Below are 72089 nucleotides of genomic sequence, written 5' to 3'. Positions count from 1 at the left end.
CTAGACGCTGCCGGAGCGAACCGACTTTAACAACCTCAAGAGTCTCTTCATTAAGAGATTCTTTGAGCCTGGGTACTCCAACAACCTACTAGTGTGGCTAATGAATGTCAAGCAGAGGGATAGAGAGGATATCCAGGATTATGTGACCCATTTGAGGAGTCTCTTCAAGAGAATCCCTACTGGCGAGTGACCAACCAAGAGAGCAGTGTCCACGGTATTCATTAATGGAATACAAAGCGAAGAGCTCTACAAGGCCTTGGCCCCGGCACCTCGATCTTGTAGTGAGACACATTGACGAGGGTCTTTGAAGAGGCCACTAGAGTGGATGACGAGCTCAAGGAGAGAAATTCTAGGAGCTCGAATCGAGGAGACTACCTCTAGGAATCCAAGAGAGCTTCAACGACAAGCGAAAAATTAGGCCCAAGTACTCACGATAAAGGCAAGAGCACTGACTCAAGCCACGAGCTAGCCGAGATGAAGATGGAGATAGCTAGACAACAAGAAGTAATGAGACAACTGACACGCCCTCACGTCCAATGCATGCATTGCGATGGAAACCACTTTCCAGTGGAGTGTTAGGATCCTCTGTCTCGACCTTGTGCCAATTGTGGTAGGTTTGGCCATGATGCCATGCATTGTAAACTGTCGAGGAGAATCCCATACTTGGAACATATAATCAACCATACTTAGCAAATAGGCTGCCAAAATTCTTCGGAAGGGGAGCCCCATTGGCTCTTCCGGCACCCAATGATGCCAAGCTAGCCATTCCTAGGATGGAGTTAAACCCTATAGCATACCTAGACCACTTGGACCCTACGTGGCCCATCCACCAAGTGACGCTCCAATCCACTACGTGAAAGAGCCAAATGACGAAGAGCCTTACATATACCCTTACGTCTCGTATGACGAAGAGGGCAATGCAATCCTTATGGACTTTTGAGACCAGTACCAATGATGGTGTTAGGTAGAGGGAGAGGCAGAGGCTTAGGAGGGTAGACCCAAGAACCAATCACATGGACTTCCAATCACCCAGGACATATCTCTTCATGCTGTCCTGAATGGGAACAAGCAAATCAAGACAAGGCCAATCAGAGATGCACTGAATGCGGAATCACACACCTCTTTGTTGATTGTCCCAGATGAAAGCCCTCCTCTAACTCCACGAACGAGCCCTTAGCCCCATTAGGATTGTTCGGTGTTGAGACACTCGATGGGGAGGCCACGCCTATCCCCTTGCATATCATGGCGTGCACACAAACAAAGAAGTCTCACATATCATTGCTAGGGCCTAGCAACTTAGATGTAGCCTCACTTGAAAAAAGGAGTCGTAGGAGGAGAAAGAAACTGGACGGAAAAGTCACACTGAAAACAGAGAGTGCCACAACGTTGCCTACAAGAAAGAAAGTGATGGACAGAGAAGCAAAAACGTTAGCCCCAAGGATGATAGAGAAAGGAAGTGCGAGGGTTGGGGAGTACTGCAACCCAAACCACCAACTCGAAGCCATAAAAAAGGTGAAGGAGTGGATGAAAGAAGGCCAGGAACACCTAAAAGACGCCGACCCCATATTGGAATATGGGATGAGATTGCATAAGCATGCTAGTGTCACCTCCACGACCAAAATCAAGAGATACGGAGGCACCACAAACAATGCCACATAAAAAAAGCCTAAATTCTACAGGCCAGCGTATCAACAAAGGCCATTGGTGAGGAAGTGTAGAGATAGGAGTGCATCAAGCAGCTAGCAATCTTCTCACCTCACTAGTAACCACCCTTGTGATGCTAAGCCTAGGAGATCTACTTAGGCAGCATTCACCGCCACTGTGGCAGGAGCTGAAGCAGTGGGTTGAAGGACAAATGGGGCAAGGTGCCATTGACTTGAACGAATATGACACAGAAACACAGATATCGAGTCTGACGCTGCACTCAGTGTCAAAATCCTTACATGCCAATGCTTTCTAGGAGGGTATTGAAACGCATGCTGTCTTGCTGGTCTTAGTTCTAGGTGGCACCACAAGGAAAGGAATCGTAGACCACAGGAGTGGGAGTCAGTGTGCAAAGCCATGCAGTGCTCCAGACCTGGGGTAGCCCACCGGTCAAGATGGCTAGGTTTAATGTCACTTTGGCTAATGTAATGAAAGTGAACTCGTTCGGTGTATTAAATAATTGGCTAGTAAAAATTACAAGAGTCCAATTGATTTTATAGTCATGAAGGGAGTGGACTATGATATCCTGTTAGGCCGTCGACCCTGGATGCGCAATGCGAGAGTCATAGAAGACTAGGGCAACGATTTGATCTTCCTAGGCAATCGAATGGAAGCTGTAAGAGTAGAGATGGACACCTGGAAAACTATGATGGTCAACCTAGACGCCATCTCCTTTATGCTGAAGGGTGACAGCCAGGCCAAGACATCTTATAGGTCACTGACTAAGTATATCCCTTGCCCTGAGGACAAGCGAGTCTGGATACATGTCCTTGCTACAATTGACTTGCCATTATCAAACAACGAGGAATATGAGCAAGCTGTTAAACTAGTTGGTAAGACCCGAGAAGATCCCTCAGTGGCAACCCATATGATGGCCAGAAGTGCGCAGAGAGGGCCCAACCTGGTCTCATTTCAAGTACCGAACAACAGAGAGCTCCATGAGATCTTAGAACACCTCACCAATAAGTTAGCTGGCAACTCCTCAGCAAACCTTAAACCACTCAAAGATCTCTTAAATGGACCTAAGTGGTGATGGACCAAGGTGCACGACTTAAACTTGATGTACAATTGGGCCTTAGTCACCAACAAGAAGGACGAAACATATCAATACTTGGGAAATGATGAGCAATTGGATGAAGATAGCTCTAACGACAAATATGAGGACGGCTATTATTTTAGTGATGACGAGAGTGAAGAAGAGATTGACATGATAGAGTATGACATCGAGGGACGGGTGATAGAGTAAATATTAGTAGACTCCAAACCACACAGGGAAAATGACTTTAGAATCAAAAGAGGAGTCATGCGCATAAGTTGCAATTGCACTTGGTTGGAGCACGTAGGTGCAATAGACTTTGAGCAAGCACGCCTAGCCCAACCAAGTGCCACACCATTGCTTAAGACAAATTCACCATTGGAGCTACGAACACCGGTAGAGACTCCCTCTTCTAGTGAAGACAGAGAGTTTGATTCCAAGTTGGAAGTAAGCTCAGATAGTGATCCCGAGATACCTCGACCTTCCAAGACTAGACACACCAAGGGGGACTTACCTGCCCACCTTAGGCATCGTAGATTAAAGGAGGGAAGAAGGAATCAGCCTAAGGATGCACAGGTAGAGGAGCAAAGAACACCATGAGACCTACCAAGGAGATTTACCAAGTTCAAGAAAGGCGATAAGATAGTGATCTTGCTGGGGGCCAAACTCCAGGGGCAAGCAAGCAAACCCACAGAAGGACCCGCCAGGGTTAAGGAGGTCAATTTAGCCAGGGAAGGGGAGACACCCTGACCTGTCTTTATAGCCAATGACCTAGCTAAGGCAGAGGAAGTGAGTCTCATTGCTCTCTTGCAAGGGTATATGGACATCTTTGCTTGGTCTCTGGAAGAACTCAAAGGGGTAGATCCGAGTGTAATGACTCATAATATATCCATGACACTTGACGCAACATCGATTAAATAGTCATACCTTCTAAATACAAAATATGCCCACACTGTCAAGGAGGAAATTGATAAGCTAATGGGAGCATGGTTCATCTATGAGATTGAGCACATAGACTAGGTCTCACCCATAGTCATCGTACTAAGAAAAAGAATGGGAGGATCATAGTGTGCATCAACTACAAGAAGGTAAACGCTGCTACGAAGAGAGAGAATTATCCATTGCCATATACCGAGTACATGCTCGAAAGAGTAGTTGGTCAAGAGGCCTACAGCTTCTTGGATGGCTTCTTGAGGTACAACCAGGTGCAAGTGCACCCTGACGATAGGCACAAGACTGCCTTTTCCAGTGGGAAGTCTTTGCCTACATAGTCATGCCCTTTGGGTTGACTAACGCGCCATCTACCTTCCAAGGGCTCATGTGTGCTATATTCAAGGATATGATTAGGAAGGAGTTAGTGGTTTTTGTCAACGGTTTTTGTCAACGATTTGTGCACATACTTCTCAAAATTCAAGGTTATCATCGATCTCCCACCACCAAAACTGATTACAAGGGAGTTCAGTGCTTCCTAGGCCATACAAGGTATTATCGGTTGTTTGTGTTGAACTATGCATTGCTTGCTAGACCTCTATACAAGATGTTGATCATATTCAAATGGACTGAGGAATGCCAACACACGCATGAGCAACTAAAAAAGGCTCTAACCATTGCACTAATTCTATGAGACCCAGATTGGAAAATCAATTTTCATGTTTACATTGACGCTTCTAAATTCATTGTAGGAGCAGTGTTGTGGATATGGAAATGAATAATTTGATAATGGAGAGAAAGGGGTTAGCCATGGTATTTTTTGTGAAGAAGTTTTGGCATTATCTTTTGGCTACGCCCCTTACCATCTTTATTGACCATCATGCCTGCTCTACCTTGCTAATAAACAATGTGTCATGAGACACATAGCTCGATGGTCACTTCTGCTTTTAGAATTTGACTACTTTATGGTCGTATGTAAAGGAAATCATCATTATATGGATGACCATATGTCTCCCATACCCATCGGAGAAGCCGCTGGACATGGCATTGCAGATGAACTACCTGATGCCCATCTGTTTAGCCTATCCAATGGAAGAGATTTGTTTAGAGATGATTTGATGCCTGACTGGGTAGATGACATAGTACAAGTGCTTGAGCATGGACTCCCTGAGAACAACCAATAGAAAAAGCTCGACTTAGGCAACTCATTCTCAAAATTCAACCCTATTAGTTGATAGTAGCCTAACTCTATCGCCTAGGGCAAGACGGATTGCTGTGCAGATGTGTGTGCGAGCATAAAATGCACAACACACTTGCAAAAGCACACGATAGAATAGCAGGAGGGCATTTCATTGGGAGACACAACATCTTGCAAGGTGTTGCGGTCTCAGCTATGGTGGCCTACTCTTTTTCAAGACGCATTAGCACAGTTTGTAGAGCACTATGATGAGTGCCAAAGGACCAAGGTACTAGTTCGCAAGGACAAAATGGAGTTAAGTCTGATCATTGGGCCAATTAGTCCCACGACACAATACTCTCAAGCGAAATACATCATTGTTGCTACAGACTATCTCATGAAGCATGCGAAAGCACGAGCTACAAGAAAGAATGACGCTAGGACCACTATTAAGTTCCTTTGGGAGTAGGTGATCTCACGATTCAGATACCCCATCAAACTCATTAGTGACCAAGGCTCACACTTCATCAATGAAGTGATTCCTCATCTCCTATCCACCTTTCTAATCATCCATCGAAAATCCTCACTGCAGGCTAATGGCCAGGCTGAGCCTATGAATAAAATTCTAGTAAACGTCCTGATCAAGGTAGTCTCTGCTTTGCATAGCGACTGGGATAACAAGCTCATGGTAGCTTTATGGGCCTACTGCATAGCTTATAAAATGGTCGTGGGATGACAGACTCCCTTTAGGCTAACCTATGGGATTGAAGCAATTCTACCTGTAGAGTTCTTTGTTTCTAGCTTGAGGATTGCTCATCAAGAGAGATGGGATGGAAAGGAGGCATAGATAGAGTGCCTATTGAACTAGAATGCATGTTAGAAACTCTTCTAGCCATCCATGTGCTAATATGCGAGAAGGCAAGATGTAAAAGTGGGTTTGACAAGCACGTCAAGCAACGAAATTTTGAATAGGGAGACTTAGTGCTCTTTTACTCTGTCAAATGTCATAAACAGAAGATGAAGTTTAGAGGGCTAGGGCCTTTTAGGGGTCTGCACCATCAACAGAACCACTAATGTGGAACTCAAAACCCTAGAGGATGAGGACATAGGTTTCTTCAATGGGTAGCCGCATGAAGAAGTACTACCCTTCCTCGCACCCACTGCATGAGTCGCCAATGCTGGAATCCCTTGCCAATGTGTGAGTGGCCACTATCATAGGGATTGACGATGAGGATGAGGAGGTAGTAGAACGAGCCTACCTAAGAATAATGGTCACTGCCAAGCAAACACACACCTTCAATGCATTGATTGATGAGGGAGATGACTTTAATATCGTAACTCACGATCATTGGACTCACATTGGTAGACCGCAGCTGCAGCCCACCAATGCCAAACTCAGCCCATATGGGGGGATGATTGAATGCACTCTTAGGAAAGTGGAAGAGTGCAGTCTCTATCGAGTCTGAAAGCATATCAACGATTTTCTATGTGTTGTCAAACACCAAAGATGTAGGTATGGAATCGCTGTTTGTAACGTGTCCGCCTATCGGCTGTCTAAGCACGTTTTAGAGGTCCATCAAGAAATGAATCTAAGCATCACTGCTCCCCACTCCCAGGGAATGTTTCGAGATTTTTCACCTAGGGTTTCCTAAGTCTGTCTCGCAACGGAACATTCACGGCACCGAACCCACTAGGATCAACCTAAAATCTGGGTTCCTAGGGCCGAGGTCTCCTAACAACATTCTAGCGTCAGGTTTTGGACATCCTACTTTACGCAAAGATACCCATCTGAAGCAAATCCATACTGCACTTAGTTCAAAGAGAATGAGAAATGAGAGGGATGCATCGCTCAACCTCTCTGCCTCCTGTAGGGCTTAGTCCCATTCTGGTCCCCTAAAATGGCATGAATTGAGTTCAAAATTAACAATACCTAAAGTCGAATGGCGATAAATCCTTGTGAGAAGCCTCCCAATTCTCTGGGACCACCGTGCCGTAGGACAGACCCATCCGGGGTTCTGTCCATCCGCTTCCCTCAATATGCATTCTTTAGTTATCTAATTAGGTCCTATCACATTAATGCGTGACATTTAAAATTAGCTTTCTTAATTAAACCTTTAGGAAACAGGGTTTGTTTGCGTAATTTACAGCATAGACAAAAAAAAAATAGAGCAAGCAGACCTTTTGACAAACAAGTTCCTTAACTTATCTTCAAGTTAATCTTTGTCTCCTGCCCATATAGGAGAAATTATGTATCCCTTCTGTCCAATAGAAGTACCCAATCCAAATCACATGGCACCATAAATTCCATCCAATATCTAGAATAGGATCTTCCAACACCTCCAGATGTTGGGATCATGACAGTCTACAATTTCGTTCCTATGTAGGCAAGGGGTGTCTAGAGCTCCACTGACCCCAATCGACCTAGAAGTGAGACATAATTTCCGTGGTTGGCCTTTTTACCACTTGACCTTCGGCTTGTGAATCGAGCAGTGCCCTCTCGGGGTTATTCGAGGTGCGATCTTAGAGATGATCCATCCGTGCAAAATATCCTTCTTGAATTAATCCAATTAAGAATCATTCATAATCAAGGCAATCAGCCTAATATTATCTTCCAGTGAAACATTCCTTTATTTCCCATGGCTACTTGTCATTATTGACCTTTGCCATGCTTTTACCATCAAACACAAGGACTTGGAATATTTATCCAAATCACAATGCAACAGTCAATTGATTGTAAAAAGCATTTAGGGTGTTGTTCAATCAACAAAACTAATTGTATTTTTTCCCCAAACAATACAAGAATAGACACGATAATAATTCCATCGCATATTCGCTCTCCCCCTTGGGATCAAAGAGCAATTCTATGCAAAATTTACTTAATAATTGTATGCACAATTCCTAATGTTATTCTTTTTACAATTATGCTATTCATAACCCCTGACCGATTGCTCTATCAACAAATAAGCCATAAACAACTAAGTGCAATTAACTTCCCTTGATACATGCACTTTGCAAACTCCATCTTTTGAATATGTGAGAAGAGGCCTATCCCTTCCCATGACCTATTCTCGTACATCATAGTACGGAGCCTAATGTGTCTCATGCGAGAAACAAAGCAAGCATCTATCAATTTAGAAATACATTACTTACAATTGGAACCACGATTGGATTGGTAGTGATGTCCTCACCCGAGGCTTCATTGCTGGTTGTAGGATTGCCATCATCCACACGCGACATTCTTTGCTTGGCGGCCATCCTCCTCAAGTAGATTCAAGAGATAAGAGGATGGAATAGATTCGAGATAGGAGAGCGTAAGAGAAGATGGCTTAGTCGAAGACCGAGATAGGGGAGAATTGAGCTAATTTTCTCCCTTGCAGCCTCCCGAAAAAACTACTCTTTATATATATATATCTCAAGCTCCTTCTCGTAATCTCTTGGAGGGGTATCCCTCTAGTTCTCTCACTCGTAACCTCTCGGGGTCTCCTTGTGCTCCCTTGTGCCTCCCCATGCCTCATATTTATAATGAATTAGAGAAAAGGGGATATGGTTGAGAACAAGAGTCCTTGGTGGAGGGGCTCTTGGAAAACTCAGTGATCTGATGCTTAACTCATTAATCTAATGGTTCTGTTGGCTCCAAAAGGGGGGTAAAACTCGAAGACACTTGCTTAGAAAGCTTTCAGATCACTCCTTTCTCTCCCTATTCGAAGTACTGTGTACTGCCTGTAGACTATGATCACGGGGCATGCAATTTCACCAATCTCTCTCTTTATTTTTTTCCTTTGATAAAATCTCCAAAAATAAATAAAACATCACTTGTCTTTTCTTTTAAATGACATCCAATTCTAAAAATCTCCATATCTCTTTAGGACAATATCTAAAATATCTAGAATATGCTAGTTTTGCCCAAAATCTAATATTTTTGGACCATCCATACTATACATATTAACACTAGTGATTAATATGGCTCATAACTCCGTTCACGTTGTAACTTCTGTGAAGGGTAGCTATGGTCCTTGTTAATCCGATGAAAATATCAGATTTACGACTCTCGATTTCTTAAATAAAATATTTTTAATTAAATAAAAATTGTTAATTATTAACGTTAGTTAATTTTTACATTGGTTAGTCTTTAGTTAGTAACCTTACTAACTTATTAATTGACTAACTAACTTTCAAACTAACCAAAACTTTTAATTGCATGGAAATATTACACTATTAGGACACACATTTAAAAGGCAAGCTCATTACAATATCGACTGCAGTCCCAACGTATCCACCTTGCTGTAGGCAACGTAAATATAGTCACCGCTTTTTCAACAAGGGCTGTGCAAGTCCTTCAAAGTCCACAAAGCCACCGGTAGTAGAGGAACCCACTGCCAAGTCTAAGGAAGGGGGTCGTGAGTCGCCACTACCCGCGCTAAACCTAATGACTTGCAAACTACTGAAGCCAAACCTAAGACACTTGAAGTAAGGCTTCAATGGATGCCAAAAAATCAAAACCCGTCCCCTAGGAGCACACATCCTCGGCCCCGCAAGGCTAAGAGCTCACACTCAAAACCTAGGAGGCAAAGATGGAACCATAGACATCGACGCACGGCTAAGCTGCGATGGGTTCCCAAGACCTTATTGCAAGTGCAAGGCTACTATGAGGGTAATACTTGGATCTGGGTACCTAAGGCCAAAACAGTCAAAGGCCCTACTCAAACGCTGCCCTCAAGCTTGAGTACACAAAACCTCAAGATAGATCAAGCACTTAGGCCATAAGAGCTCAGGCTATTAAATCCATAGAATCTCTGAAGCCCAGGCCCACAAAATCTAAAACAATCTATAGGCCTAAACTATTGCCCGCTACCAACAAACCTCTCGACCTAGGCCTACTAGTGCCCTTCAAACCTCACAAGCACCCTAAGCAGTTGTAGCTCAACCTACTGAACATGAGGCCAAGCCACAACCGCAAAAGCAACTAGAGTTGCAAAAATCAACAGTTGAAATCTCTAGTTCGATCGAATCCCAACCACTTGTTTAGACCTTAGACCCTCTTATGAGAAGAGATCAATTCTAACCTTGGCCACAAACTTTGCTAAGAACATGGGGGATGATTTGGTTGCTTGCCTTAGATGCTTAGACACAACTTTCTAGTCCCTTGCTAAAAGCTATGACCGTTTGGACTTAGATCTTTTGGAAGAGCCTTTCGCAAAATGAGATGCATATGTTACCTTGCTCATGGAAAGAATCTGAATTTGTCTTTGTTAAAGCTACCGAAGCAACTGAGGAGTTAATCATCACCAAGAGAATAATCAAGTGAAAGAACAGTTAGTGACCAGCAAGGAGCACTAGAGGGCCAACCCGGAAAAAGAAAACAAAAAATGCCCAAGAAAGAAACAACACAAGAGCGGAAGGGGGAGAGAATGACAAAAAAGGAGAAGAAAGAGCTAGTAAACAAGTAGAATGTTGAATTGTAGAGAATAACAAAAGAATAAAAAAGAGCAAAGGAAGAACGAAGAAAGAAAGTGGAAGAAGAAGAAGAAGAGCGGAGAAGAAAAGAAGAAGAGGACTTGGCACAAGCCGTGCACATGTCCATTGAGCAACAATGCATGTATGAGGAGATGGCAGCAATGAGCCCACCAAGGCAAGACAAGGCCAAGAACCAGTGGCCAAGCACCAGAAGACCTGGCCCCACCCATTCTAGAGGAAAAAGGAAAGGCTGCACTCCACTTGATTCCACCCACCATCTTGCTAGCTACCCCAACCATAGCAACATTAGGCACCCCAATCATAGTTGACGCCAATAACCTCATGGTGTGGGTGCAATTCTTGGTTGATAAAGCACATACCCCAATGCTTGACTCCAGTGTAGGGACTTTGATGATAGGAATAAAAAGACTGGTAGCACTTGCGGAAATCAAATCTCAACATTGGGACACCAAGAAGAACCACCATAGGAAGCAATAGCATAGTCAAGGCACAACAAGATGAGGAGTGGATTCCACCACCTCCCTCACCATAGCCAGAACCCCCTCAAGAGCAAGATGCCACAGTAGAAAGGAAAGTAGAAGCTAGAAAGAAGAGGGCTAGAATGCTTGACCAAGCACGAAAAGGGAAAAAGCACAACTACTTGTGGTCCAGAACCTCCCATCCCACCAAAGAGGGACTACTCACCCATGAGTTGGAACACGGAGCTACCAGTTTGGGAGCAGTGGGAAAATAGCTGCTAACCCTTCGATTTCACCTTCTGATACCCAATGGCTTGAGCAAAGTATTATCCCCACCGAACCAGTAAGGGAGATTATCGCCATGAGAAGAAGGCTCAGTGAGACTGATGACTCACCAAAAGAGAGAAGAATCCAATGGCTTGGGGGAGAGAATCTCCAAATTATTGGGAAAACAAGGTTGAGGAGGTACCCCACATAGTGAAAGGCTACGAATCCCAATCTAAGTGGAGGAGAAGAGTCTAGAATAGCAATGTGGATGCGTAGATGTCGTTTTATGGTTCCTTACCCTTCGAACAAAATGATTTGACCTATCTACCATATCCTCGAAGGGTAGGAGTAGATTTTGACCTTGACATCCATGGTCGATACGACTTCTTGAAGATCTACACCATCAATGCCACAACACCTGAGGAAGCACTTGCCTTCTCAAAACAAGATCTATGGGAATCCATGGCTCATTTTTTGATGGAATTCTCCTCCTGCCCAAACCCCGCCTTTGTAACAACATGTAACTATATTAGATTACTTAGCACCCTCCTCAGGCAACCCCCCGCACCAACAGAGTACCATCTCCTACCGCTCTTTTTTGACATTAATACGAGAATAGATGGATGTGCCATGACTCGGTTGATACTGCGTGTGTGCTGCCTTGCTCCCGCCATTTTGCATGGCCCTCCTTGAAGACATGAACGGTATTCATTTTACTAGTTGTAGCCATCCATTTTTGTCCACCACTCCCCTCCATGCTAGGATAGGCCAATAAGGGTACATGCTAAGTAGGAACTTTCTTAGTAAATCATTAAAGCCCCCTACCTCCCCATCTCACACTCAAGAGCCTAAGGAATAGATCCTCTAGTTTGTATGACCTTTAAAGGTCAATGTCAAAAGAAAGAAGGAAAAAGAGAAAGAAAGAAACAAGGAAAAGAATGCAAAGATGAGAATCAAAGAAATCACAACGGGCAGTTCATCCAACATAGGCCACAGTCATTGCACCTAGGGGTTCTCAAGTTAGGTGCGTCTGGTGGCTTCGGTTGTCTGTCCCCATCCCTAACCCCCTAGTCCCATTTTGATTCCCAACTTTAGGCTTAGGGCACATCAAGGGTAGGACATACCTAGGGAGGTAACACTTAGACCTATCACCCTAAGCTACCCATACCGCACCTCCCTTATGCACAAATTGGGTCCTCAAGCATGGGGCAACGCCCAAGCTCGTCTTCACCCCACTCCCAGTCCCACTAGCACAAGCACAATGCACCACACGGTAACCCAATCACACCCCCAGGTAGTGCACCTTTTTCTTTTCAAGTAAAAACAAAGGCTCTAAACCCCTAGCTTCGGAGGCCCCATCATCCATGCAATGCGCTCCCGACCTCCACCACCTTAATTGGGTGATCGGTTTCTTCCCAAGGAAAATTCCCTTGTGACCCCATCATCATCGACTCACATGTCTGCCCTTTCTCATCGAACCTTCATCAACTCAAAACTGCAAGTATCCTCAACCTAGCACCCGCCGAACAGAGGGGTCATCTTATGCGACAATGTCACCATGTAGGCAAAACAAGGTAGAGGCAACCGAGGTAACCCCATTCAAAAAGTAAATGAAGAAGCTCATTTGAAATAGTGCAGGAGAAGGCAACAATGGAGGGCCAAAAGACGGATCCGTCTAACACCAACATCAATTTCAAAGATGGATTTGCCTATCAGCCTCTCTCCAAGCAGGGATTCACAGTCCAACACGATATTCAAATTCAAAGGAAAATTTCCTTCAAGACCAGCAGCAAAGAGGGACCCAACCCAACTACATCTTCAATTTCAAGGGGTGGTAACCCCCACAAGGGCTTGCATACAAAAAAAAAAAAAGCCATCTAGCTACACCCATCCTTCCTTCCAACCACTCCCCATCAGTGCCATGAGACTGGCACTAAAATAGAGGAGGGTAATATTAACTTCAGCACAAGAAGAAAGCAGAAAAAGTGGAAAAGCACAAGTTGGGTCACTTAAAAGAAGGGCAGTCTCTAAAAATCAAGTCAAAGGCAAAAAAACATTTTTAAATGCAAGGCACCTCTAAAACTGTTGTAAAAGAGCGCCAGGCTCCCTCCTGTGCAAATTGTAAAAGGTAGGTGGGCATTAGTAAGAAAGAAGACAAATAGAAGGCACATAGAGGAAAACAAAAAAATGACATTGCCACAATGGCCGGTCATGTAAAAAAGGGGATAAGGGGATGATCGCCCAAAAGGAATTTAGGGTTTTGTATAATATAACATTGAAAAGTGAATTTGAAGAGCTCATTCTTTGGTGTGTCGCAAAGTGGAATCTTCTTCTTCTCTCCTTCTCTTCTCTTGCTTCCATGCTTGTGAGTGCTTGAGGGAGGGAGTGTGAATGAGTGAGGGAGTGAGTGTGTGAGGGTGAGGGATCTTGGAGGTGAAGCCCTCCACCATCTCCTCTCTTCTTATTCTTATTCTTCTATTCTATTCTCTTCTCTTGTCTCGCTCGTGGCTATAGGGGATGGATCTTGGAGGAAGAGGCTTGGTGAGGATACTTGAGCTTGCATCACAAATCGTGGAGCTATCGGAGTGCTTGAGAGAGGAAGAAACTCAATTGGGCATCAAGGTAAGCTCACTACACTCGTAGAAAGGGATAGCGCATCGGCTATGTGAGAGGTAGCCATTAGTGCTCGCTTGAAACACTTGAAAGAATAAGCGGTTCGTGGGCCTTGGCGGTTGCGTGAGAGCTCTCTTTACAAGAAACATTAGGGCCACAAAAGTTTAAAAAGGGGCCTTGTAAGAAAATGATTAAGCTGCTAATTAACTAAGGCTTAGGAGAATGAAACCTCTAAATTGAACTTTTTAAATGTGAGTTATGACATAATATATGGTTCATTTAAGAGGTGGGACATATTAAATTTCTATATCCCATGTCGGGTTCACTTTTTGGTCATTATTTTTTTTTGGTGGAATTTTTGAAATCTTCTAATGCTAAGATTCTCCCACCAAAACCATGTTTGTTTTTTCCTCCATAGCCATTTGATATGATCAAAAGAATGAAGCACATAAATCTACGGATAGATGGAAATATTTATGTTAAGGGTCCTTTTATTTGTAAACTTCCTCCATTTTTCAATGTTCATGACTTGAAAAAATATGTTGGATATGGTTTTAATGATATGCTTCATATAAAGTTATGTTTTGCATATCATGCTGTTGAGAGTGGAAACAGATTGAATTTTTGACTGATTTTTGTTATTTTTGAGGTCTGGATGATTGATTTTTGATTGATTTAGAGTGATGTATGGTTGTTAAAGGAAGTGTTTGAGAGTGTTTTGGATGATATTGATTATGTTTTGGAAGCTCATGATGATTTTTAGTGGAGATATGAAGCTCTATGATGTTCTCATAAGTTCTGTTGAGGTTCTGATTGGTTATGTATACCTTGTGTATAGCTTTTGTTTTGTTTTGATTTTCTTCTGTATGAAGCATGGATTGATGATTGATGAAGATTGAAATCTTTTGAAAGCCTATTGAATAGTTTTTGATAGTTTGGAATGGTTTTAGTATGAATTATGAGGATTTGATGTTCTCTGATGACCTTCTGTAACCCTCTGTAAACACGGCCACTGCCACTGCCACTGCCATGCTTTCCATATCCATCATTCCTGCTTTTGACTGTCATAGCATGCGACACACGAGAGGCACCCAAATTCTTACGGATAACCTCTTCCTGCAGAAGAGCACTCTCAACATCAGATAATTTCAAGGTAGCAGCAGAGGCACATAATGTAGTGCGGAATACATTCCATGACTCATTAAGAGTACCAAGCAAGAAAAGAGGAGTGACATCCTCTACAAAAGTGATGTCTTGCAAAGTCAAGTTCTTGAGTATAGCATGGAACTGGCTCAAGTGAGCAGATATAGTCACATTCTCCTTCATGCGCAGATCCATAAGCTGCTTCAACTAATACATCTGACTTGCTGGACTTTTCTTGTCATAGAGATTCTTGATTTTATCCCACAACTACCATGCACTCTATTCTTCCTCAATAATGAGCCTGTTTTGTGAAAGATAATACAATAGTGGACTTGCATAACTCATTAAGCTCAAACCATTCCTCATCTGGCATAGTTGCAAGCGGCTGCCCACTGAACCTCAATGGTTTGATTTGTGATTTCTATACCAACACCTGCCAAATCTGGCTCTTTCAATAAGAGTAATTAATACCATCAAGCTTAGTGATGTTGAAAATAACATGATCAATGGACAAACTCGCCATAATGCAGGCTGGAAGACTGTAGACAGTTCAAAACTGCTTGCTGTTTACTGTAGAAAATAACAAAAAAATCACCAAAATCAAGAGAAAATGGCGAGAAAAGTGTAATCAAAGTTGCTGGCCACCAAGTACTAGTGAAAGTACATCATTTCAGAATATTTCAGCATGAAAAATCCATGTCAGTCTACAGTTATACGCTTGCTGTAATAAATGACAATAGGGTACTGTGATAGTCAATTGCTGACCAAATCACTACACCAAGTCAATAAATGATAGCCAAGATATGACCAGCCATAAACGAGTATAAATCAGCACCAAACAATCATCAAGACCCTGAGCAAACACCCAAACATGTCACCAAAGCATCTATCAGTGAGTAGGCATACCCCCTGGACAGTAGAGCAAAGTATACATAACACTGGCAAGACTTGACACCAATAGGTGTATGCTCACAAGAGTGCAAAGCCCAAGCTCAGGTCAAAAGCAACTCCAAGATATCAGTGCATGAACCATGCAACATTTAAGTGTAAGAGATCCCAAAGTCTCAAGTATCTGCAAAATGCTCAAATAGCATAAACCTCCTACTCAATGTCGGTCAAGCATACAAGATGCTCCCACTGGCACAAAAGATGGATAAACAAGCTCAACAGCTCAATCAAACCAAGTCAAAGTGCCAAAGACAGGTAACCAAGACAATGCCTCAATAGTATCCCAAGAGCATGACGGCTACAAAGTAACTAGAGGTAGCATCCGTGAGCAAGACATACATCCCAATAAATATCTTTGACAACCAAAGTGGCATCCAATACAAAATCCCGGAATAGCAAATGAGAATCCAAGTCAAGTCTTCAGAGAGCATAAAGCTCAACATGTACATGGTACACTGTGCCAAGACAAATGCATCAAGCCGTAGGCATCGGGTAAGCATGTACCCAAATAGCATATAACTATCAAAGCACTGACCACTGCCAAGCATAGACCAATGTTAATAAGTGCGGGATGAAATAAGCTCAAGCTTTCAAAATCATTCTGATCCAATGACAAGCTCGAAGTCGTCCCTCGATGATCAATACATCATAGTATACCCAAGACATACATCCGGAACCAATAGGCATATGTCAAAGCATGAAAGATAGCTTCAGTCAAGAGTATTCAACATGCATTTACTGTTATAAACTGAGTATAGGATCTACCTTTCGAACAGTCATGTTTGGTTTCTTAATTTCAATCATGAGGGGCTTAATCACTCCAACGTTGTTAACTCGAGACTTGGATTTTCATTTACATTTCCTCCTACACTTCTGTGCTTTTGATATGATTTGTCCTTCATTTGATAGAGGTGGTTTAGCAAGGGGTTTTGGTACCCAAATCCATCAGTTACCTGCATAATACCCTTGAGCATGTAGCAACACTTTGGATATCCATCGTAGTGTTGTGTTGGCTCTCCATCGATACCTTCGTCTATAAGGCTTAGGCTTTTTTTGTGGTCTTCTACGATATTTGTAAGTCCAAATCCTATCCTTGGTATTGTCTCCTAATCTTCTTGTTTCAAGCATGGCCTTGCTCACTAGTTCTCTTTATTTAACATGCGCTTGTATCAACTCTTTCAACAAGTCCTTGCTCTGGTATGTTAGAATATTCATTGTCTTTCAACAAGTCCTTGCTCTCGTTACTGGGCTTGCCTGGTATGTCAGAATATTCATTGTCTTTCCCTCGAGGTTTGATGAGGTCAACCTTACTAAAGGTTGTGATTATCCTCACACTCGATATTGTCAGGTGTATGCTACATAATCAGCCTCACACTTTGTTGCCCTTTTGAAGGATCTTCCTAGGGGGGTTTCCTTTCCACAATTAGCACTATTTGGAGGAACATGAAATAGGATAGGAAAGCTTTCAGTTTTAATAGTTACAAAGATTTTTCACTTCCTTATAAGTGCTTTGGGTGTCCCTGGTAAGGATTAAGAGTTGCATTAGCTGGTGTGAGCTCTGGTTGGCCTAGTCGAGTCCATGCTTCATAGGTCAAGATATTGAAATATGCTCCTTCATCGATGAGAGCATCGATATTATGCTCTGTTTTTGTGGTGAGTTTGACCCTAAGATAAGCAGGCGGTACTATGTCTTCATCTTCCAGATCTTGGCTTATAAATTCAAGCCTTCAGATATATGCCTTTGAGTCCCAACTGCACAACTAGATGTGGATTCTCCACTGATGTCTTGGGTCATCTGTGCAGTGCCATTCAAGGTGCATCTATCATTAGGACTCTCATATCTAATCATCCTCACAGTTATAGCTTGATGTTGTTGCATTTCGCTTTGACTAGATGCTGTCCCGAATGCAACACATACATATTTTTGTGGTGTGGCATTTTTGCCCTTGTTGGCTAGATTGGCCCATTGAGGTTCTAGGGTCTGTGTTTGGAGTATGGGCTTTTGGTTGATTTTTTCCATGTTGGGGGTAAAGGCACCTCTGCCTAGCCGCCCGTGTATTACTAGATTGACAGTCACCGCCACTGCACACTGCAGGTGGCGGGCGCCCATCACCATCACTTTATTCTTTATTCTTTAAGTGACAGTTTGAATAAAGGAAGGCTTGGTCACACATTGTGACTGTTGGAGTTCCCATTTCTTGTCTCTCTCTTTTTTGCTCTTGCTCTCCTGCCATAGCTATCGAGTGCAAGCTTCGATCCTTCTCTCCTTTCAACTGGTATCAGAGCTCGGCTTCCCAACTCTTGAGCTTGGCTCATTGCATTCTGAGCTTTCCATTGACTCCCCACTCACATTGGGTCTCCTTCCCGGCAGCCATAGCTCATTCTCTTGAGCTCCCCTCACTCCTCGGCTTCCCGAGCTTCTTCCTAGCCTATTGAGGCACCATCAGGCATTGACATTGAGGTATTGCTTCATTATTTTAGAGATTTATTTTAGTCCACAGGTCTAGGCAAACATGGTAGCCACCATTGAAGCTTCCAACCTTCATATCTCTTTGCTACTGGTTGTAGGCTGCTAGAGGCTTGTTCCCAGGCCCCTTTGGCTCATGTTTGAGCCCCCCAGAGTTGCCACGTGGACTAGCACGAGCAGCAACAACATCACGCAATTTGCACCTGTTTTTTGGGCAGCCACACAGTCAGCCACTTCAGCTCTAGCTTTGGCATTGATCACTTGTTCAGGCTCCATTTCAAGCCTTTTTGCACATGTATTGTACTTGGCATTGATCCTTTGAGATTAGGCATTGGTTGGTGGCTGAAAACAGTGTTTCAGGACTATTATAAATAGTCCACAGACATTTGATGCTAGTGCTACATTCACAGTTTATGCCTATGCTTGTTTAGGCATGACTACATAACCGGTTTGAAGCCTATTGCATCCTGATTGATTGGGGGATTGAAGCTACATGTAATGCTATGATTTTGGCCTGATTGTAGGGATGGCAATAAATTTCAATTGTTTTTGGAGAGTATGTTCATATTAGAGGGTCAATGTCTTATGAAAAGAAGAAAAAAAAAAGACTATCTTTGAATACAACACATTTAACAATATTTGGGTGAATCTCAAGAAAGTATAAATCTATGAACCCTAAGCACAATTTGTTAAATATGAAGACAATTTATATATACTAAATGTTTTTTTAATGCAACTCTTCCTTCACATTCATGGATCTTATTTTGTGAAAGTTTATGGGTATTTGAAGCCTTGGGTTTGTTGGATGATCTCTTGCTTTTCCCTACACCTAAAGAACCTTCCTCCTTGGAAACTTTTGGAAAACTTGGAGGAGTTTGGGGTTTAAGCTTGGGAGCCCTTTAATGTTGAAGAGGCTAGATAGAGAAATAGGAAGCAAAGAAGGAAACTTCTTGAAAAATTCCAAACAATGTGATTATGGGGGGCAAGAGGCTATAGATAGTCTATATTGTGTCATTATGACCTTCTTCTAAGATCTTTGCAAATGATTGAAATAACACGATTTGAGGGGTTGAACCCATGAACTTATAACACACTATTATAACTTGTGCAATTGTGAGATGAAAAATGTAGATAAGGGTTATGAGTGGGTGTACTAATATATATAGTATAAGTAATATTGTTTAGAATATTCATTTTCTCCAAAATTACAAACTCGTCAAAAAATTAAATATATTCTCCAAAATATCACACACTACAAGAAAATTTTGGTAATTTTTCTAAAAAATTTTGAGCTCATTTGCTATTTTAAAATATTTTAAAGGTGCTTTTGTAGCTTTAAGAAATTTAAGAAACCATTAAAACTATGTAAAATTTGATACATTGCAATTAGATGGTGTCAAGAATACTAAAAATGCCAAATAAGCTCGTAAAAATATAGAAAATTTATTTAAAATGTCTCAAATCATGTGAGTTTCGAGAATTTTCCAAGGTTTATAGACAAGTTTGTTATTTTAGAGAAAATGAATGCGCGAAATGAAACTCGCTCGGGTTTCGGCCACTTTTTTTTCTCTGTGGGGCATCGCTATTAGCGTCGCATTTGTGATGCTAATAGCAACGCAAATAACGACGCCGCTATTTTGCGTCGCTATTGCTTTGTTTCCTTGTAGTGTCATGCATTTGTACACTTGTAGCACATATAATCCCTCGAAAATTGCATACACATCACCGCACGGCCACTATGCACATGCACATCCTTAGGCCTCCACTATGGACTTGCTGGTCCCTCTTTCATTTCCTCTCTTTAGTTAGTGCCCACCCTATTCATAAGAGAGGTCTAACGGGCTAAATGAGCAAGGAACAATGAATCTTGTAGTGCCCATATACTACTCTACCACTTACTAGGAAAGTAGTAAATCACCTTGATCAAGTGCACTAACGTGCACCCATGTGCACTTGTGTGCACTAATGTGCACTTGCCCATATACACTTTAGTGTGCTTGTGTACATTGTTGTGCACTCTAGCACTATGTACACTTGCCCATATATACTAGAGTGTGTTCGTGTACACTGTTGGGCACTCTAGCACTATGTACACTTGTGTGTACCCTTTTGTACCTTGGTTACATCTTGCATTGCATTCAAATCCCCAAGCATCTTTTGCACTTGCATAAAAGTCTTTGCATAGCTGCACATTTAATGACACTTTAGGACTCACCACAATGCACCACACCTTGCACTAGTGCACTACCTCAACCACACTTGCACTATAAGTGCACTCCAATGCGCTTATTGTAGAGGCACTACTTCTAGACAACCCTAGTGCACTTCATATAGAGTCGCTACATTATGTATCCCTTTTGTCCAACAGAAGTACCCAGTACAAATCACATGGCACCATAATTTTTATCAAATATCTAGAATAGGATCTTCCAACGCCCTAGACGTTGGGCTCACGGTAGTCTCCAACTCCGTCCCGGACTCGGCAAGGGGTGTCTAGAGCTCCCCCCACCCCAAGCGATCTAGGAGTGAGACACAATTTTCGTGGTTGGCCTTTTCACCACTCGACCTTTGGCTCGTGAATCGAGCAGTGCCCTCTCCGATTAAAATGCGGCGTGACCTTGGAGATGATCCACCTATGCAAAATATCCTTCCTTAACTAATCCAATTAAGAATCAAGTACAATCAAGGCAATCAGCCTAATATCATCTTCCAAGAGAACATTCCTTTATTCCCATGACAACTTGTCATCACAGACCCCTGCCATGCATTTACCATCAAGCACAAGCACTTGGAATAATCATCCAGCAGCAATCGGTTTAATGTAAAACCATATAAGATATTATTTGATCAATCAAAAAAAGCAATAGTATCCTTTTCCAAATCATTGCAGGAATAGTTGCGATAACCTTTCCATCACATATTTGCTCTCCCCCTTGGGATCAGGAGCGGTTCTATGTAATATTTACTTTAACACACCCTTCTTTCGACTAAGGCATATGGTAAGGTTTCAAACACTGTACAAGACATAAGTTCTATTAAACACTTACATTGATTAATAACCCAGTCTTCTTCCCTACAAGTACAAAAGCATCAACTTAGGGTTTCCTAATCCTTGAATTCTTCGCTTACCCTAAGGTTGTTGTTGCATCCAACCCAACCTCGAATAGGATTGATAAACATAGTCACTGTCGGACGGATCTCAAGGCATCATAGTTATAGTCCTAATGAATGTTGTTTGTACTAGCTATGCATAACTTCAGGATCCCAATGAACTAATAGTTCATGATATTAGCAAGACTTTAATGCCAGATCAATTTGTGTACCATTGATGCATGTTTCATAGTGTCTTTCCCATGCATGCACTATCTATGTGCATAACTCTTAAGTAACCTTATATGTTCTTTTATGCCATATATGACTTTTTCGCGTAGCACGGGGATGCAAAGTATTTGAGTACACAGGTTTGTGTGAACCTCAATTTTCATAAACATAAATGTATGCAAGGTCATCTATGGTTGCAAAAGGAATTTGCCTATGAGCCCTTATGAGTTAGCTAACTATCGTGAAAAATAAATTCAAGCTACTTGTTGAAATGAACTCACGCGCATGCCAAAGCAATATACCCTCTATCTCAATGAATAGTGAAGATGGAAATTTAGTACCTGGACATTCGAATATGAATTATCCATACTCAACACTGTATTCGTATTTGCAAAAATGCCATGGCTTGTGGCTCCATTGTTGGATGCAGGATTACCGTTGATGCATGTCTCCCACCATTTTGGGGCCATACTTTCAACTTACGAATCTCTCTCTCTTTCTCTAGTTGGAGAAATGGTGTGCCAAGGTAACTCCTTTCGATTTGCGATGGGGTTAAACTCGCAGAAAGATGGAGATAAGAGCAACATATGTGGTCACCCTCTAAGGAGAGGAAGAGGAACAGGTTCCTTCGGAGAGTCTCTCACTCACTCACTCACTCTCCCCTCTCTCCCTCTTCTTCTTCTTCTTCTTCTTCTCATCCTCTTCTTCTTCTCTCTCTCTCTCTCCCTCTTCTACTTCTTCTTCTTCTCTTCTCCTCTCTCTCTCTCCTCTCTCTCTTCTTCTCCTCTCTCTCTCTCCCTCTCTCTTCTTCTCTTCTTCCTCTCCTCCTCCTCCTCTTCTTCTCCTCTCTCTCTTCCTCTCTCTTCTTCTCCTCTCTCTCTCCTAGCGTTCAAGCCACTAAGCCTCCTCCCTAAGGCCTCCTATCTCCTTTATTACAAGTGGGGGGGGGGGGGGGGGGGGTTTATATAATGGGGAGGGAGGTTTATTATGGGAGGGAGGAATAGATAGCGGGGGGGAAAGGGCAGCACACGTGTGCTCCTTCCCCCCATCAACTTCATCGGCATCGTCATCATCAGCTTTGCCATCATCGCCTTCTTCCTGGCTGCCGTTATCTACTTCTTTCTCCTCGTTCTCATCACCACCCTCCGCCATGTCAACTTATTGTCCTTTCCGTCCCATGCCTTGGCTTTGTCATCAACCCCCTTCCCCTCGCCACCTGTTCAACAGCGGGTGGGGGGTATTACAGAGGTGAAGTAGGGAAAGATAGTGCGCTTGCCTACACACCCAGTACATTTGTTTGCACTTAAGTACACATGCATGTACGGACACTTGCACTCGTACTGGCACATGTAGTTGTATGCATTAGTTTGTACTAGAACCTTGCCTTAGCCCTAGATCCATCCCTTGACACAATTCATAGCACCCCTGCACACCATAATGCACTAGTTTCTCTTGAGTGCACTACTGATGACCGGAAAATTTGTGCAAAAATAGGCACATAAATGTGCTCAACATGGAAATATCTTTTGTAAAAATGGCAGTTTGCAAATGTACCATCTTGTCAAAAATTGTATATGAAGCAATGTAAAATGTGTAGTCCAAAAGGCTCACATGATAAAATATTGTGCTAAGGAAAGGAAAGGTTAAACAGCTTTTGTCTCATGCTAAAATAGAGGGTCTTTTAGACCTTAGCCAAGATGTATGCAATTTAATTTTATAATATCAAGAAAGGAAAATGAAGAAGTTTGTCGGATGATTTGAGGAGGTGGGAGGTTGAGGTGGTTACATCTCTCTCTTCCTTTATCTTCTCCTCTCACGCTTCATTCCTCCCTCTCCCATTTTGGAAAAACACTTGCCTTCTTGTTCTTGTTTCTTTCTCTTGTGCTTCATTGCAACATCCAATGGAGAGTGAGGAAGAGAAAGAGGGTGAGGATGGTTTTCATCTATCCATTTCTTGTGTGCCTTCTTCTTGTGTGTTTTGGAGCAATGGTTCTTGGTAAAGAAGAAGGTTTCTTGCAGGTTTTCATGGCCAGCAAATATATTTCCAGCCTCTCTTGGCTGGTTCATGGTTCTCATTGTGCCGTGGCACGGTGCTCTTCATTGAAATGACTAGATTTTTTTGGTTGATTTTTGTTGTTTTTGAGGCTTGAATGGTTGATTTTTTATGGATTTTGAGTGGTGATTAGTTGTTTTGGAAGTGTTTGAAAGTGTTTTTGGATGATATTGATTATGTTTTGGAAGCTCATGATGATTCTCAAGAGAAATATGAGGCTCTGTGATGTTCTGATAGGTTCTGTTGAGGTTCTGATTGGTTTTGATACCTTCTGTTTAGCTTTTGTTTTGTTCTGATTTTCTTCTGTATGAAGCATGGATTGATGATTGATGAAGGTTGAGGTCCTTTGAAAGATTATTGAATAGTTTTTGATAGTTTGGGATGGTTTTAGTATGAGTTACGAGGTTCTGATGTTCTTTGATGACCTATTAACCCTCTATAGACCTTCTATAGAGCCTCTATTCCTGCTCTGTTTCTGTTCTATAAATCCTCTGTAGATCTTCTGTAAGTGCTATGTGGAATGCATGTGTGACTTTGGGAAATCTTTCTAACTTTTGGAGAGGATGAATCTAAGTTCAAAAGAGCTAAAACAAATGGAAGAAGTAGCTGTTGCTGCTGAAGATTGAAGAGAAGACTGAAGTGAAGTGACAGTAGTGAGCTATGAAGAGACACTGTAGTGGCTTTGGTGCCCTTTCATAAATCCCATACCTCTTGGGAGGTGCATCCATGACCTAAGAAGGATTATTGAGAGTGATTATTGATTATTGTAGTGAGGAGATGATGTACTATTGATTGAGAGAGAAAGAGAGAGTCAGAGATAGCCAAATTTATCAAAACAATGTATCTATTTATGAGAGATTGAGAGAGAGGACTATGAAGATGAATACTATGTGATTATTTCCATTCAAAAGTGGTGTATTCTTTTGTGTTTCTTATTCTATTGATGGATTCTATGAAGATGTTGAAGATTATGGTTGATTCTATCAAATCCATGGGAGATATCTACTATGATGATGCATGAAGATTTGTTCTTTAACTTATTGTGGTTCTCTAAAGAATGAAACAAAAGCTTGTTGATGTTACAAGATAGATTTTCTTGCAGTAGAAACCCCTTTTCCTTCGTGTTCCTCTTGGGGCTCCAACTAGGCCTAGTGCACTTGTACTTGCACATGAACCTTCAACTCTAGTGTGCTAGTGTATTAACACTTACCACGTGCACTAGTACACTTACTACCTTAGTGTGCATACACTTGTGCACTACCCCATTGTTATACAAAACCTTGCTTAACTATTGCACTTAACTTATACACATTGTGCACTCATTGTTAGCTTGGATTCATTTAAGATCCCAAGTGCACATACACGTGCATAGCACCATGTTGCTTCTATGTGACTCACAAGAGTCTCTTTCGTCTCAATACCAACCCACGCCCACCCTCTTCATAAGGGAGATTCATAGGCAAGGAGAAGGGAACAATGAGAGAAGAAGTCAACATTCGGTAGTGCTTCAGTGTGCACCCATGCGATTGCATGCAGTAGTGTGTACATGTGTGCAATAGAACTAGCATTGGTACTAGTACTACCATTGCCAGTGCCATTACCACATGTATGTACACTTGAGTACCTTGAGTGCACTGGCATCCACACCCTCATCCACTCTAGATCCACTACTATAAACCTTACACCTAGTCTCACCTAGTCCACTTGTGTACACTATGTGCACTTAAGTGCATTTAGATGGACATTGACATTAACACACATTAGCAATGATACACATTGACACTGGCACACACATGCATGGATACGTGCAGGTGCACACAGGTGTACTTGTGATGCCCTTGTGTGAGCAACTCTAGGTACCCTAACCTAGTGCACATATGTACACTCGTATATACTCAAATAGTATTTGTGCAAATTTGTGTGTGCTTGAGATCACTTGGGTGCACTTGGGCACACATGCACTAAGGAACACTTGCACTCAAACTTATGCATTTTCACTCAAGCACATTTGCACTTAGGGAATTTTGCACTCACACACAATTACGTGCACTCATGTGCACTTGCATGCACTTTTGTTCTCTTGTGCATGCTTGAGTGTGCATACACTTACACTAACACATAGTCCCTCAATGCACTATCGTCGTTAGGGACAACAACACACAAAAACCTAACCTTCCAACCTAAGCGCACCCCACACAAGTGCACTAGCATACCATACTTGTACATAGTGCACATACATACTAGTGCACTTGCCTAGCACCATCCTAGTACACTCACACTAGCACGTTAGCATAACACATGGTCATCAACCCTCACAAACTAGCCTCATGCACATACCACTTGCACTCGTGCAAATGTATAGTGCACTCCCCATATGCACTAGTGCACTACAATAACACACTTGAGCCTTGTCTTGTAAACCCTCCTAGTGCACCTACACTCACTCATAACCCACCACATACACCCATACACCAGTACACTACCGGTGCCCTTAGCTCACACATTTCTTGCATGAGCACACGTGCATTGTGAACAACTATAGCAACACAAATCTTAGACACTATCACACCCTCAATATACCCAATGCACCACACATGCGTGCGCACACACACACAAGAATCAACCCTATTCCTTACATGTTGAATTGTGTACACATTCCTTGGGTCCTATCTCATTGTTGCACACACTTGCACCCACTCTTGGCATGCCACTTTGTCTCAATGCACTACCACAATATATTAGAGGATCCATCCTTCATCTTAAGTGCACTCTTCCTTTCATAATCCATAAGAAGAGGTCATTGCACATAGATTACACCACTTCACCCTAGTTCACACGTGCCCATATGCTCCAAAAACACTTTCCTTATACCATCTTAACTCAAGCATCTTAGTGCAAGACTTCTTGTATAGGCCCCCCTAGCATTCTAATTTGCATCACCTAATTGCACTTTAGTTTCCACCCTTTGCAACCTAGTGCACTAGCATATTGCATAGATGCACATACCTAATCGCACTTTAGTTTTTGCAACCTAGTGCACCACATTAATGCACTAGCACATTGCATACATGCACATACCTTGTGCACTAGTGCACCATCTCTGCTCATTTTTCCACATAAACTAGTGCACACTCATCTGCCCTAACTCGTTCATATAGGCACATATTTGTGCACATGTAGTTTACCCCTATTAAATACCACCCCCCACATACATACTAGCATACATAGACACTATATGTCAATGCAAGGAGCCTCCTTCTTCGAGACCCTTGATTCATATCTTGTCAAAATAAGGATTTCATATGGGTATCAAGGAAGGGACTTATCCTACCAACCACACCAAATAATCATACTAGCACACATCTTTGCATGACATACTAGGAGCATCACAGGCACCTTTGCTAATGAAGCATGTGTACCTTGTGACCATGATAGCTAGACCAAACACATTGCATGTCACATATGCACACTAGGGCACATGTAGTGTGCATAACTTATTGCCCGCATATAGTAATACATTGTATCTTGTGTCACTTCCATCTCTTTTTCTTAGCAAATCTATTATCCAACACCACAATTAGGCACTCTAACAACCATTGATGATGCACATTAGCACACCCCCCCACACACTAAACCTAGGACCCACATGGGTTAATGCACCCCCAGTAAGTCACAACATTCCATATTTAGCATGTAATTGCATTGGAACATAGGCACATTGAACAAAAAAGATAATTGCAATAATCAAGGAAGGGGACTCACAATGAAAAGAACTAAACTCAATAGAGAAAAATAAACCATCACAAAAACCAAAACAAATCACTCTCGATCTAACACAACCATATTTGTTTGAAAAGTTAAAGTGTTGTATGTAAGTATTTTTCACACATTGTTTGATGAAATGAGAAAGCCAATTTGTGGATAGATCGCATGCACAAGCCAAATTGTAACAAGGAATAGTGGAAGGCTCAGGCCGTAACCCACAAGGATTTTGGGTTCTTAGAGTAGACTAAGGTCACCTATTGATTCATCTAGCATTAGTCTTTGAGTGTTTGGATTGCACTAGATCACCTAAACCAATGTTAAGACCCAAGTTGCACTTGATTCAAAGAGAGTGAGAAATAAGGGATAGTGCAGCTACTAGCCCCTTTTCCCATAGGGCATAGTCTCACTCCAATCACCTAAAATGACATGGAGTCAGGGTTCTATTTAGTCTTCTGATTGGGTCAATGCTTAGTTTCTATTAACACATTTTGAAGAAGCTCTTGGTGACTCACCAAGACCACCCTATCTTAGGGTGAATTTGTCAAGGATCTTGCCCTTCCATTTCCTTTTATGGATCATCTTTAGTTAACTGATTACCTACCATGCTTACATTTTAACACTTAAAGGTAGCTTTCTTAATTAACCTTTTAGGGCATTGGGTTCGTTCATATAATTTAAAATCATAATATTCAAATAAAAGAAAACAATCCTTTATCAAACAATATTGATTAATCTTGAAGGATCTTATTACAAATTTTCCTTTCGCACGTACGAAAGTAACAACTCAAAGGTTTAATTTCCCCCAATGTTTTTGCTGTTAACTAGTAGTAGGGCTCTCAAGAAGTCTATCTTGAGTTGCATAGGGGTTAGAAAGCTCCTAGCAGTAAATAAGGGATTTACTAGCCAGAGCCCCCTTCGCACCCTTACTACCTCCTACCTAACATCTTCCCTATGAAGCGACCTCTCACCATCGGGGCCGGTTTGAGCTCTCTAAAGTGGGAGACCAAACCCCTTGGTGTAAGGTTTCACAATTTGCATTGGGGGAGGTCTAGCGTGATCTCTCCTTTTTAATCTATTGTATTTATGAGCTTTCATTACTCCTTTTTATAGAACTAGGTTCTTTTACAGGATCTATTTCTTAACTTTCAAGAAAAGTAAGTAATCAACTTCTCGTTTTCTATAATCTTGGCTTAGGTTTATTTATCAAGGAATAGATAACAAGTCTATTGAGGATATCATGTTGTTTTGCGTGAAGAGGCAATTTTATGCTATGGCAAACGTAGTAATGAATCTTTGACTTATTTTGCTAAACTATCCAAGATCTTGAAGATCTTTCTAGATGAGTGGTTCATTTAGAGGTCATGGCCAAATGGTTTCTTTAATATTAAACAATTATCTTATTTCCTAGAGGACTTTCTATCTAAGTCTTTAGCATTTCAAGGAGGAGGCCAATGGATCCTTCCGTTGGTTCCCTTCTAGTAAGGATCCTTCCATAAGTTTGAGTCAAATGATAAATTATCTAAATGACAGACTCAAACTTATCGTCTAAATTATCTAAATGACTGACTCAAACTTATTATCTAAATGATGGGGCTTTGAGGTAATAGAGCCTATTTCTTCTTTCCTTTCTTCCCCTCTATCTCTTTCTCTTCCTTCTTCTCTCATATTTTCTTCCTCTCTCTACCCTCTTCTTTTCTTCTTCTCTATATCCTCTTCTTCTATATATATATATATATATATATATATATATATATATATATATATATATATATATATATATATATATATATATATATATATATCTCTCTCTCTCTCTCTCTCTCCTTTCTTATATCTATTTCTCTCTCTCTCTCTCCTTTTCTATCTATTTCTCTCTATCTTCTTCTATGTGTGTGTGTGTGTCTGTGTGTGCGCGTGCGCGCGCGTGCATGCATGCATGCATGCATGTGTGTGTGTGTGTGTGTGTGTGTGTGTGTGTGTGTGTGTGTGTGTGTGTGTGTGTGTGTGTGTGTGTGTGTGTGTGTGTGTGTGTGTGTGTGTGTGTGTGTGTGTGTGTGTGTGTGTGTGTGTGTGTGTGTGTGTGTGTGTGTGTGTGTGTGTGTGTGTGTGTGTGTGTGTGTGTGTGTGTGTGTGTGTGTGTGTGTGTGTGTGTGTGTGTGTGTGTGTGTGCGAAAAATGACTACCATTAGAGGTATTAACAAAGGCTTTTATAGCCGTATGAAGGGGGGTAATAGCCCTCCCCTCACTCATCCTTAAGGTCCTCTTTGAGAGCTCTATGTTACTCTTGTTACCCTTGACATTGATTGGCAATCAACCACGTGTTGGGGATTGGGTTCATTCAATCCAATTGGAAGGTGGGCGGGGGGGGGGGGGGGGGGGGAGGGGGAGGATAAGGATTAGTTGAAGGATTATTGATGAATGTGTATGTCTTAATCAAGTGGTGGTGATGGAGTTCTTTTGGGAGTGGGATGACTGACATAGAGGTAAGTAAAAAAACTTCAACTAAAATGTTAACCTTTTAATCCCCCCAACCCCTTGTCACATGTGGTGAAGGGGGGAAATAACCAAGTAATGAACTTACATATTCATGTATGCATATGTATTGAGATATTAATAGTATTCCATGCATATTAAGATGCATATATATATATAGGATTTGTATAGACATATTGAGAATGACCTTACATACCCTTATGGAAATCGTAAAGTGTGCATCACTAGAGACTAGTACACACCTATTTAGATATATATGTTGAGATACGACTAGTAATACTTATGTATTAAGATGTATATATACACATAACTTATGTATGATTCTAAGAATGCCCTTAAATCTATGAAATTTAGTGCGTACATAGTTAAACACTTATTTATGGATGCTTAGACACAAAACTCTCATTTACATACCAATAATTTTTAGTTTCTTTGCTTGAGGTGCAGTGCGTCTCTCCCTCATAGATAATGCCCTTGTCTAGTTGAAGTAGTTGGTAGGAGTGGCTTCTACCTCTTTTTGAGTATACGTTGCTATTAGACAACAATCAAGGTGGCTTCATGACACCATGGCCCTCAAGTCATGGTTTGAGATACTAGTAACCTTTTCGCACACCAACTCTTTGAGCTTGTGCATGTTAGTCACATAACCAAGTTCATGGTGTAGCCATCCACCTCATTGAGGAGTTAGCAAAATTGCAACATTTTGTGTTGACTTTTTGCCACTTCCTATGGGCCACTACCATAGTTCTCAAGCCTTGATATGATGAGCCCTACATGTAAGCTCCCTCCAATCTCAAGTAGGATGGCCTACTTGACTTTGTGGATACTTAGAACAAGGCCTGCCTCATCATCCATTGGTTTGTCTTGGAATTCATTGCCCTCCTCTGCCATCTCCATCTTGGTTCTCGACTAAAGATAGGCTAGAAGTAACCTCCAACCTCCTAGTTATCATAGTTCATGCCCTAGATGGTCACCCCTCAATCCTCCCTCCAAGCTTCATAACCTTGAATATTGCACCATTGTCTCACCTATAAGCCTCTTCTTGCCCTCCCCATCCCTCACAAACATTCTCATCAATGCCATCACGTTCCACCAAAATGGCAACCTCATCAATATGGGCTACTTGGCCTCTACAATCCCTTGCAACATGGCCTACAATATGGTGTAGACTATTAGTTGAGAAGAGAATGCTTTGCTCATCATCAACACCAAGACCATAACGTTGAAGTGATATATTAGAAACATTAAGAAGATGCTAATAGTCTATTTTGGTGGTGGAGATGTGTGATGATGCTATTGATGGGAAAAAAGCTAGTAAAACTCAAACTAGGAAAGTGATTGGGCTTAACCGATTTCCATCTACCATGATAGTGGCATTGGCATCCCTAGTCTCAAAGATGATGCAAAAAAATTGTAGGAGGCATAATTCTGGTATTTTTTCTCTTGTTAGATCCCATCTCAAGCAGTCCAATTTCTCTGGATCAACACAACTAAGTCTTGAAACTGGCAATGCCATTCCTTCTTTACGAATAGGTAGTGTTTGTTACAGTATTCGAGATTCATGATCTCCTAAAAGGCGAGTATGGCAATAAAGAATAAAAAATGATAATTGCTTCATCTACAACCCAAGCTATATATGGGCTGACATAGCTCATCAATCATGAGCTTATCAAGAGGACCTAGAATAAGTTATTGGATTATTTTTCAATAATTGCAATCTTTTCTCATTACTTAACCAAACAAAATCAAACAAAGTCTAGGTTTTATCTTCTATTTTTGTTTGGGATATTTGATAACACATGAGACATACCTTCTTAGAAAAACCAAGGAGTAACGTTTTGTAGTAGCACAGTTTCTTTCCCAAAGAAATACTATCTACATCCCATGGAATGCTTGGGCGTAGTCAGTTAGGTCACTTCTAGGTCTACCTTACAGAGGAAAAGCTCTTGGCATAAACCACACAGATCAACCTCAGGTTCCTAATGACTCAAATACAGTCTCCTAACAATAATCTAGGGTTCCTAATGACTGAACTATGATCTCCTAATAATAATCTAGCATTGAGCAAAGAGAGTCACTTGTGTGATCAATCAAAACTCAAAGTGGCATAGCACCATACTTGGTTTGATGAAAGTGAGAAATGAGGGAGAGTAGAATGTCAACCCCTCTACCCATAAGGCATAGTCTCATCTGGTCCACTAAAACACTTCTATGCCTATTCTAAGACTCAAACCCTAAGATAGTCATCATTTTAGCTCTAATTAAATGGATTGATTTGAGAAGCATCTAACTAATTAGGTCCTTTCATACTCTTATTACAAAGGAGTAGTCCACTCACTTTCCACGCACATAGCTATTGTATTGTTTAGTTTTCTAATTAGCTAACATAGTTAATTTTAACACTTACAAACAACTACATTAAATAGCAGGTGTAATATATTGTAGGTGATTAAAAAATAAGAAACATAATGAGATAAGGAAGAAGAACAAAATAAGAGCTAAAAAAGTTGAAGAAGAAGAAATATGTGTGGGCCTACTCTCATACATGAACTACTACATGCACACTCACTAGAGTGTTGTATCAAAGAGCCATTGCACATACAAATAGCTTGCAAATAAGAAAATTTAGAGGTGTGAAGGAGAAGTGTGGAGCTCAAGTGTAGAGAGATCAAAGCCATTGGAGGACAAGCAAGGTAGAGCTACATTGGGAAGAGAGAGCAACAAAGGAAGGGAGAGAGAAATATGAGAAACAAGCAAAGCCACATTCATTTGAATAGAGTCTCAAAAGAAGCAGTTGAAGTAGAGACTACATGGTATATGGAGAGGCAATAGCTCTAATATAGACTATGTTGTAGAAATTAAGCCAATAGCACAAGTTTTGGCCAACATTAATTCACTAGTGGAGGATGATGATTTAGTTTCAATGACCTTAAATGGTCTAGGTTCACAGTACAAGAACATTGATATTCCATTTTAGTGTGAGATCACATGCCAAATTTTGAGGAGTTGGTTAGTCTATGCATAATTTAGGAGGTGAAGCCAAGCTTAACACATTTGGTGGTAGCTCTACCAAGGACCAAGTTTTTTTAATTGTGGATGCAAAAGTCAGTATGGTGGTAGAAGCTTAGTTAGAGGACATGGTGGCTATGAATGTCCATGGAGGCCATGTAGATAATTAGGGAGACAATGGATTTAGAGGCACATGGAAAGCACAACCCTGTGGTGATGGTGGTGGTAGATTTAGCTATTCTTAGCGTGATGGAAAATGTAACTACTATGGAAGGTATGGCCACTATGAGAGAGTGCTTTCATAAGAAAAATGCATGAGGAAGAGGCCATGGTAGGCATTAGGGCCATTATGTAGGATATGCTTATGGCTATTCAAGAAGAGCAAGTTCTAGTGCAAGACATTTGTTTGCCATGAAACATGTTATAGGCATTATGACATAGCCCCCCAAAACAATGATGATTCGCTTATAGGCTCAAGAGCTACCAACCACATGACTCATCATGAGGAGTGGTTTGAAAGCAAGTAGCCTATGCAAACAGAATGATTTTTAGCAAGGGGAAATGAGATTATGCATCATGTCACACATATAGGAGATGTACCCTTATCTATACATGATGGTGTGAAGCACACAAGAGGTGATATATTGTGTGTTCCCACTATTACAAAGAACCTAGCTTCAGTGGGGTGAATGTGTGACCAAAACGTGTTGGTGAGATTGAACAAGTATGGTTGCTTCATAGAGGAATTTTATGGTAGAGACCCAAGAAAACTCATAACTTGCATAAGGAAGAATGGTAGGTTGTTTTCCTTAGATGCTTGTACAATTATGGGTCTAGAATGGTATTTATATTAAGAAGAGTCATGAACAAGCATGAAATGTGGGGCTTTGGCATCAAAGAATTGGTTGTGCCAATTTGCAAAAACTTAAAAACATACAAATGATAGAATGGTATTTATATTAAGAAGGGTCATGAACAAGCATGAGATGTGGGGCTTTGGCATCAAAGAATTGGTTGTGCCAATTTGCACAAACTTAAAAACATGCAAATGATAGATATAGTACATGGATTACTTGGGTTTGAACATGTTAATTATGACCATGTGTGTGAAGATGTCAATTTGGAAGGCAAATTAGACTACAATTTCCAAAGAGGGGGAGAGTGGCTAGTAGGCCTTTGAAAGTAGTTTGTACAAATATATGGGGACCTTGTCAAAGTGCATCATTTGGAGGATGTAGTTACTATATCACATCTATATATTATCATACTTGCATGACTTTGGTGTACTCAAGGTCATACAATGGTGGAAAATATATGTCTAGAACACCATATTGGGGAACATGGGAATTTCCCATAAGTTTAGGACACGTGGTCAAATCTTTGGATTTGCCATAAATTGAGCACTATAACTCCAAATTGAGCACTCTAAAGCTCAATAGATTCCATTTTTCAAGTGCTTTCAATGATAGGTCACATCATATGGTTTTGAGAAACTTATGGGCATGCTATCTGTGTGCCACCTTTTTAGTATTCAAAAAATGGGAATTAGGAGATTCCCAAACTCACTAATATTGTGTTATAGAGAGTTTGATGATTACCTAAGGAGTAATAGAATAAGAAGGCAACCACGGGGGAGTCACTAGTAGTAATAAGGAGACGTCACCTGCGTGCAAGAAATATATGAAAATACCCCTTATCTACCCCCTATTTATGGGACATTACCTTATAAAATGTACCTTCCTTCCCTTAAATAACCCCCCTCCCTTACACTCACATGGTACCATATGGTAAACCCTAGTGGACCCCCCGAGAAGGCAACTCACATATAGCTATACGCCTCATCACAACCCATTGGTAAGAGAAGACATGTATTAAAACTCTCTAACTTCAATCAACCATTTGATGTGATCACTGATGCAAGTGGACTTGCAATTGGTGGGGTGCTAGTACAAGAAGGAAGAGCAGTGGCCTATACTTCTAGAAAATTGAAACCCCATGAGTCCAACTATGCCACTCATTACCTTGAGTTACTTACAGTAATCCATGCATTGAAACTATGGAGACACTATCTATTGGGAAGGGAATTCACTTTAGTGACAGATCATAAAATTCTCGAGTGGATCTTCACCCAAGCTAACCTAAACATGAGGCAAAGAAGATGGATAGAGATATAGCAATAGTTTTATTTTAAAATCAAATATCGTCCAGGGATGGACAATGTTGTTGCAGATGCCTTAAGTCGAAAAGCCTTTCTTAACAGTGTTGTAGAAGTTTGAAGCTTAAGAATCGTATCCATACTTGATAACCCCCTTGAGCTTGTATGCCAAGCTATTTCTCAGGATAAGGAATATGAAGGACTCATGGCTAAGGTACTTCAAGGAGAAATCTCTAACAAAGAAAGGTCTAAGATTAAGGATTATCATGCTATCAATGGTTGTCTATATTACCATGATCACCTTTTTGTCCCAAAATGACCAGAAGTGAAGGCCAAGATCTTATGGGAAGCACATGACAGCCCCATTGCAGGACATCCGGGGGGTATGCCAAGACACTCAATGCAATTCATAAGAGCTATTCACTGGCCAAGATTGAAAAGGGATGTATTAAAGTATGTAACTGACTGCTTGACTTGTCAATGAGTTAAGGAAAAAAGGATCAAGATGCTTGGAGAGTTACAACCCTTGGACATTCCACAAATGAAATGGGAGTCAATAAGTATGGACTTTGTTATTGGATTACCTACTATTGCTGGTGGATATGACTCCATCATGGTAGTGGTTGATAGATTGACAAAAGTTGCACATTTGATCCCAGCCAAAATAACCTATAAGTCATTCGACATTGCTTGAGTCTTTATCAAAGAAGTATTTAGGTTACATGGATTGCCAAAGAGCATAATCAATGACCAAGACTCCAAGTTCGCCTCTAAGTTTTGGACTTGCCTATTCCAAGCAATTGGAATGCATATATACTTTAGTACTACTTATCGTCCTCAAACTGATGGCTAAAATGAGAGGGTGAACCAGACCATTGAAGATATTCTAAGGTCTTATTGTGGCAAAGAACTGAAATGGTGGATTGAATATTTACCTTTGGTGGAGTTTTTTTATAATGCTTCTTTCAACAAACAATCAAGATGTTGCCATTTCAAGCCTTGTATGGGCAAGAATGTCGTACACCTCTAAACTTCTCATATCCCACTCTCAAGGTAGAGGCTTGTAAGGCTATGCTTGAAGAGATAGACAAACAAATCCAATTGATTTGACATGACATCCAAGCTACTCAAGATCGACAAAAGTCCTATGGAGACCTCGAAAGATCCATAAGAACATTCAAGGGAGGTGACATAGTGTTCCTAAGGGTAAGGCCTGAAAATAGCTCATTATCCTTGGGGAAATACAAAAAGCTTAGTCCAAGGTACTGTGGACCATAAGAAGTAATCAAAGTAATGGGAAGGCAAGCATAAAAGCTTAAATTGCCACCCCATCTCAAGATTCACAATGTATTTCATGTAAGCCTACTGAAACTTTATGTACCAAACCCCGATCATGTGCTTAATTATGAACAAATAGTCATGCCTACCTAAGGAATTCTAAAAATGCAACCCAACACGAAAGCGATGCTTAGAGAGCTTCCCAACAATGCAAGGAAGTGGCCGTTGTTGAGGGAATTCAACACGATGCTGAAGTGCAAGAGGAAGTTTACCCCGAACCCATTCAAACCAAAGAACCAGTTATCCCACAACAAATCGAGGTTGCAGCCATAACCTGTAATCAATGATGGATGGCCGAACGGAGATAATTAGGTTTAGTACATTAAAAAATGATTACTTTTTAATCTATTAACTCTACGATTTCCTAATGAGGGATAAGCTAGTCCATTACATAGATTACGATCAGTTAGAACGTACTTAAACTTACAAAAACATGTTAGTATTATCAATTGATTTTTAGGAAGGAACACGGGAATTGATGGAGGGGGTAGATTCCATGCATCGCATACATTGACAAGTGTGTTAAAAATGTCTTATGGTTATGACTGCTTTTGGATTTGTGAATGATGAATTATGGCTCTTATGATTTCGTGCTTGCACAGACGGACGAGTTGTGGATTATAGTGGTTCGGGACATTGGGGTCCCCAACCCAATGACTAATAGATCCAAGCATTTTACTCAAGTTTAGGAAGGAGACGTAGTAGAATCTCTTCAAGAGGCCACGGTATAGGATGTGCTAGTGATAATCGGTAAAACAAGTTAAATCAGTAGTTTAGTGAAATGCAAGTTTTGGAAGGCCACGGAAACTTTAGAGGCAAGGGGACCCTAGAGGGAGAGATGGATAATAGAATAGAGGTTGTGGCATTTCTTGTATTGTTTGCCATTATTGTGGCAAAATAGATCATATTCTAACTCATTGTTATGCTAAGAATAATAATATCCATAAGTGGTAAATTGTAGCAAGGAAACTATGCATTGTTTTCATGATACAATGAAGACAAAAATGAGTGCCTATTTGTTATGCAATATATGATAAATGATGTTATAGGTAAGGGGACACATGATAATGTATGGTAAGTTGATTTAGGTGCATCTAATCATATGGCCATTCATGCTTAATGGTTTGGAGAGATGCAAGATTTAAAAAATCCAGGTTATATGCAAACAGGACATCATTCATAATACCACCTAATTTCACACATTGGAAAAGTTTCATTGTCCTTGCATGATGGCCGGACAAAGAGTTTGTTAGATGTATTGCATGTGGCATCCATCATAAAGAATTTAGTGTCTACTGGTTTAGAGCAAGGGTTGTAGGTTTGGTTTAATGCAAAAGGTTGCTTTGTGGAAGATTTTAATAATAAGTACAGGTTGGTCACAAAAGGTATGCTAGAATTCCTACTATGAATGATGTTATTATTAGGAGAGTTTTGAGGTCTCGAAAATAACCTACAAGCAATCCTAGAGAGAGAAAGTATTTTTAAAAATCAAATTATTTTTTAGATTTTTAAAAAATTTATAGTTTGGTAAGTAGATATAAAAATTTTTATTAATAAGTCATTGTCGTGATATTCTTGTGGTCACATCAAACCTAAAAATCTAGGCTGCCAAAAAGGTGACAAAGATTGTCATAATGAAGATCTTACTCATCCTCATTAAAGTGAAAATTAATATTCAATTTTAATTTTGTTCGTCGTTTGATTACTTCCCTCCATTCTCACTCTCTTCTTTCTTTCCCATCCTTACTAGTTTCTTCTTCGTTTTCCTTCTTATTTCTAAATCGCATAGTTTTTCAATCCAATCTTCTAATCACATCCTTAGCTATGGATCAATCATCCAATTATCTCTATAACTCTAGTGAAAGACCTCTCTATCATCTTCATATTGAGTTGGGTAGTGAGTATAAACCAATAAGAAAGAGAACAAAATCCATTACTATTACAGAGTCTACAAATCATACACTTAGGTTTGAAGGAAAGAAGAATCTTCATCTTTGATTAGATGATAGGCTTTATCCCAAAGATCCTAGTAAAAATAGCGCTCCACCTTTCTATAATAGCTCATCATTGATGAGGTTCATTGGTGATGGTTACAATGGGTTTCTAGGTTAAACACTTAACTTGGTTGTAGAAAAGCATGTCCTCATATTAGAGAACCATCTTTTATGAAAACACAACGAGTTATTGTAGAAGCTAGAGGGGATTCATTTGTTGGAGAAATGCATCAAATCTTATCAATGAAAGCAAACTATTTTAGGCCTTCGAAATTTACAAAAGGCTCTTAAAAATATTAAGAATTTCAAACAAGGAGGAGGTGGTTGTAGTAAAGGAATCCAAGCAACAATGTACATTTTTTTTTACTTTAAAAATATTAAATATAGATTTGTTTATAATTAATTGTATTGATTTGTGATGTTTCTTTTGTTTAGGTCTCTTCTTCAATTGAATGCAAGCAAAAGAGATTCTTTAAAAGCATCTCAATTTTATTATTATCTTCTTCCTTTAGTAGGTTTAAAGATATTTTGGAGAAGAAGAATTTTAAAAAGGCAAAGAAACAATGCTTGGAGTCATTTATAAAGAATCATTCTTTGGATGTTGAGTTAGTACAGAAGACATTAGATAGTATTGGTATCATTCGAGATGCTCATATACAACTTTTCCAGCTTTTACAATTAAATATGAAGCAAGCATTAGGACAAATATGGACTCCCTTTTTTATCCCTTAAGGAGTGAATAAAAAAAAATAGGCCTAACCAATGAGAGAGCTGAGATTCCAAATTCATATAGCATGATCTTTTAGCCATATCTTGGCCCAAATCTTCCCTCAATAATAAAATAAGGGAGAAAATGTGGGGAATACAAGGTTATCACTTCCTGAATCGAAATTTTCTTGTCATTTTTTTAATGTTTGACTTTTCATATCTCCCCTTTTCAATCCCCCCCTCTTTCTTAGGTGGAACTCAAATTTATCATTTCTCCTTCCCCGCTTCTTCTTTCCTAATGAAATTTTATAACCTCATTGTTGCTTGCCATATCTATAGCCCTGTGAAATTTCATTGCCTCTACACAAACACAGAGTGAGTCTCTCATGTTTTATGAGAGTGGAGCTTATTCTACAAAAGCCTTGAGATTTTCTCAACAAAAATCTATAGCTATATTGTTCTCTTCCATGAATGTTCTATGGTAAAGTTTTATCTTGTTATGTGAGGTTCTGAAGGAAACAAAGATTACTTATCAATGCAAGTGTCTATGTCTAAGGAATGGATGAATCAAGTATTGGGTGAGTCATGGCACGTCAAAAGAACACATTTTTATGAGATGACTGAGTGCAGGGTCAACCAATTAGATCTTACACTCAAGTAAATCTTTTTTACTAAATTACATGTCTTGATTTAATTGATATAGGTATTGCTTAGATGAGGCTTAGATAAATTGTTGTGTTAGTCACTTTACTTACCATTTTTTTGTTTTAATTATAGGTATTTCATCACTAGACAAACTATGTGCATTTTCTTTTGATATAGAAGATGGTGACTTTTGCGAGGGGAGTGGATCAGCTTGGATCAAGATACCCAAGATGAGACACATACAGCTCTCATAGATGTGGTTACCTTGTGGAAAGGTCATAATCATTTTGTAGTCAACGTAGAGAGTCATTGACCCATTTCTTTTTTGAGACAAAATATCTAATTAATGTCCAATGAGCCCCTGTGTAACTTCTATTTCAAGTTAGATAATAGAAAGGCCAGGAGTTGTAGTGAACAATCCGTGGCATGTAAGCAATGTGCTTCTCCACATATCCTTGAGATAGTGGAATCCTTGTAAAAATTCTTATAAAGAGTGAATACAAACTTTTTTAAACTTATTTACACTTTTAATTTTGATAATTTTGGTTTACTGTGATCCAAGCATATGAGTATATATGTTGCAATTAGTCAATCGCATTGTTTAAAATCACGATTAAATTGCAGACTGGATTTCTATAGCCTTTGGAATATTATCTTTGCATAATGATATATTGTAGCTCATCTCTTTTACTCATTTTTTGAGCACTCGCTTTGTTATTGGAAGGAATAAAAATAAGTGTTGAAAGTATTTAGATTTCTAGTTATTGTGTTTGAAGGTCTTTTAGATTTCTTCTTTTAAAAAGCCAATATTTTCTCTAGTTAGACTTGAACATTCTCAAGGATCCAAACATATTTGAGAATACAATTAATTGTAATGAAGTGTTTGTCTATTTGAGTAATTTTGATGATGGCTTTCAATTATTCAAATAAAGTATCTATGATTAGGTTTTTAATTTGAAACTTTAAGGTTAAAAATTGTATAATAATTTTTATTTAAAGCCCTTGATACATAAAAGTTATGATCTTCAAACTCATTTTCACTTTCATTCTCTAGTTCTCTATACCTATACTCTCCTTCTTTCTCTCTCTCTCTTTGTGCCAGGGCTACTACTCTCGCCTTCATTGCATGGATTAGCTCCACATGCTATGCACCTATAGGAGACCAGATTTATGTGAGGTTTGGCATAACCTTGAATCTAGAGAGCTCACTTTTCATGGTAGATCCTAACTCTAGCATATTGGTATCATTTTATGATGAAGTGAATCTTCTCACTTGCTCCATCCCCAACTCTGCTCTTAGGTGGATTCTAATAGATTTTTTGTATAATCTACATAGGATCGAGCAATGCAAAGGTAATAAATCAAGCTCCGATGCATGTGGAGCAATAACTCATGCTAGAGCTATACCCACCTCATCCCAGGACCACATAACAATGGATCTCATTGAGCATGATGTAGCCTTTTCCATATATGTTTTGTGCATTGATGTGCAAGAGGACACTGAGAAAGATATCGACACACCCTCTCAACCACAACTACAGTATTTTGAGAGGGAGCTTGAGGAAATCACTCTCAATCTAAGCAAGGAGACAACACAAAGCTTAGCTATTGTACACCCACCTCCATGCCCTACTGAGATGCTGAGCAATGAGCTACCCCTTGCTTCTCTCCATGTTGTCACTATCAAGGGGGTTGAATACCTATTCATGTAAGATGTGTTGGAGATTTTGGACATAGGAGAAGAATAACTATATTGTATCATGGTGTGTGATGCACCATATGATTTTATAGATTTTTATGTATAGGATGCCCCACTATATGTGGATGAGGTAGCTTGATATGATGGCATGAGCATCGATGATATCTTTGCCATTGTGAGCATCCAAAATCAAATTAAGGATACATCGCCAAAGTATGACATCTCCAACCAGCACTTTGAGCACTTACAAAAGAGCCTTTTTGGTCCTTGACCCAACTACACGATACCTTCCTAGGAGAAAGATGAGGGCGGCCTGATTGCAAGAGCAAACCTGGATGCTCCATTATAGCAGCAGATAGAATGATATAGAGAAGGTAATGTTTTCAATTTTGTATGCAACATCATCCATAGGGGCCTCTAGGGGCATAAGGACCCACAACATGAAATTCAAGCCCCTAATAGGAGCCCTGTCTGCACACTCACATCTAGGGGCTTGAATTTGTAGGAGCCCTGTTTGCAAGCTCACGTCTAGGGGCCTGAATATGCAAGAGCCCTATCCATGCAACTCCTATTTGGGGTCCTAAATCTACAAATTCAGGTCCTCAGATGCGACCCTATGGATAGGGCTTCGATCTCGGTCAAATTTCATGTTATGGGTCCTTCTGCCCTACAGACCCTATGGGTGAACTTGCATGCAAAACTGAAGTATATATCATTAATACTCCATGAATAGTGAGTCTAATACTGAACTTATGTGATGTAAGACATTATCTATATAGATGAGTTTTCATCTAAGCAAGGTGGCCGATTTGGTGGCCAAGGAACAGTACATGAATCCACATTCAAAGAGTATATTAGCCAACTTGTCAGTGACATAGTAGTATTTTATAAGATATGTACTCTTGCTTTCATTGAGAACTTCCTGAAGCTAAGGGCATTGATGAAGGTTATTGGCCCCTTTAATACCATCGTGACCAACTCTAGCTTGGAGAAAGTAGTGTTTCTTTGGCATTCAAAGCTACTCTACTTGTTCACAAGTACTATGTCTGGCCCACTTTTCCCCATGGTGGCCTGTGATATGGTTGCTAGAGTTGAAGACCTCACTATCATTAGGCAGGAACTTCTGGGACAAAATGTATTGTTGTGTATGATAAAGAGCAACTCTGACCATGGGGAGTCTATCTCTAAGAAGCTTAGGAGAGATTAGATGTACTTACTACCTAATGATGTCTCTTTTGCAATGTAACACATTTTGTAATCTTCTCTTGTATAAATAAAAATCGATGTTGTTGGATTTGTGTGTAATGTAGTTTGTGATATGTGTCATTTATTATTATTTGTATTTGAATGTAATGCTTAATTGTCGAATTTACATGCAACATGATTCATTATTTAAATTTAATATACACCACTTTATCGCATAACATTTATTTATCCAAAGGCACATAATGATAACTTAAATGAATAAATAAAACAAATAACAAGTGACTAAACAAAAATAAGATGAGCTTAAAAATTTGTATTCATATTCATAACAATTTATGAAGGATTTGATACAAGATGGGTTTTACAAAATCGTTTCAAAAGCTAGATTCCATAGGTGTTTCACTAGTAGACCCCTACTATTACTGCTCTCTACCAAGACTATCCCTTCATCACCAAAAGAATCTCACTATTCGACGTAGATCCCTATCAGTGACAATGACCCTCCTTGCATGCACTACTGCATAGACTGAGTCTCAAAACAAGTCAATGAGAAAGGCTTCAGCAGCTTCCAGTAGTGCAAGGAGGGCCTGGGCAATCCACCGATCAGGTGGATCCACACTTGAACTATTGAGAAAGTGCCTCATGCTATCTCTAATCAATATATTCTACATTGTCTATCCCACCACCTTTTGGAATATAGCCTTTGGTATCAAGAGGTGCATGGTCTTTTGATAATGGTGAATCTCTCAGAGGACCATTGTGCCTGGCTTCCATCGACGCTGCAATGGTGGCATGGTGGTGGTGATGGTGGAGCAAGGGGAGGTTGCCTTTACACGGGAGTTCTTGGGGGGAATTTTCGAGCTGCTTGCTTTGTGCTTGCCATATCTTCCAAGAGTGAGAACTTAAAACACAAAACTCAAATGGGTAAATTGAGGTGGAACTTTCAACTTATAGCCAAACTTTTTAAAAATCCATAAACTTAAATTAATGTATCTATATTTTAGAAAAAATATGATTAGTGATCAAATTGACTTGAAATTTTACATATGGACTCTTCTAGGACACATCAACCACCCAAAAGAAAATGGCCCCATTAGAAGCCTCTAGGACACCTGGTCGGAGCCTCGCATGTGGGGCCCTAAATCTAGGAAATTAAGGCTCCACATGCGAGCCTTCAGCCAGATGTTCCAGAGGCTTTTGATGGGGCCAATTTTTTATTTTTCATGAGTTTTTATCATGCCCAACACATAGGTGAAGTTTCAGCAGATTTTGGTTTATAAAATTGATGATTGAATCTTTTTTTGGAAAATGCATTAACTAGATTGTACTTCACGAGGAGAAAAAAAATTCACCGAGTGTGCATACTTGCATATTAAATGTATTTTCAACCAAACTACGTGTGATATTGGAAACTTAAAAATTCATAAAATACAAATCATGGGTAAAATAAAATATCATATATTGGATGTTGAGAATAGCAAAAGATGTTGGCCCATAGAGGCTGGATGTATGCCCTGAAGAGGCTAGAAGATAGACAAATGATGCAGTTGATACATTAATTTGGGGAAAATAAGATTGTGTTATATTCAGCGGGAACTGAGTAATAATATGGAGAGGGGTCATGGATTTTCAGGAATCGATAGGTCATAGGAAGCTTAGGGTATCCCTTCCTTTGATACCCATTTCTCTCATAGCGTCTAACACCTTGATTCTGTCGGCAGGGATTATTCGAGTCACTTCCTCGTACACATACTTGTTCTGCTTGACCTTTCGACCACCGACTTGTAGGGTTGTGTTTGTGCAACAAAGATGAACAGCTTCACGATCTTTAAATCCTCCATCCACTTGATTCTCTTCAAGTTGGTCTGAAGGTACGCAAGTCGGTGGGCCGCTATGTAATATATTCCTGATTCACCCGTCCATCTCCATTCCACGTACAAGGGTGAAGGATTGTAGATACGGTCTAGAATATTCATCATGCCTAGCCTTCGTCGATAATCCGAAGCACGCATTGTAGTCATAACATAACCTGGAACACCAAGAATTTGTTCCATGCTTCGTGACTCTGCAGGCCAGCATCGATAAGTAAGTAAGGAAATGTTCTCAACGGCAACATTGCTCTACTTCCCCTCATTAAGTATCTTTGTAAATATTAGATCCCGTTGGTTTGCTCTAATACCAACTATAACGTGTCCCCCTGTCTACTTGTAGGACACTTCTTAGAAGCCTATCCGGAAGAGAGTCTAGAAAGCGCCGCTCTGCACTCCCAAGGAATGTCATGGGGTTTGCGATCTAGGTCTTCCTGAGTCTGCCACAAAATGGAAGCATTCCAACCGTTCCCACTTAGGACCGACCTAAATCAAGGTTTCCCTAATGGTCAAGTTTCTAGGAGGTAGCTAGCGTCGAGTCCCAAACGAACTACTTTGCGCAGAAACATCAGGGTCAAAGCGGATTTATGCTGCACTTGGTTCAAGAAGAATGGAAAACGAGAGGGATGCGAAGCTCGACCTCTCTGCCTGTAAGGTATAGTCCCATTCCGTTCCCCTAAAATAGCATAAATTGGGACTCTAGCTCTATAGATTCTAGGTCATTGTTACCTCGCTGTCAATTCCTTTGAGAAAAGTTCCCGACCAACCGGGACCACCCTTTCGTAGCACGGACCCAGAGTCACGTCCACCGCACTTTCCTCGGGTTGCTTTAGTTATCTAATTACCTACCACATTTAGTTTGACAAGCAAAAATAACTTTCTTAATTAAACCAAATTAATTCACTGGTTCCTTCACGTAACTTAGGCACTGACACAAAAAAACAATGTCAAGCAAGTTCATTTTTTAACATTAGATCTTTATTTATCAGTCTTTGGAATACATCAAAATAAACCTGCCCGAAGGCTATTCCAGCAATCCTCAGGGATCGATATTCCAAGTTTCGCCCGTTGACTAGTATGCGGGCCTCGAGATCCCATCTCGAGTCACGTCGGCCTCTTGTGCAGGATCCGAAGGCAAGGGATTTACGGCCAGAGCCTCCCCTGGCACCCAGGCATCCTCCTGCTCCAAGTAGCACCCATGGAGAGACCTCTCGTGGCGGGTTCGGTCCACGTACCCGGCGCGGCTAACAACCCCCTTGGATAGGGTTAGGCAAATAGTCGGAGGTAACTAGTACTACCTCTCCCTCCAAGCTTTCAGCCTGAAGCATTAGTTATTTTTTCTGAATTAGTTCCTTGAGCAAAGAAGTACAAACAGTGCACCTAAGTGTACAATCATGAGCATTTCAGTAGTCGTTTATACAGCCAACTGCTAAGGTGTATTCTTTTTTTCCGAACGCTTCCAGCATTCGATCCTGGATCAATCGCGACTTGGCAAGATCCCAAGGGTTTTGTAAGCTGAGTTGCTTGTTTACCCTCTTTCCTTGGGTTAGGGTTTGTACCCTGTTGACCCAAATTGTCAATACCTTAGGTTTCCTTATATTAAGGTCAATAAACCCTAGGCAACCTCGTCGCCTAACTTAGTTGGTCAACTGCTTTCTTGGCAATTTCGTAACTCCCCTAGCTTGGCAAATAAGTCCAAGGAAGAGTGATGTAGCAGGATGACTACTCATCCTCTAGAAAATTAGACTTGTACTTAGAACTCACCAACTTGGTCTAAGGATTGACAATACTATTTCGTGATTTAGACACAAGACCATACGACGTTGCCGCTTGTTGCACGAGATAGGTGTCAGCACCTAACTTGTGGGATTATTTTCTCATTACATGGTATTCCTTGGTTAAGAATACCTTTGATCAAGATATAGGGTTTGGGAGTCCTACTGATCCAATCCAAAACCTTGACCCTACTAGGCTGATAGTCGTTTTGGCCCTAGGGTTCCTAAATTCCTTGCGGAGGTCTAGTATTTGGTCAACTGATCCTGAGGGTGGGAACCCTAGATCATTCTTGCATGGCGATTAAATAATCCTAAAATTTCGTGGATGTAGGTAGGACCTTTAAGATTGGAAGTATTAAATCGGCATCCCAAGTGCGATACTAGGCAGAATTTTATCATAGCTTAACCCTACCTAGCACATTGAGGTGATCGGCATAAGCTAACTAATCATACCTTTATGATTCTCATGTAAGCTACTCAATTATACGTGAATTACTTAGTTGATCTAACCAACCCACAATTTAAGATGATCTTCCCTTTTAAAGATGCAAAATACTTTCTTCTAAATTTGCAAGTACTTTCCCCTAAAAGATGTAAGTAACTGCAAGATAGATGAGATGCATCATTCCATGCAAATTTGAGACCATAGACCTTTTTTCCTTTATGCAACTTAAGGATCTACAGAGATCTTTCTTCTCCCTGCCCTGTACTCTAATGATTGACATTCAGAGCTAATTCTTATAAACCCTACGCTGATGCGTCGAAATCAAAGCTTTAATATTTTTAATGAAGATGCATTCAAACTTTGATAAAAGAACTCCATGCATGAGTGAATGCCATGAGTCCACCATTAATTTAATCCTTCCTTTAGCACTTAACCCAACCTAGAATGTAACTATCATCTCATGCAATTTGCAAAGTTCATAATTCCTTTCCATGCATTGCAACTATTCAGACATCATTTAATGATCATCTACGATTATCTTCTACATGAGTTACAACCAGGAATTTATTTCATAAGTGCACTATGTGTCATAAACCCTGTCCTTTGCGTAAAGCAACAAGGACGCCTTTGCACAATTCCAACTTTTAACTTATGCATCATATGATCGAAAATGCAACTACCCTTGACCACGAAAGTGCAAGTAAATGCAAATACTCGAAATGTAACTAAACTTTGTATATCGAAAGAGTATATAAATTTCCCAATGCATTTAAACTTCCCTACAAGAATTAGAACATGCTTAATGCAACCTTTCCATGCGGGGTTAATTTTCGGAACCTGGGCATTCAACACCAGGGTGTTGTCCGCTCTCATACTTTGGGTGGAAGCTCTCGCATGTGCTCCTCTCGTCTTTTGCTTAGGAGCCATTGACGCAGTAGATTTCGACTCCGCGAATCTTCCTTGGCTCCCTTACGCACTTCGAGGTTACTACTGTCCGAGATTCTCCTCTTCCACGCAGGAATTTGGGCCTTGCAGACACGGTTTTGAAAAAACCCAAGATGTATGGGTGAACTATGTCTATGGAAGCTTCAATAGAAGCTTCCAAGCTTCTGTAACACAGGGACATGACTTGGGATGGGGGAAAATGATGAGGATGAGGATGACAATGATGATGATGGTGATGATGATGATGATGATGATGATGATGAAGGCGGTGGGGCGGTAGCAGCCTGCTGGTGGCGCGGCGGCGGGCAGCACGATCCCCGCGATGGGCAGCAGCAGCACGGCCAATCAATCCCCCCCTCAAGCTTGGGGAGGGGGGTTCATATAGGGTGAAGATTGGGGGGGGGGGGGGGGGGGGGGGGGGGGGTGGCCACACAAGTGGCAGGGTGCATGCTTCCCCTCCCCATGCCCTTCCATCACTCAAGCTCATATAAGGTGAAGATGGGGGGGGGGGGCTCCCCATACCCTTCCACCACTCAAGCTCATACTCCCTCTCCCCGCCATGCAATGGCTGAAGGGGAGGGAGTTTTTTTTTTAAATTGACAAATAATCCTTTATCCTTTTTTCCTTGGAGGGGTATTCCCGCGGTGAACTACGGCTTTTGAGCCATGGCTTCCTATACGTGACACGGAGCTGGTGTTTGTTGATGCGCGAGGGTGGAGCACTTAGCCCAAGGTTTTTCTATCGCGAGAGGTTACTCGAAATTGCTTACGTGCAGGATCAAGAGTCGTTAATATTTCGTTGCCAAAATATTACATCTTTTGTCCAAATAAAGAATAAAGCGGTTGGGCGGCTCAAGAGTCAAGCTATGCCCAAATACAATGTCCAATAATGAAATATTTAAATCGAGCGCCCATGTGCATACAAAATAATAAATATTTTTCAAGTGCTTCAATAAATAAGCGCTCCTAAATAAATATTAGCACCACACCTTTAATGATAAGACATGTGCCCATCAAAATTGATAATTTCTTCTAAGTAATCTGAATACACGCTATCGCCCAGTGCTTCCCAACACCACCGCTGCCTGCTCTACACATCAGCTGAAGCATTCACAATTGTTAGAAAATAATAAAATTAAACCGACAAAAGTGAATACCTAGCAGTCTTCAGCTACAAAATAAATAAATAGGTTGGAACTCTATCCTAACCTAAATGCACTCTAAACTCATAAATGTCCATTAATTTAATTATGTATTTTGTGAAATCACCCATGTGCATATTAAATTAACATGACACTAGAAAAGGATAGGCGTCCCCGTCAACTTCTCGTAGAAGGAATCCACCTTGTATACGAGCCCCAACAAACAAATATAGTTTTACGAAATCCACCACGAAACCTCATGGAATCCACCGTGGAATAAAAACTTCACGGAATCCACCGTGGTCTCATGAAATCCACTGTGGAATATGCCTTTTGGCATCATACCCTTGAGGTGGAATAGTAATTGTCCTCAATTTCTATTAGCTCAATGTGGAACGATCAGTGAGGAGTAAGCACTTAGGTCATGGGCATGCATCCATTGGGCCTCTTCAACAGGATGATTTTTAAACTTAACCAAATATCTAGAGTATCTATGGCCAGTTCTAGTGGTCGTAAAGTCAATGTCTAGAATAGTTTCAAGTTCAAGGATTTCAGTTTCTTCTTCTAACAAATGAGAGTTTCATAGACATGGTGAACAGGTAATTGGCCTCTAAAAGGTCATAACAAACTGATATGAAAAGTATTGTGGATTTTTCAATGTTGGGGTAATTCTAATTTAAATGCATTGTCATTGATTTTGTGAATGATCTTGAAAGGTCCATAAAATCTAGGGGCTAACTTAAACAAGGTGTTTCTCAACACTTTGTAATATTCTCTTTTCAATGCTTAACCAAATATAATCATCAACTTTAAAACTTGTGGCTTTTCTTTTCTTATTAGCTTGTTTAGTGTATGATTGCTGAGCTTTTGCAATCATATCTTTAACTTTAGCAAGCATTGATAGTAGCATGTGTATTGACAATATCATCAGCAACTTTAACTTTGTTTGATAATGATATAACATGTGTAGGCAATCTATGTCCATAAATTATTTCAAAATGTGCTTTTCATGTAGTTGTATGTGGTGTATTATTGTTTGCAAATTGAAGTAAATGCAAATGTGTATCCCATGTTTGTGGTTTTGAAATTGTGTATTGCACGTAAAAGATCTAATATTGTAATGTTAGAAGCTTTGGTTTGCCCATTAGTTTCAGGATGAAATGCAGATGAAAAATCAATCTTTGTACCTAAATTAGCAAACAAAGTAGTCCAAAAATTATTGCAAAATCTAGAATCACGATTTGAAAAAATAACTTTTGATAAACCATGGTTAGTGAGAACAGTTCTCAAAAACAATTGTGCAGCTTGAGATACAGTTAATATTTTCTTACATGGAATGAAATATGCTTGTTTGCTAAATCGATCTACAATAGTCCAAATCATATCATGATTAGCTTGGGGGTGTTAGGCAAACCAGTTATAATATACATTGAAATATGTTCCCATGGTCGTTTAGGAATTGGTAAAGGCATTAACAAACCATATTGCTTACCATGGTGTTGCTTAACTCTTTGACAAATTAAAAACTCAAACACAAAGTTAGAAACATCAGATTCCATTTGTGGCTAGTAAAAATATTTAACCAATGTATGTAAAGTAGAAATAATACCTCTATGGCCTTGATATGGGAAACAATGAATTTCGTGCAACACAAATGATCTAAATGGAACAGTTACACACAACCTTTTCTTATAAAACATAAATCCTTTAGAATAAGACAATGAATCTATTGGAATCCAATTATTAGCAACTAATTTATTCCAATCAGCTTGAAAATTGGGATCTTGGTCATATGTATCTTTCAGAGGGATAAGGATATCAAAAGATATAAGGGAGATATTATGAATACTTGGTCTTCTACTTAAGGCATTGGTAACAACGTTTTCTTTTCTAGGTTGATATTGGATAAGTGGATGAAAAATTTGAATAAAAGCAACCCATTTGATATTGCGGTCAAAGATTTGTGGCTGACTAAGGAGATGTTTGATACTTTGTTGATTACTTTTTATCATGAATTCAGATCCCATTAAATAGCGTTTCCATTGACGTAAGGCCTGTACTACATCTAACAATTCCTTATCATAGGTAGAATACTTCAACTCAAAGGGTTTAAGTTTGTAGCTAGAATAGGCTATGGGATGTGAATCTTGCATAAGGACAGCTCCTATTCTTGATCCGCTACTACTAGAAAGAATGGTCTATTAAAGTCACGTAATTGCAAAACAGGTGCATGTGTTAAAGCATGTTTCAGTAAATAAAAAGACTTTTGCTGATTATCAGACCAATGATATACAATACCTTTCTTTAATAATTCCGTCAAAGGTAATGCAAGCAATGAAAAATTTCTCACAAATTTTCTGTAAAAGCTAGCAATACCTAAGAAAGAACGTAATTCATGCACATTTCTAAGAATTGGCCAATTCAAAATTGATTCTATCTTTTTAGGGTCAACTTTAATACCATCAGAAGAAACAATATGTCCTAAATATTCAATGTGAGTTTGAAAAATTTCACTTTTTTCAAGGTTAGCATATAATTGATTCTCTTTCAATCATTTGAAAACCAAAGATAAATGTTCATAATGCTCATTCTCATTCTTACTGAAAACCAATATGTCATCAAAGAAAACAATTACACAATGCTGATGCTTAAAAAATATGTGATTCATCATATGACTGAATGTGGCTAGTGCAGTAGTTAAACCAAAAGCCATAACAAGGAATTCATAATGACCAAATTGTGTTCTAAATGCAATTTTGAAAATATCAGGTGTATCCAATTGTACTTGATGATATCTAGATTTAAGATCTATTTTGCTAAAAATATTGACTCCTTGTAGTTTATCCATGAGGTCGTCTAGCCTAGGGATCAGATATCTATTCTTGACAGTAATCTTATTAGGGCAAGATAATCAATGCACATCCTATAGGTATTATTTTTCTTCTTGACTAATAGAACAGGTGCACCAAAAGGAGAACTACTAGGCCTAATGAGTCCTCGGGTCAACTTGGACTTGGATTTCTTTCTATTCAATTTGATTGTATCTATAAGGTGCTTTACATGGTGGTTGTGATCTAGGAATTAAATCTATTTTATGATCTTTAGGACGTGTGGGTGGTAAACCAGGTGGTAACTCAGCAGCAAAACAATCTTTAAATTGTGAAAGAAATTATGTGTGCCTAGGATGCATCTAATTTTCCTTAGCTTCAATTTCATTCACCCATACTAAATATGATTTGCTACTTTTTCTCAATGCACATTTAGCTTGTGTGTAACTAAGCAATGGAAAATTATCAAAGGTGTGCATTCCATGTAATGTGATTTGTTTTACATTACAATGAATTTTCATTGAATGTGTGGAATAATCTATATTGGGATTATATTTATGACGTCCTAAGATAATGTCACTAGTTTGCAAAGGCACAACCAAGAAATTTCTGTGCTCAACATAATCGCGAATTTTAATTTCTAAATCATGAACTTCTTGTGTACCATTGTATCTAGTACCTAAGAATGCAGCTTTTATGCAATAATGATTTGGAACAATATGTAAATTTAATTCTTTTACCAATTTTGCAGAAATAAAACCATGTGTACTCCCATCATCATGTAAAACAATCTTTTCATGGCCATTCACAAGATATTTCATCGTTAATAATGAATGAGGATTTGACGTACTTGGTAAAATAGCTGAAGTAGTACCGATATCGTCATCATCTTCTGTGAAATCTGGCATTTCTTCATGGTCTTCATCTTCAGTCGCTCCCAAGTAGTTGATGTGAAAAGTTGGCACTACAAGATATAGACCTTATACCGGCGTTTAAAGCGACGAAAATACAAACAACAAAATTTGCACCCGTCGTCGCAAAAAGCGTTGTTATTGACGACGCCATAGAAACGTCGCTATTGGCGTCGCTATATGCGTCGCTATTAGCACCGCAAATGCGACGCTAATAGCGACACATATACCGATGCCAACAGCAACGCAACCAGTACATTTGTGACGCGCATAGCGACGCCAATAGCGACGCGAGCAGTAAATTTGCGACACCAATAGTGACGGTAACAGGGATAAAAAAAATTTTGTGGCAGGGCAGTAGCACTGTGTGCTGTATGAGAGCCATACAAAATAGTTTCTGCACTACTGTATACAAAGCGCTTGCAAACAAAAAGAATGTATACTGAAATCATAAAACTGATACATGAAATAAATACATGATCACATAAAAAGCGATTGGTACAATCATGACAGGATATCACTAATACATAGAAAATGTCTACATAGATCAGGCGACTAAAAAATAAAGGTGTGTGAGCTCCAAGGATCCAAGGGCGAGCTAGAAATCCTCGTCCCCCGAAAGCTCATCTCGCCACAAAGGAGCATCGAACGGATTCTGCAGAAAAAGAAACAACACATCAATCCACCATACAATAATGCATTCAAATATCTCATGGTAACTACTGACAAGAAAGATGAGTGACTTACAGGGCCGCCGCGTCTATACAATCGGTCAATCAATGCATTGAGACCGTGCCTCTCTGCATATCGAGTCTCAAGGCCTTGTGGATCGCGATTTGTAATGGAGTGCTACAAAGAAAATAAAATGCTAACTGTTAGAAACATGATTGTCAGTACAAAGAATATTTCAAAAAAACAAACAAGCAAAACAAAAGAGAAACTTACAAAGTCCTCCAAATATGTCATGTGGCTGCCACTCCCAAGATGATGGACCACTCCGGCCTCCAGTCGTGCCCTCGCCGCCTCGCGCTGCTAACTCCAATGTCTTGGAGAATCTGTAGCCTCCTCCCTTAGTCGGTGCCAGTCGTCTGCATCTAACCACTCGGGCTTTGCAACCCCACTCTTGATTGCCTTGCGTGTGTCAGATCGTCTATGTGACATGTATGCACGCATGCAATCCATCATCCAGCCCGTAGAGAATCTATCTACTGCGCCTGGCACCGGAAACTCCTCGTGCAAAGATGCTACTATGTAGTCCTTGCTCCCCTTTGGTATGTTCTTCCAATGATCCAGGACGTTGTGCCGAAAAACTTGTTGGCACAACTTTCTCATGCGAGCCATCACCTTCCTCCCCTCATCATTCATGATGATGGCTCCTGACCTACTATCGACCAGATATCCATAACCCCTAGGAGTCTGCCTAAGATGGGTCCTCTCCCATCTCCGTCCACGCTCCTGGGCATATTCAGGAGACCCCTCTACATCCGGTGTACCAACGGGGGTAACCTCTCTCGGAGTGGCACCCAAAGGGGTGGCACCAAAAGGGGTGCCACCTACTGACGACTGCGCAAAAGCCAAAGTAACTGGAGTAGACGTCCCCACAGGTGTGACAAATCCTGGAGGTGACGCAACTCCAACTGAACGACGAGACGGAGACACCACATCCGTGTCTCCACAATAGCATCCCCCTGATCTCGATGCAGTCCCTCCCTCCGGCCCAAGTCGTGAGCGTCGAGATCGTCTGCTCAAAGCTGAAGCATCCGATCACGCTGAAGCAGATCTAGCAGAGCGCCCTGACGAAGATCGAGACAGCTCCTGGTCTGCCATCTCTCTGAATCTCGTGAGCTGGTCTAGAGACATGCGTGCGAAGATGTCCTGCAACTCCTCATCGCTCATCCCTCGACTCATCCTGAAAATGTCACCTGCACAGATAAAAAATGGTATTAGAATAATCAATTTAAATTATACAAAGCACAGTAATATAAATCATTTTTTAAAAATCCCTCTTAAAATGCATATCTTATGTACCTTTATAAGAGATCTAAACAACGAATTGAGTAAGTGGATGCTCCAAGTATGAAGTATCCTAGGTCCCATGTTAATCTCCTGACACAACTCCGCATACATTGGAAGGTCGATAGACATGTCACCACAAAAGAATGAGTCCGCCTCATTCTCAAAAAATTCTTGGACTCCTGTATTTCCATCATTGTTAGCCGATGTGGGCTCCAAGCTTTCAACGGCCTCCACCCCTTGTAATATTGACCCCTCTATTTGCATATTATCTTCATCTATGCTCGAAACATCGCTTTGATCATATACTCTCGCACTTCGGGGAGTTGAAGGTATAACATACCACCATCGAGGTTGTCGGGGGTTTGGATAGAAGATTACCTATTCACGAACACGTACAAAGCGAGTTCAAACCATTGTGATATAAACCATATCGTATTACAATTAGTAAGCAAATGACTCCATGCACCTGTTCACAATGGGCCGGCAACACAAAGGTGTCGCGCAAATCCGTCCATTTTTTTTCGGAATCTATTTCGAGAAATCCAGATGGACCTCGTCGAACTGTTGCTCCAGCTCCTCCAAGTACCACTTTGAACCACTGCACATCGAATAGTATCATGGAGAAGCTACGGTAATCCACCGTAATAATACTTTGCAAGTTTCCAAAATACTCCATCTCATCCACAACAGTGTTCGGATCCGTTGCTCGTCGCCGGCTCTCTTGCTCGAACCTTGCCATGACACCACAGTCCATTGTGAAGCGCATTTTGTCAATACGCTCCACGCAAAAATGCCGTCCACGTGACTACGCTACACTATATATTTTGTACTGTACATTGAAACACTCAAATTAGATGTCGCATATAAAATTTAGATACGACATATTCTAAACCCCTCATCACCTTTGGACTACATCCCCTCGAGAATTCCCACTCCTCCATTGAGACCTCTGCCCCTCGCTGGATACTGCGGTCAAGGCTCCATGCAACCATCGTGTTGACATAAACCGCGGCATCTCCTCTATGCCTTCGGGATATCGAATCGGTCGATGACGCGTACTACGTCAGAATTCAGCTCGCGCTTCCTCTCGATCTTGCCTTGCAATCTGGTACTTGGCGAGCCACGTCTCCATGGAGGCATGGTGCAACATACAAAAGCGATTCACCTTCTCTTCCATTGAGGCATCCATTCTTTTTTCTATCCCATTTCCAACCACCACATCTCCAGTCAGTCTATCATCATCCTTCAGCGTCCATAGCATTTCATTTTCTGGTTCCACCGTTGGTAGCCATTGTGAGATATGCACTAACGCCTCTGATACCAACCAACCTTTGGCCATGCTACCTTTTGGCCGAGCTCATTGTCGCACAAAGCCTTTCAGGGTTTTCATGAAGCGCTCCAGGAAGAACATCCATCGCGAATGGACAGGTCTAGCAATCTCCACTTCGTCCACAAGATGCACAAGAAGGTGGACTTGTATCGTGAGCATGCTAGTGGGCAGGTATTTCTCAAAGAGACAGACCGTCTCCACTGCTCCCCGCCTCGCGGATTCAATAGAGGATGTCTTGATCTCTTTCTGTGAGATCCATTGCACCAAAGTTGACAACTTGTAAATGGCCCCGTGAATTTCTGGAGTAAGGCATCCTGCGATCACGATCGGTAGGACAAACTGCCACAAATGAGAAAGCATTATGAATAATGGCCACTTTTCAAATTGCAAAATGCCCACGCTAATTACAATCCATTCGTAGCACAAACCTGACATATCTTATGCCAATCATGGGATTTTAGCCCCAATAATTGGTCATTTTTAGAAAATGCGGACCTGAGAGAACGCATCATACCCGTCGGAGTGCGGATAGACTTGATTACTTGCTTCACAATGCGCTCTTCTTTAGTGGACAAAACCCAGGAGCGCGAGGAAGCTGCACGTGACCATCAGCACTCGACTGCGGCCAAAGTGCCTCCATCTTACCTACCTCCTTCAAATCCATTAGTGCCCCTATAGTGTCTCTCTTTCCTGTGATGTGGTCCCATAGCAAGCTGCCCACATTCTTGAAAATATGCATGGGATCCAACAAGTGGTTGACCTGTAAGTGGGTCCAATATGGCAACTCGTAGAAAACTGAGAACCGTCGCATTCCATTTGGATGTGATTCCGGGTTTACCATTTTCAGCTGGTACCAGCTTGCGACGTTCATACATGTTGGAGGTCATCCAAGGAAACCTTCCCTGAGTTCATGATCCTCCAGTAAGAAAGTGGCGTGTCCTTGATATACCATCTTCTTCATGGTTCGTGACCTTCGGGAGTCTAACTATGGCCCACACAATGGACATGCATGATAACCTGAGGTAACCAGACATGTAAGGCGAGCCACAACCTAGTGAATACTTGATTGAATGAGATAAAATATAGATATTACCAGCGAGAACGGAGGTCTGCTCACCTGAGCACTCTCCCAATCCTGGAAAGTCATGCATCGTCCACATGAGAATGGCTCGAATGTTGGTTGACCGCCGACCATCACGTCTGCTCATATCTTGCACAGTGACCCCCTCCTCCCACAAAATCTTAAGCTCATCGACTAATGGACAAAGATACACGTCCATATTTTTTACTCGGCACCCATCATATAATGGTATGGATGCTTCCTCTCTAAGCGAATCAGATGTCTCGATATCCATGGGAATCAATGCATCGATCATTGCCTCCATCTCAGGCTCCAAGATTGTAGGTAGGTCTGGAAGGTTGTCTGTCTCCTCTGGCATTGACGGTATAGATTGGCCTTGCGAGTGGTGGATTGGCTCCTGCAATCCATCCATCGCACGTCCACGAACTCTTCTAATTGGCCGCAAAGGGTACACTCCCCCTTGGGACGAGACATCACCCCCCTAGATAGAAAATTTGCCAACAAGACCCAATCTTATTGTGTATGGTTTTCAATTAGCTTGCGAGTACAATGCATGATTAATATTAACTTCAAATTACCATTTGCTGAAAATCCACAATTGCCTGATCAATAATCTCAGATTGAAACTCGCCAAATCGTCGTACGTGTTCAATAGACAATCGGCGTTTTCGTGTAATTGCCAACTTGCATTGAGAGCAAGGACATGGGACACGCTGATTAAGATACACCTCGCGATCTTGAACAATAAGACCTTCTTCGTTTTCCATCTTATCTACATTACAGCAAACGAGGCTCAAATGGATAGCTTTATGGAGATGTATGTCAAGTTGCAAGTTGACCATAAGCTCTTGCATTGTACATAGTAGTTGAGAGATTTATTGATGTTATATCTCGGCCATATACCATGCTCAAGGATTTGTGTCACGGTAGATAATTATTCGTTATTGTAAAAAAAAAAAAGCATTGGTTCATAAGGTTCATGAGTCGAAGACTAAATGTTTGGACTTGACTAAAAGATTGGATAATGGCTTAGATGCTAAAAGGAAAAGTGATGAATATGTTACTTCATCATTGCAACAAAAAGATTGGTGACAAGGATGCTATGATTAATGAAGTTCTTCACGAGGTGAATATAGAGTTGAAGGGGATGGAACACGATTCTTCTTTGGGATTTAATGGTGATAAGTCAATTATTGAGGTGTCTTCTTGTACAACCATTATACCTTATATACCTAGCTACGGTCTCTAGGTTATGTACTTTGAGTATCTTATATACCTTATATACAACCATTATACCTTATATACCTAGCTACGGTCTCTAGGTTATGTACTTTGAGTATCTTAGAGGGGCTCTACTAGGATTACTTATACAACTGCACTAGAGGCCTTTGAGTATAAGTAATCCATTTATGAGCATCATTGAGGATCTCTTAGTCTAATAATAAATTAGTCTCAACAAAAATTATCTTAGAAATGTGGTTTTTTTGTCCTAGGATCGCGTATTAAAATTAATGCCATCTATGAAATTTATCAACTATAGTAATAAAATTTGTTTCAATCAACATGTAGCAAGTGCCGAAAGGTCCCCAAGAACAAAGAACTCTACTAAAACTCATAAAAGCAAAAAGAGAGTTTGCACAACATGAGGCAAAAAGAAAAATTGGATACAATCTCCCCCCATGCCTTGTGTGAGCGCTTCACAAGGCATGTATTTATAAATTTATTCATCTCAAAGGTTAAAAATAGCCCAATTTTACAATTAGCATGCTTTAGCTTTTATGTTTGCTTTTGTCTAAATAAAGAATAAAGCGGGGCAGCCCAAGAATTGGGATGTGCCTAAATACAATGTCCAATAATGAAATATTTAAATCAAGCATCCATGCGCATATAAAATGATAAATATTTGACTAGCGCTTCAATAAATAAGCACATCTAAATAAATAGTAGTGCCACGACTTTAATGATAAGACGCACGCCCATCAAAAATGATAATTTCTTCTAGGCAATCTGCTATCACCTAGTGCTTTCCAACACCACCACTACCTGCTCTACACATCAACTGAAGCATTCACAATTGTTAGAAAATAATAAAATTAAATCGATAAAAGTGAATACCTAGCAGTCTTCAACTACAAAATGAATAAATAGGTTGGAACTGTGTCCTAACCTTAATTTAATACGAGTGCACTCTAAACTCATAAATGACCATTAATTTAAATATGTATTTAGCATAATCACCCGCCATGGAATCACCCACGTGCATATTAAATTAACATGATGCCCAAAAAGGACAGGCGTCCTCGTCAACTTCTTGCACAAGGAATCCACCTTGTATATGAGCCCCGACAAATAAATATAGTTTCATGGAATCTGCCGCAAAACCTCATGGAATCCACTGTGGTCTCACGGAATCCACCGTGGAATATTCCTCTTGGCATCGTATATATTTTGTAATGGTGAAAATACTGACCATGTAGTGTGTTATGTTGTTTGAAGTCCATGCCTTCACCATAGAGTTGTGAAATTTAGCAACTGTCTCTTTGAATGTATTGGCATCACCATCCCTAAATCTCAACTTTTGTAAGAGAGTTGCTAATCTATCTAGGTGTATCCACACTTCTTCCTTTGTAATCCTCATTCTTCCCCCATTGCTCCAATCTGGAACAGCAGGGTGCAACTTTTTCCATGCTTCATACTTCTCTGGTTGTTTCACAAGTATAATGCGTTCCTCATCTCAAGGTGGAGATACAAACTTCCTAACCTTGGGTCCACCAAAGCATGATTTACAGGGGATGTTTCCACTCTTGCCCAATTTTATCTTGTCCTTCTTATTTCTACTTGGTTCACATGCAATCCAACTTTAGAGAGGACTTGTTTTACCTTCTTTCATGTAGCATTAAATTTTTACACACACACACCATCTTGTATGTGAAGCATACATAATCATATACTAGCTTCTCAATTATTCTAACCAAACAATGCAATGTGCAAAAGTGAACCCTTGTCAATGGTATTTCCAAAATAGGGTGCTAGTTTGGATCCACTAGGACTAACACTCAATTTCTCATGACTTTATGATCACGTGTTGAAGCACCTTGTTATCTTGTCTTGGCAAGACATTATTTATTTCCATCTTTCCCTTTCTTCCTAGTTTGCATACATTATATGCATGGAAATATTGCATTTGTTGCATTCGATAAACTATACACTTCATTGTTTGTAAATCACCTATAAGATGCCATTCAACTTGATAGTGTAATATACTAGTTCTCACAGCAAGTCAAATAATTGGAAATTTATGTATTACACCATGCTTGCAAAGAAATACAAGAAATACACCATGTTTGCAAGGAAGCCATAGCTAAGGTAGCTAGGCATGAAATAGTATTGCCATGGAAGGCTGAGAATCATAGATGTAAGCTGCAACATGAATACTCACCTCATGTCAAGGTGGGACATGGTATGCACCCCATATCTTAGTGGCTAAGAGCATGCACCCTCTTAGTTGGTGGGAGGAAGGAACCTCAAAGCATGTATTTCTTGAAATGGAAAAAAGATCCCTCACAAGTTACATCTCTACCTTTTATACTTAACCCTAGCCTACTCTAAACTAAGGTGACTTATGCTTTATTACAAGCTATCCCGGCCTAAAAGAGCTTTGTCCTCAAAGTTGAATTGGGAAAAAATTACAAGGATGATTACAAAGATATCTTGAAGCATTGGGAATCATACTGAAATAAAGCTCCATGTTGATGAAGATCAAAGAAGTTGATGAAGATGGACCATATAAATGGAACAGACTACTGTAAACTGTACAAAACAAGCTGTAGTACAAAATTGGTCATATCTTGAGTTAGAAGTGGCCGATATCCATATGCAAGATATAGAAATGTAGAGGACAACATGTAGTATCTAGTCATGCCTTAAAATTTTAATTTTGATACCAATAAGACAATTTACTTTCTGACAAAAATTTAATACAGCAAGCTGTTTACTACCCTGTTTATGAACTGTCCTCTTGCTTAAGCCATGGAAATTGTTCCAAATATGATGATTGTTGCCATGAAGACTCTTCAATAGGCAAACCCTTCCATTTGATTCCTTAGAACCTTCTCCTACTTGCTAATAATCTTTTCGGGCTCATAGATGATCAAACCATCATCATCCAAGAGAGGTTCTTCAAGAACTTGATTTTGAGGTCCCACATACTTTTTAAGCTAAGACACATGAAAGACATTGTGGATTCTTGTGGTTGAAGGTAAGTCTAGTTGATAAGCAAGATCCCCAACTCGCTTGACAATATGATAAGGACCATAAAACCGATGAGCAAGTTTGTTGTGTCCTCCTTTAAGAGAAGCATAATGTGACTTGGGAACCTTCAAGAATACCCACTCATCTTCCTCAAACTCCACATGTCTTCTTTTCTCATCCGCATAGACCTTCATTGTCTCTTAAGCTTTATGAATGTTGTCCTTGCATTGCTTCATAAGGGCCTCCATCTTTTCCAACTCCTCATGTGCTTGTGGATTTATATCTTCATGAAACAATGTGGAGGGTACTTGTATTTTGTAGCCATATAAAGCTTCAAAAGGAGACATTCAAATGCTCATATGGTAAGTATTGTTGTAACAAAACTCCGCAAGATGGAGCCATTGGTCCCATGCATTTTGTGTCTCATGGCAAAAGTGCCTTAAATAAACTTCTAACCATTTGTTAACTCTTTCAATTTGCCCATCCGTTTGTGGGTGATATGCGGTACTAGGAGTCAAAAGAGTCTCCATTGAAGAGAACAAACTCCTCCAAAAGTTGCCCATAAACTTAGTGTCACGATCGGACACAATCTTCATTGGCAAACCATGAAGCTTGAAAATACATTTCATGAATTGTTGAGCCACTTAGTTGGTTGTAAATTGGGCAGAGATAAAATGGGCTAATTTAGTCAACTGATCAACTACCACATAAATGCTATTCCATCCATGCTTAGTTGTAGGCAATCCCACAATAAAATCCATAAAGATATCATTCCACTTGCCTTAAGGAATAGGGAGTGGCTGAAGTAATATCCCGGGTAGAAGAGATGAGTCTTTATTTTGTTGATACGGAAGACATTGCATCACATAGTCATTGACATCCTGCCAAATGCCCTTCCAATAGAAACTCTTATGGACGTTGTCAAATGTTTTGAACACCCCATGATCACAGGGGATTCACTAGTAATAAGGAGATGTCACCTGTGTGCAAGAAATATATGAAATATCCCTTATCTACCCCCTATTTATGGGACCTTACCTTATAAACCATACATTCCTTCCCCTAAATAACCCCCCTCCCTTACACTCACGTGGTACCATATGGTAAACCCTAGTGGACCCCGCGGGCCCATGATGGCCTGCTAAAGGTGAAGAATGTATCTCATGCAAAATATGATCTTTGAAAGAGGATTGTAGTATCAAGTAGACTCTACCATGATACCATAAAAGACCGTTGTGCCAATTAAAATTGGGATACTCTTTTCCTTTTCCTTGCTGAAATTCCTTCATCATCTTTGATGCTTGCTCATCAAACAAATATTCTTCTTGATGTTATGAATCCAATCCTTATGTACAATTGAAATTGAAGATAAAGAACATGCCCACATACGTGATAAAGCATCCGCCACAACATTATCTTTTCTAGTCTGCATGTAGGATATTTCAAAATCATAGCTTTGAAGAGTAGCTAGCCACCTCCTTTGTTTAGGGGACAAATTTGGTGAAGAAATGAAGTATTTCAGCTCACGATTATCGCTCTTCACCTTGAAATGGATGCCATATATATAGTGATCATTTTTTGATAGCATGCAAAATTTCCAACATCTCTTCTTCATAGACATGTAGTTGATACTCCTTGTCATCAAGCTTGCAAATTTCATAGGCTATAACTCCATGGTCTTGATACAAAATAGCCCCAACTCCTCTTCCACTAGCATCCGCACATATAATGAATTACTTAGAGAAGTCCGGGCATATAAGAATAGGTGCTAAAATTAATAGATATTTCAACTCATTGAAGCTCTTGTCCGCTATGGAGTCCCAAAAGAATGCCTCTTTCTTCAACCTATTGGTCAACGGAGCTGCCACATGAGCATAATTTTTTATAAACCTCCTATAGAATGAAGATAAACCAAGGAAACCTCTCAAGGAAATAGAATTCGTAGGAGTAGGCCACTTTTTGACACATTTCACCTTGTTAGGATCCACATAAATGCCTTATTCTCCCACAATGTGACCCAAGTATTCCACTTCATCTTCCATGAAATAAAACTTTGACATTTTGGCAAAGAGTGTGTGTCTTCGTAATGTGTCAAAGACCTCTCGCACATGCATTAAATGCTCATCCTTGGATTTGCTATAAATGAGGATATCATCAAAGAATATAAGGACTGTTTTGAACAAGAAAGACTACAATATCTTATTCATGAGTGCTTGAAAAGTAGCGGGCACACTTGAATGCCCAAATGGCATGACCAAGAAGTGATATAATCCTCTTTCAATCCTAAAGGTTTTTTTATACTCATCCCCTTCCTTCATTTGAATTTGATGATAGCTTGAATGAAGATCAATCTTGGTGAAGACCTTTGCATCTTTGAGCTCAACCAAGAGGTCATCAATGCGAGGAATCAGGTATCTATTTTGCACAGTGGACTTGTTAAGCTCTCTATAATCAATGCACATGCGAAAAGATTCATCTTTCTTCTTAACCAAGAGCACAGGAGAGGCAAACCGAGATTGACTTAGCTGAATTAAACCCATTTGCATCAACTTTTTAACTTGTCTTTCCACTTCTTTCCTTTCAAACTTTGGCAAGTGATAGGGAGGTTTGTTAATGGGTTTTGTGTTGGGCAACAAGTCAATAGGGTGGTCTACCTCTCTCTTTGGAGGCAAAGATGATTGTTGATGAGATAAATCTTTGTATTCCTCCAATAGCTCTTCCATTCTTGGATCCTTTTTCTTTAAGAATATGATGGCTTATTTGGTGACTGCTCTTCATCCACTTTTGCAAGCAAAAGAGTAAATATGCATGACCGTGCATTGATTTCTTTACGCATCTTCTTCATAGAGATAAGTTCCATTTTCTTTTTACCAATGCCCTTCAATATTATAGGCTATCCATTCCATTGGAATTTCATCAACATGTTTTGCAAGTTCAAAGCAAATTTTCCAATGGTTTTCAACCAATCGTAGCCAATGACAATATCTATGGGACCCATTTCCAAAGTCATAAAGTTCACTTCCATAATACATGAAGGAGATAGAGTAATAGGAGTGTGTAGGTATACTTCATTACTTGATTCATAAGCTCCATTAGCAACTTCAATCTTCAATAGCACTTGCATTTGTTGAGGAAGCAATCTCAACCCATGCAAAGGTTTGGTATTAATGAAGCTATGGATGCTGCCTGTATCAATCAAAAGGTGAACTTTTCTACCATTGATTAGCCCCTCAATCCCAAGGGTGTTTTCTCCTTTACAACCGATCCATGTATTGTGAGAAATTGCACATAAAGAACCACTTGGATCAAAAGGAAAACTGTCCACAATATCATAAAATTCATCATTATTTCCTTCTTCTTCATCATTCATTCTTTCAACCATAGGGTTTGCTTCCACCTGAAATACATTCCCCTCTTCACTTTCATCCTCATTTGGCTCATCGATGATGACAAAGTTAAGCTTGCTATTTTTGGATTTGCCCTCATGTCTCTAATTTGTTCATTTGAAAGAACTTTGTTGTAAGTGTTATTTTGAGATCCATTTTGTGCATTTTCAATCCTTGCAAAGCTCTATTTTTCTTCAGTCATTGGTCTATAATCATTTCCTCCACTTGGTTTTGATCCATAGACCATTGGATATGTAGGCAACTTGTTGTAATTACTATTGTAGGTACAAGTTCCCTTGCCTTCTTACACAAAGGTAACTTCTTTGGAATCGTACTTCAGTATGTGTGGTGTTCCAAATGTGTAGGCTCACCAACCAATTCTAAAACTTTCTCGTTTATTTGTTTCTTAGCCTTCTTCACGTGAAATGGTTTTGATGGTAGAGGCACTACACTCGCTTAGTTTTGAAGATCTATCCCTAATTTTACAGTTTTTCATTGCATTTTTTACCATATCCTTGCTAGGAACTTTAGCAATAGTGTCATTCTCTACATAAGGAAACACATTTCTCATTGTAGCAGTTTGAGCATATATATGTCTATGATATTGTCCACTTCCTTTGGTTAATTGGTCAATTGGTTTAACTAATCAGATGTGTTGATGTGCTTCTTTGGTTTTTAAAGTGGGTCCAATCTCCAAAGTTTTTATGAGCTTCCTCTTTAAGTTTATGTTCTCCTTCTCCAAATCCATAATTTTAGAATGTAAATAAATATTCTGCACATCTATGTAGCATGCACAGCATCTTCAATGATAGACATTGCTTGTTGTACCCTCTAATTCTCCCTATCTGTAATGTGCACGCCTATCGGTTGTCCAAGCACGTTTTAGTGGTCCATCGAGAAACAAACCTAAGCGTCGCTGCTCGGCACTCCCATGGAATGTTACGGGGTTTTTTGCTTAGGGTTTCCCGATTCCACCTCACAATGGAACGTTCGCGGCCGAATCCACTAGGATCGACCTGAAAATTTGGGTCCCTAGTGGTCAAGGTCTCGAGACAACATTCTAGCGTCGGGTCTCGGACATCATTCTACTTTAACCAAAGATGCCCAAGCCGAAGCAGATCCATGCCGCACTTGGTTCAAAGAGAATGGGAAACGAGAAGGATGCGCCGCTCAACCTCTCTGCCCGTAGGGCATAGTCCCATTCATGTCTCCTAAAACAACATGAATCAGGTTCTAATCTAACCTTATCTAAGGGTCAAATGATAGTAAAACCTTTTGATAAGCCTCCCATTCTCTGGGATCACCCAGTCGTAGGACGGACCCATCGGGAATTCCACCCACCCGCTTCCCTTGATAGCTTTAGTTTTCTAATTAGGTCCTACCACAATTATGTGTGACATTTAAAATCAGCTTGATTAAATAAGCCTTTTAGGAAACAAGGTTTGTTTATGTAATTTAAGCACCGACATGCAAACAAAACAAGTAGTTCTTTTGACAAACAAGTTCCTTTAACTTATTTTCCAGTTAATCTTTGTCTCCTGCTTGCAAGACTTTGGGTGACATCAAGATGCATCTCACTACCATAGAATAGGGCCCTTACCTCCAAAATAAGAGAGAGAGAGAGAATGGATTATGTGTACATGAGCAGAGACAAGGAGGACAGAGAGAGCAGCATCCACATGCTGCTGGGGGACCTACCAATGGAGGACATGTTGAAGGCTATGGACACGCGACTGGATGAGCCCTTGGCCACCTACTCGCACCACCTTCTTCCACCACACCACCTGCCACATTGAGACCCTCCCCCTCTAGTGTCAACAACATAGCATGCACAGAGAGAGAGAGAGAGAGAGGCGGTAGGATGCCCACCACAGAGCATTGGAAGAAAACGATCTGTGTGGCGATGGAGGCACCCAGGCTTGCGATTGCATTTGCCATAGCAACCGGTCCAATGCAACGACTCTTGTAGCCAGAGGCTTCAGATGCCCTCTTGACAGAGGATGAGATAGAGGCTTCGAATGCCCTCTTGACGAAGGATGATGCTTATTCTAAGGTTTTGCACCACACTGTCTTGCTATTGGATGAAGGTATGAGAGAGAGAGAGGAAGGTATGAGAGAGAGAGAGAGAGGTTTATGAGGGGACTATTGGTTCTAGATTTTTGCATCTCTCAAGAGTAGGATGCGTCTGGATCAGTTGTCCTTCAGTTTCGTACTTGCAGCAGCAGGGACCGATCCATCAAGCTTGAAGCTCCCTTCAAGACATTCAATTACCGTAATGAGAAAGATGAAGAGGAGAATGTCAAGGAGGAGGGATGTTTTAAAGGATAAGAAGAGAAGAGGTAGACAGAGGTGCCGCCACAACCCCAATGGCATATCTACAAGGCGTTCTCTTCTTCCTCGTTGATAGCCCTCCCTCTTCGTCCTTCATCAACAACGGCCTTCTTCTCCTCATCTTCAAGCTCACCTTCTACTCCTCTTAACTTCATCTCTTCCTTGGTCTTCCTCTCCCCTTTTGTCATCCATCCTTACCTTACCTTACCTTTCAATGTTGTCTCGCTTCCTCTTCCAATCTCATTTTTCATTATCCCTTTACATCCCCTTGATCTCTCTCATTCTCCACAAAGCAACGGACATGCTTAAACCCTTAAAATAGTCTAGGTTAAATGAAGTAATTATATTATGAAATTAAAAAGCATGTCCCTTGCTCTCCTATGTACACCTACCTAACTCCTTACCTCCTCCTCAATTGGACATACTCATAGTCTTCCAAGCACCACAACACACACAAAAATAGAATATAGGTGAGCCTTTAAAGAAAGACACATAATACTGAAAATTTGTCCATTAAAAAGACATCATTTTCATCACTACATATTCCCATGCTCTTGCTTATCTTATTGATGGCTTACCTTAGCCGTCAAAAGATGAGACAAAAGTCAAACTTGAGAGGACCTAAGAAGACTTATTTATCAATAGTAGTCTCTTCCTTCCCTCACCCTTTGAGCTACATAAATATGCAATCATTATTCTTTCCTCTATTGGGATGGAGAAGTTATTCTCATGATGCCATGATCCAGATAGAACCCTATATTTTGAAGATTACTAAAGTTTTTCAGTGTGGGAGGGTAATGGAGGTAGGAGTTCCCTTACTCTGGTGGTCATGGCTTTGGAGTCCCATACCCTACCATGGCTAGGCCTCGTAATTGAAGTTGTTTTACTAAAAATTTTGGAAGTGTTGTGTTAGACAGTGGTTCTTCTTTGACAAGGTTCGCGAGGACGCTTCACGTTTCAGTGTGGGAGGAATATGATGACACTCAAAAGAAGCATAAAAACAAGGCACAAAAATATCTATGCATATATCACAATTTCATCGTTTGTAAAGGGGATAACATTTATATTGTTCCAAAATCACTAAATTACACACTTACATGAGGGGGCCACATCCACATCCACATCCACCATCATAAATAAATGGTATACACAAAAGTGTTACGTGCATGCATTTGTAAAGGGTAGGAATGCTCAAAATTAAAGTCCAAAGGCCTTATAATATCAAATGTATCAAAAAATTTCAAAGAAATAATAAAATATGAAGGGGTGTGCTTTTTGGGGAAGAGGTGGGGTAGAGTGCACGAGTGGTTATGTGCCTCTTTCCCTTCTCTCTCTTTTCCAATCGCATAATATCCCTTTTTGGTGGTGCCAAAAAATTTTCTCTCTTCTCTCTCCTCTATCTATTAAAATTCATATTTTTCCTTTTGTTCTTGCATAATGATTAAAGCTATGGATGAAGACAATGAAGATGACAAATTGGTTCATTATTAAAAAAGAGATTTATGGTTTCTTTTCAGCTTTGAGATAAATGGCAAAGCCATACACATAGATTTTGTGTGCTTTGTCCCTGGTTTTGTTGCGAACAACGGATGCGTGGTTTGTGCATAGCGAATGGAAGAAGCTCTCTCTTTCTCTCTTTTACTCATAAAATTGCGTACGACTCATGAGAAATTAAAAATAGACTAAAAGAGAAGGTAAAGTAAGATGAAATGACTCAAGATTGGGTTCAATCTCCCCTCGACATGAAGTGGGCAGCTCCCTTCATGCCATATTTATAATAATATTATGAAATCTTCTTTGCCCAAGATTTAGGCCCTTTACAATCACTCTTTGCATAAAGAGTTTGAGTGAACTGAAAAAGAGATAGAGTAATCTGAATTAAAGGATGCTAGCAGTTGTGCATCCCACAACTCTCTAGAACCATTAATATTTTATTGGACATATCTTCTAAAAATCTATTTTGCTTATAAATATTTACATAGAGGCTATGCGCACGCTTTATAAGAAATAGCAGTGCATCTAATACAATAATCCAATAACTACCAAATAAATTCTTGAGGAAATAATCTTTAGAATGCTTGCGCGTGGCGCACCTTTTCAATTCTCCTTGCTCTACACACACTGCCAAAAATTCAGAAAATCATGCTAGAATAATAACCAACTGAATAATTGTAGCTATCCACATAAATCAATTAATTTGGAATTCCATACAATAATTAATTCACAAAGACGTTAATACTCATGTGAATAAAATGGTACCACCCACGTTCACACTTGCATCGGTGCCCGAAAAGGATAGGTGTCCCCATCGACCTTTCGCCTAAGACAATTCTTAGGAACATGCCCTGCATTGACGAAGAACCATTTAAGGCGCTCATCCCTTTACATAGGTGCCACCTGGCAACATACCCCCGGGGTGGGATAGCAATTGTCCTCAATTGCTATTGGCTGGATGTGGAGACAATAAATTAGAAAAAGGTCGCAAATCACGAGCATGCATCCATTGAGCTTCCTCAATAGGGTGATTGTGGAATTTAACAAGATAACGAGGATAAGTATTTCCAGTTCTAGTGGTCATATAGTCAACATCAATAATTGTTTCAGGGATTAGGATTTCATGGTCATCTTCAATCAAGGGTGGTGATTCATAAACAGGGTGAACATGAAGAGAACCTTTGAAGGGACATAAAAGACTAATGTGAAAAGTGTTGTGAATTGTCCAATGATGAGGTAACTCTAATTTGTAAGCATTAGGATTAATACAATGAAGAATTTTAAAAGGTCCATAGAAACGAGGAGCTAATTTAACATTCGGGTTCTTTTCTACACTATGGAGTCTACGTTTTTCAACATGTAACCAAACATAATCTCCTTCCTTATAAATCATAGCTTGCCTCTTTTTATTTGCTTGTTTCACATATGATTGTTGGGCCTTTGCTAGTATTTGTTTAACTCGCTCATAAATACTTGAATGATTTTGAATCCAATCATAAACAAAAGATATTTTCTGAGTTAGACGAAATGTGGGAGTTTGCAATTTGTGACCATAAACAATTTCAAAAGGTGCCTTTTATGTAGTAGTGTGAGTGGCATTATTGTAAGCAAACTGTAGAAGGTGCAAATGATTATCCCATGTGGCAGGAGAAGAAATTGTGTAAGCACGGATTAAATCCAAAATTGTGTTATTTGTGGCCTTTGTTTCACCGTTAGTCTCTGGATGAAATGCAGAACTAAAATCAATCTTAGTTCCTAAGTTTGTAAACAATGTAATCCAAAAATTATTACAGAATTGAGGATCTCGGTCGGACACAATAATTTTCAACAATCCATGGTGCAAAAAAATATGCTTGAGAAATAAGTTAGCAGCTTGTGCAGTAGTTAAGGTCTTTTTACAAGCAATAAAGTAAGCATGTTTACTAAATCTATCAACTATGGTCCATATCATATTATTCTGTCAAGAAGTTTGTGATAAACCTGTAATGAAGTCCATAGAAATCTGCTTCCAAGGCGAATTAGGGATAGGTAATGGAAGTAATAAATCATATGATTTACCATGATGTCTTTTTATGTGTTGACATACAATACAGTTAGAAACAAAATTAGAAACATCACGTTGCATATTTGGCCAGAAAAAATCTTCATGTAAATTTTTAAGTGCGGAGATAATACCATGATGTCCCATATATGGAGGCTCGTGTATTTCTTGCATAATGAAATGACGAAAAGGTTTAGTAATACATAACCTTTTTTCATAAAACAGAAAACCATCGGAAACAGAAAAGTTATTAGTAGGGATCCATTGATTGTTAGATAAATTTACCCAAACATCATGAAAATCGAGATCTTGAAGATAAGTATTTTTCATTGTGTCTAATGAAGAAGTAGAAATGACAGAAATATTGTTTAATGATGGCCTACGACTAAATGTATCGGCTACTACATTTTCCTTACCTGGTTGATATTGAATGAGTGGATGAATGATTGAATAAATGATGCCCAATGTATGTGTCTATCAGATATTTGTGGTTGTGACAATAAATGTTTAATACTCTGCTGATCAGTTTTGATCATAAACTCGGAACCCATTAAATAATGCTTCCATATGTGCAATGCATGAACTACGGCTAGTAATTATTTGACATATGTACTATATTTAACTTCAGATGGTTTCAGTTTACAACTAGAGTATGCTATAGGGTGATTATCTTGCATCAATACTGCACCGATGCCAGAACCACTTGCATCAGTAACCACAAGAAAGAATGGTCTATTGAAATCAAGTAATTGTAAAACTGGTTCTTGTGTGAGTGCATGCTTAAGTATTTCAAATGATCGTTGTTGGCTGTCGCCCCAAAGATAAACAAGACCTTTCTTTAACAAAAGAGTTAACAGTAAAGCAAGCAATGAAAATTTTCTAACAAATTTTCGATAGAAGCTAGCTAGTCCTAGAAATGAACGAACTTCGTGGACATTTTTAGGTGTTTGCCAAGACTTAATTGCTTCAATTTTACGTAGATCTATGTGTATGCCTTTGGCAGACACGATATGACCTAAATATTCTATTTCAGATTGAAAGAAAGAACTTTTGTCAAGGTTAGCATACAGATGGTTTTGTTTTAATAAACTAAACACTAAAGATAAATGTTCTTCGTGTTCTTTTTCAATTTTACTGAAAACAAGAATGTCATCGAAAAAGACTATTACACAATGCTGAAAATGCAAAAATATTCTATTCATCATTCTACTAAATGTAGCTGGTGCATTGGTAAGTCCAAAGGGCATTACCAAGAATTCATAATGTCCAAATTGTGTACGAAAAGCTGTCTTAAAAATGTTAGTAGTAGACATACGAACTTGGTGATAACCTGATTTTAAATCAATTTTACTAAACACTGTTGCTCCTTGTAATTTATCTAGAAGATCGTCTATTCTAGGTATTGGATACCTATTTTTAACCGTTATTTTATTAAGTGCTCTATAATCTATACACATGCGGTAAGTTTGATTTTTCTTTTTAACCAATAATACAGGAGCTCCAAAAGGTGAACTACTTGGATGAATTAATTTTCTACTTAGAAGTTCTTCAATTTTCTTCTGAATCTCTTTATGTTCTAACTGGTTATGGCGATAGGAAGCTTTGCAAGGTGGTTGACTACCAGGAAGTAAATCAATTTGGT

Source organism: Lygodium microphyllum, chromosome 11, assembly GCF_053477565.2.
Source record: "Lygodium microphyllum isolate KBCC chromosome 11, Lygodium_microphyllum_v1.1.10, whole genome shotgun sequence".
NCBI classification, from domain to species: Eukaryota; Viridiplantae; Streptophyta; class Polypodiopsida; order Schizaeales; family Lygodiaceae; genus Lygodium; species Lygodium microphyllum.
Note: the sequence above shows the minus strand (reverse complement) of the source record.